We start from the raw sequence: 72,089 nt of genomic DNA, 5'->3' as shown, positions 1-72,089 counted from the left end.
AAGGTAATGTGTACATATTAGGAATCCAGAAATAAAGCTGTATTTATTTATATAAGACCCAAATGTCCATGTAAAATGTCTCAAAGAATGGACAAAAATACTCCTGGAATTAATAAGAAAATATAATAAGAACAGATAATGAAAATTTAATATACAAAAATTAATTGCTTTGCTAATATATCAATAAGGAAAAATTGGAGTTTGAAATTAAAAACTATATACAATTTTCAGTAGCACCAAAAAGTGATATTCTTAGGTGTAAATTGGAAAAAAAAAGTCTAGGAATGTCTAGAACCTATATGCAAAAAACTACAAAACTCTGATGGAAAGAACCAAAGAAGATTTAAATAAATGGGGCAGTATTTAAGTTCATGTAAGGAGTAGTCAATATTATAACGATGTTAAATTTTCCCAAGTTATTGCATAAATATATATACATATATATATATATATATAAATATGTATATATATATGCAAATATATATATCAGCCCCAATAATAAATAAGAGGCAATTAAACATTCTAAAGATGTCAATAAACTAATTATAAACTAAGTATGGAAAAGCCTTAAAAAATATATAAAAGGGCTGGGGATGTGGCTCAAGAGGTAGCGCGCATGCGTGCAGCCTGGGTTGGATCCTCAGCACCACATACAAACAAAGATGTTGTGCCCGCCGAAAACTAAAAAATAAATATTAAAAAATTCTCTCTCTCTCTCTCTCTCTCTCTCTCTGTCTCTCTCTCTCTCTCTCTCTGTCTCTCACTCTCTCTTTAAAAAAAGAAAATATTTAAAATATATATATATATATATATAAAAGACATAGTACTGAAGAAGAGAAAAGATGAAGAACTGACTTGTTATGAAGCTCCAAGACAGCAAGCTTTGGTGTCTGAAACATGACCTCATGTATTTGGAGAAACACTAGAAATATCCATCAATGTAACAGAGTAAGGAGTCCTGAAGTAGACCCTCAGAAGTATAGTCAACCAATCAGTTTTAAATGTGATTTAATGCATAAAGAATGGTCTTTTCAATAAATGGTACTGGAACAACTAGTATAATATGACAAAATATGAATAAATATTGATATCTAAGGTGTAGATAGAATGTACAGACTTAAAATTAACAAGAAAACAGTTAAAAACACAGCTAAATTTCTGAACAAAATCCTCATCAAGTAAGTTATACAGATGGCAAATGTACTTATGAAAAGATCCTCAATGTCATACATCATTCTAAATTAAAACATCATTGAGACTACAATGAATACCTATTGGTATAGATTTAAAAATTAAAAAGAAAATCCATACAATACCAAAATCTGGTGAGGATGTGGAGCAACAGAAAGTTACATTCCTTGGTGATGGGAATGGAAACTAGCACAGTAATTTTGAAAGACAGGTGGACAGCTTTTATAAACAATTCATAGTCTCACCATATCATCTGGTAGTTTTGCTCTTTGGTATTTACTGAAATGAGATAAAATATCATGTCATCATAAAATGTTGCACATGAATTTCATAGGATAGTAATTCATAATTTTGTTTATAACTGCTCCAAATTAGAAGCAATTGTTGGATGGCCAAACTCTTTTATATATCAAAAATATTATTCACAAACAAAAAAATGAATTATCCAGCCATGACAATAGAAGGGGAAAATATCAATGCATATTTCTAGGTGAAAGATGATGCTCCGAAAAGGGTGCAAACTCTGTACAAATAAATGACATTATACAAACATAAAATCATAAAGATAGTGAAAATGTCAGTGGTCAGAGGAGTTCTATATAGAAGTAGGGGGAAACGGGGACTCTTAGGCAAGTGAAACTATTCTAGACAATGCTGAAATAGTGGATATATTAAGTTATGCTTTTGTCAAAACTTATTTAACCGTATAACATGAAAGTGAGCTTGAATGAAAATCAAGGAGTTTAGTCAATAATAGTGTATCCATATTGGTTCATTGATTATAACCAATGTACCACACTAATGTGAGCAGAGGAGGCATATGGGCACATGGAAGTGTTGAACTGCTCATTTTTCAGGAAACCTAAAACTGATGTAAAAAAAATTAAGTCAGTTGTTTTTAAAAAAAATAATAAAAGAAATGAAAGGCAAAGTTGCCAAAAAAAGGAGAAACTTTAATTTATATTTCTAAATAAAGAGACCTGTCTAAAACTTCTATACAGTGTATTATTTCAATCATATTACTTCATTTAAAACTAAACGACAGAGATAGTAAAAAATATGAATGGTTGCCTGGGCTTTGGGGAATGGTGGGAAGGATGAGTGAGTACAGAGGAGTTTCAGACAGTGAAACTAGATTCCTGAAGCTGTAATGGTAAAATATGATACTATGCATTGTCAAACACATAGAAATTTATACCACATAGAGCAAATTTTAATATATGTAAATTTAAAAGATTCATTTAGGAGTTCAGAGTATCTCCGTAAAGTACACACACTTTGACAGGAGAAGTTAGCTGTATTACAAATGTATGAAACAATGTCTCTAAGGAGGTAGAAAGAAGTAAAGGTGCTGACCTAACTAATTTGGGGAATGAATTGAGTATGTAAGACCAAAGGCAAAGGAAACTGCACATTAGCACTTTAGTTGATAATGTTTCCCAAGGGGATGTGGGCTGAGAGTTCTCATTCTAATGTGTATCAGAATTTGAACAAGTAAGCAAATTGAGTAGGAGCTAGGTTCTTCACCTTTTGAGTAGGACTTTAAAGTTAAGCAAGAGCAGGAGGCTAGAATGATCCATAGATTATTAATGTTGGTGACAGAAAAAAATGAACACACATTTAACTTAATATAGATACACATGCTTGCATATAGATATCTGTGCATGTGGCATTCACAAAGGTGAGTATATGCACCTATTTCCTTAATCAGGGATCTGAGAATGCCTGAAAGAAATAATACCTCCTGGGAACCAAGGTATAGTGCAGTGCTAAAAATGTGTGCTTTGCGTGTATGAGACCCTGGGTTCAATCTCCACCTTGAAAAAATGCTTACCGTATCCTAGTAATAATAGGGGCAAAAATCATGAAAGTTGGATGAACAAATAATGTCTTCACAAGATAGTCCCTATCTCTTGTTTTTTTTTATATATTAAGATTTCCATATTCACTCAAGTAAAATACAGAAAATGCCACTTACATATATTCATACAAATGAACTTCTTATTTAAAAGCATAAGTTCTGAACCATGAACCATCATGATACCAAAAGATCAACAAATGTTAAAATAATAATAATTACCAAAAAGAGAGTATGATCAACAAATTTATGGTGCATTATAATTATAAAAAAAATGGTTGGATTTGTCATTATATTTTATTCACACTCAGGATATAATAATATAATTTGTCAACTGTCATTCACCAGTATTTCCCCTTTCCTCTCCTCCTCCTTCCCAGTAGTCACTTTCCTCTATTCTATTGGAGTAAGTTCCCCAACTTTACTTTTCCTTTATTCACTCCAAATTCCATTTAAGGGAGAACATAAAATCCTTTACTTTCTAAGTTTGGATTATTTTTTTTAAATATTGTTCTTAATTTAATTCTTCCTTATGGCAGAATAAAACTTTACATACACACACACACACACACACACACATCACATTGTATTTATTCAGTCATTCATTCATTGATGGAGACCTGTTCTGATCCTATAATTTAGTTATTGTGCTTTCTACTGCTAAAAAAGGTATGCATATATTTATATAGTATGCTGATTCATATTTGAGGACTCTCCATACTGATTTCCATAGTGGCTGTACTAATTTACATTCCTACCAACAGTGTAAAATTGTTCCTTTTTGTTTACATTCTCTCCAGCATTAAATATTGTTTGTATTTTTTTTATGGCTGCCATTCTAACTGGAGTGAGATAAAATTTCTGTTTAGTTTTTGACTTGCATTTTCTCAAGTTGCTGATGATGTTGAACTTTTCCATATTTTTGTGTTTCTTCTCTTGAGAAGTGTCTCTTCAGTTCATTTATCCACTCATTAATTGGCTTTTAGTTTACTGTTAAGTTTTCTGAGTTTTTATGTATTTTGGATAACATAGATTCTTTACATTCTTTCTTCACGTTAATTGTTCCTTTGCTGTATGAAAGCAGCACAAATGAGATACCATCTCATTTATTCTTTCATTATATCATTTCCTTAGCTTAGGAGCCTTAGAGAAAGTCATTATCTGTGACTATGTGTTGACCTTATGTTTTCTTCTAGGTATTGCATATTCTAGGTATTCTTGTCGGATTCCTAGGTCTTTGACCCATTTTGAGATGATTTTTGTGCAGGGCGAGAGAGAAGGATCTAGTCTCATTCTTGGAAAACTGGTTTTCCAGCACCTTTTGTTAAAAAGATCATCTTCTCCAATGTGTGCTTTTGGCATCTTTGTCAAGGACTAGATGGCTATATTTGTATGGGTTTATTTCTGTGTCTTCTATTCTGTACCATTGGTTTATACATCTGCTTTTATGATAGTGCAAAACAGTTTTTGTTAGTAATAACTCAAAGTCATGTACTGTGATGGCTTTAGCGTTGCTGTTTTTGTTTTGTTTTGTTTTGGTTTGTTTTTTTGGCTTAGTATTACTTTGTATTTTCATCTTCTACTCTTCCAAATGAATTTTAATTCTTTTTTTCAGTTTTGTGAAAAATACAATTGGTAATTTTATGGGGATTACATTGAATTTGTATATTGCTTTTGGTAATATGGCCATTATAACAGTATTAATTCTATCTATCCATGGACATGAGAGGTCTTTCCATTTTCTGTGTTTTCTTCAATTTCTTCTTCTGTGGTCTATAGTTTTTATTGTAGAGGTTTTTCACATCCCTGGTTAAATTTGTTTCTTTGCTGAGTTTTTTATTAGCTCTCATAGTCTCCTGGTGGAGCTTCTAAGAGTAGGATCATATCATTTGTAAACAGTAGCCATTTTACTTCTTCCTTTCCTATTTTACTTCTTTTTATTTTCATCTGTTGTCTAATTACTCTGATTAGAATTTATAGTATGATATTGAATAGAAATGGTGAGAGTGGATATTCTTGTATTGTTCCAGGTTTTAAAGGAAATACTTTCTATTTTTTTCCATTCACTCTAATGTTGGCTTTGGGTTTTCATATACAGTCTTTATGATGTTGTGGTAAATTCCTTCTATTCCTACTTTATTCAATGTTTTTATCATAAATGTGGGTTGAATTTTGTTGAGACTTTGTTATGATTTGGATATGAGATGTCCCCCAAAAGCTCACATGTGAGATAATGCAAGAAGGTTTGGAGGACAAATTATTGAATTATATTCTCAAACTAATCAGTGGAACAATATCTGATGAGATTAACTGGGTGGTAATTGGAGGCAGGTGGGATGTGGCTGGAGGACTTGGTTTATGATGGCTTCTATCTCATTGTTAGTTATTGGTCTGTTTAGGTTTTCTACGTTCTCTTGATTCAATTTTGCATGTCAGCTGTGTCTAGAAATGAATACTTTTTTAGGTATTTCAATTTTTTGGAGTGTAAGTTTTCAAAATAGTCTCACATGAGCCTCTGCATTTCTTTGATGTTTGCAGTGATTTCTCTATTTCACATCTAATTTTATTAATTTAGATTTTCTTGATGAGGGTCAGGAGCTATTTTTAAAATTTTATTTTAAAAGGGATATTCTTTATTTTTTTTTTTATTTTTGTCTTCTTTCTCTCTCCCATCCTAACCTGGGGGCAGGAAATAATATTACTTTAAGATACCTGTTCTCCACAGGAAGGAGATGTCACCAGAAGAACTAGGAATTGACTATCTCCCAAATTAACAAGTGAATTTCAACACATCATTAGGGTGCACCTGCCAGGGCACACTTGGATTGTAGCCTTTGAATAGCTTCTTTAAAAGTCCTCCCTTTTCCCTGATGGGGAGAACCACAGGCTCTGGCACAGGATTCCACTGTGTTTCTCCTTTCTCTAGCAAAGCAATAAACCTTCTTTTTTCCTTTTCCTCAAAACCGTGTCCTCATTATTAAGTTAGCATGAATTGGCATCAGGGACAAGGACTAAGTTTTTGATAGCAAAGATAAGTATCCTAAAGTGCTTGGGACAGTTCCCCACCACAAACAATTATCACATTAAAAAAATGTCAATAATATTGCTTGTAAGAAACCCTACTGAAGCCCAAAGTTCAATTTGTAAACAAGGTGAATAAGGGGTCAGTCCAAGCTAAGTAACTGAATACCATCAAAAACATCTCAGCCATAAAATGTAGTGATGGGATTTGAAACTTAACCTTCATCTTAATCGTCTGTGAATTATACCACCAAAGAGAGGGAGAGAGAGAGAGAGAGAGAGAGAGAGAGAGAACTCAGAAACCTAAACCATCTAATGATGCTGTGACTTGCAAAGCCCAAAACAGTTCTCCAGATGCAGTTAGTGGCCAGATTAAGGAAATAAGAATTTATAAAAAATAAAAACAAAGACTAAATTATAGGTGGTAGGGACTTAGAAATATAGCTCTGATGGAGTCTGGTTCTAACAATAAGTGAGATTCCATATATTTATTTTATAGGTTTTAAACATCAATGGGGTTTACCGTGAAAAAGCTTCTTGACAGGTACAAATCTGTGAAGAATGCCAAAGGAGACAGAGGCAAGGTGCAGAGACAGAATGGCAGAAGCCCCTTGCCCAAGCTGCCAGCTTTATTTATATCAATATGTTACATTAGGTCATTGGCATCAGTAGTACATTACTGTTCATTGAGTCATTAGACAGGTTACAGAGTTAGCAACATTATGTAGTTTATTTCTCAGTTACATACTTCAGTTGCAATGTGCAATGTTAGGAGTTTTGTGTAGATCTCAAGAAAATCCATTGTTTAAAGTTACTGTTATATGGACAGGTTCAGGAGCAGTGGAGCTTGGTGAATTATTGTAGTTATCTAGCAAGTAAGTTTCTTTATTCCTAGGAACTATGTGTCTGAGATCAAGGTTGAGGTTGATAAGACTCTTTCTAGTACAGAACCTCCTCATGGAGGACATTACCACAGCAGCTAGGCATTACACATGCATTAGTTATCCTATTAGTAGTTCCTGGGAGAAACTGTAGAATATTTCAATTGTGGAAAACAAAATGCCTGTTATTTCCCAGGAATTTGCTCACCTGAGGAAATTTAGTGTCTTGTACATTTCCACAGCCAGAACCCTTACAGAAGTCCTGAGCAAAACCACTTATTTGGGGGCCTATCAATTTCTGCCTATCTCTTCTACCTCAGGGCAGCTGGGATTTGAATTCAAGGCTTTTGAACTAGTAAATTCCATAACAGTTCTATCAACAGAGTCATCTGCAAATCAGTGTTCCCCTGGGTGCCCCTGCAGGGAAGGATTCCCAGGAGAGGCATCTCACTAACCAGGTTTATATAGTTAAAAACAATGATTCATTCCCAGCTCCAGACATAATGACACATTAGTAACAAAAATAGGTTATGATTGTATAAAAATATTTAATCATTTTTTTCAATTAGAATTAGCCAAAATTTAGAAAATAAATTTGAGAATAAGTCAATATTTATTTATTGATTAAGAAGTAAAACAATCAGGGCTGGGGTTGTGGCTCATTGGTGGAGTGCTTGCCTCTCATGTATGAGGCACTGGGTTCAATCCTTAGCACCACATGGAAATAAATAAAGATATTTAAAAGAAAAAAAACAAGTAAAACAATAAAGAAGAACTGATATTCAATAAGTTGAGCAGCATGTGTATGATAGTGACTATAAATTTACTTGCAAATCAATCCACTGACTGCATTAAGAAAGATTTGCTTTTGCTTTCTTCCATAGATAGAGCTAATTATTTCCATCTGGAAATAATTCCTTCCTCTTCTCTTAGCCTCCTTGACAAGAAAATGGAGCTTTGCTGGAGACCATCATGACTTTTGCTTACCTGGTGTATTTGTCCTCAGATGAACTCTGTGGAAGAATATTGGTTTCTCTATTTATGTCCAATGAAGTGGATCATTGTAAGTGATCGTCAAATAGCTGATTCTGGGATGGAAGTTTTGAACTTAAGAGAATGATTGTTGCCCAAATGGAAGATCCACAGGGAAGTATGTGACTTCAGGATCACTGCAGTGCAACCATGAGAAAGTCTAGGTGCCACGAGGGAGGGCCAGGCAGGAGCCAATATCCACATAGTAGAAATGTGCTGCTTCTTTTTAGTCCTTAATATCACTATTAAATCCAATGCTAGGAAGATGAAGTCTCCTAAAGTTATTCCCCTTATTAAAAATAGAATCAACTACATTCACTATTTTGTAGTCTATCATTCGTCTATTTATTTTTAATTTTTTTTTTCAGTGTTGAGGACTGAACCAAAGGCCTTATGGATGCTAAACATTTTCTCTACTACTAGGCTATAACCCCAGTCCATATTTTTACCCTTAGCCACACATATGAGAAACAGCAACTCCTTTCATTTTCATCTTTCTCTTGAACCTGACAGTGAGAGAACATTTACTTTTTTTTTTTTTTTTAGTGGTTCTGCTTATGACCTATTCAATTTTCATCAGGGTCATAGGGAGAAAGGGAGGTTTATGTGGCCAGAGAAATAAGGACCTACCTCCATTGTCACTTTTAGTGGTAAGAAGATAATGTAAAAGTGAGTCATCTAGAAAAAAAATTAAAACTACTGTCTTTTCAAGTGACACATTTATTTTTAGTTAAAATTATTTTTCCTTTAAAAAACTAGCAATACTTCATAATGAAGCACTTCCTTGATGTTTGAAATCATGCAATATTCTGCAAACTCTATTCCAAAAACCAGGGCTGCATTTTAGATCCTTAATGTCAACTCATGTATTATTAGTCCTGTTGGTATAGGTCTTGTTCCAAATAACTGAGTTTGATTGTTTATTGTTGAGCAAAATGAAAAACAAAATGAAAGCCAGTAGAAAATTTATCTATTCAGATGCAGTTTTTAATCTTGTACATATATTCTGAAAAGGTTACGTTTTGAATGAGTAGCCAAGAAACTTTGCATTTTGAGAAAATGTGTTCATAAGGCAGCGTGGCTTTTGTGGCTAAATTGTAGGGGAGAGTGGGATATTCATCAAGGTAATCCTTCTGGAATGTTCCAAGGCCAGAGCTGTCCCTTGAGGAATTTGAAACTAAACTTTAACAAGATAAATTTTACCATAACATCCCGTTCGCAACTGCAATTACATTTCTCTCTATCCAAGGTAACAAAATTCCTAAATTATGGACTAAAATTCATAAAATTAATTCCTATAACAAAAGTCTATTATATTCACTCTTCATTAATTAAATCGGATTTTGATTTTTTAAAATTGAACTGCTTGGTGTAGCTCAGTAAGGTGATTATGCTGACAGGAGACAGTGTTCGGGTTTCTACATAATTGTCCTCATGACTTCTGTTTCTCAGTTTTCTCATCGGTAAAACTGGAATAACATTTGCCTCTTTTTTTACTCAAGTCAGTTTTAATAATAATCTTGGGATTGTGCCTATTTTAGATGCTGAACTTCTGGGGGTATAAAATATAGAGTAATTTTTGTGTTTTAAGGAATTTCTTTTTTAGAAAATGAATATCAAGAGACTTGCCTCTTTTTTTACTAAAGTCAGTTTTAATAATAATCTTGGGATTGTGCCTATTTTAGGTGCTGAACTTCTGGGGGTAAAAATTATAGAGTAATCTTTGTGTTTTAAGGAATTTCTTTTTTAGAAAATGAATATCAGAGACTTGGATTCTTAAAATATAAGTTAAACATTTGGAAATTTAAATGTATATACATGTAATATTTGTATCCATATTTGTTTCTCCCCATAGAACTGGTCTTTCTCATTATCCCAATGTCTTATTGTCTCATTTATTGCAGCTCAAATGTTGAAAACACTGATTGTCATTTTTAGCAGTTTCACTTTCAATGAATCAAATTGAAAATAAAATTTGGTATAAATATGTAGAGCCATGAATTCATTTGAAATGAAAACATATCATTTAGAAAGCTTTTATGAGGCAATTATACATATTATTAAAGTAAATTTCTTCAGATAAGTTATATGTTAGTTTTACTGTAATGTCATTGCACTACTGCTTATGCAGAATTGATAAATTGAATCAGAGCTTATTTCTGATTCTAGAGAGTTAAAACGGACTGTACATCCTAACTTCATATGATACATATTTTCTAATAAGCATATGTAGTTTTCTTTAACTATCTAGTTTCTTCTGTTGCTAATAAATAAAATAGTAACAAAAGAGGTTCTTCCAAGGACAAATATTGCCTCCAGAAGAATTTAGCTATCATGAGCCGAAGAGTTAGTTTTATGAACTATCTGTAGAATTTCCATTTCCAAAGGTACATTACACAAATCTCCAAGGTTATATGCTCTCCAAGGCACATTAGTAAATATCTGCAAGGTTTCCATTTTCCTGACAGAAACAATTACAAATGCCATGCAAGAGTAATTTCACACCGAGAGTGGAGGCAGCTATCAGAATTCTCTTAGGTAAGAGTTGCAAATGTTTATGCTAACATTATTTAGCTTTTCACTTTTAACTTAAAAAATCAGGTTACTGAATTTAGCCCATTTCTTTTGTTGTCAGTGTAGTTCTAAAAAGAGAACAAACATTAAAAATAAGGTAAAAGCAAGCCGATATTCACTTTAAAACTATATGTTTCAAAACACAATTCTGCAGTCTGTTTTCACCAGGGAACTTCGTATTCCCTATTTCATTTCAGTAATGAAGAGAGGAGTTGCCATCTGGCCATTTCAAATGTATAGAGTGTGTGTTTCTATATATAAATGACAGCATATGGAAAGGGAGGCTTGCAACTGAGTACGTATTCCTAGAAATACTCAAAGATGTGTTCCTCTCTAAATGTGTACTACCTGCTCAGCGACACATCACTTGGAAAATCTGAAATTATTAGAGAAAATATAAAGCTATTTCTATGTATCAAAAATTTTACAAGACTGCTCAATAACTCAGGAACACATTTTTGAAAATTTAGACCATTTGCACTTTCTTTTAAAGATCAGTAAATATCCATGTACTTTTATTCTCTTCTACCCAAGACCCACAGAAATTATATTAAAACACAAAGATGTGTTAATATAAAAGTATAAAAATAGTTGAGGAATGTTTCCAAAATATTTTTAAAAGTTAGAGGAAAAAGGAGAGGGACAGAAAGTGATTTAATAGGGCAAAAGAAGTGGGAGCAAAACACCAGGAGAGGAGATTATGGTGAGAGGAGAGACCATTTGCCCTGTGGAAACCTGGAAAACCCCAACCTTAGAACTAATGGCAAAATAAGGCAAAACCATGCTGTTTTTGTTCCCACATGCACATGCCCAAACTCAGGTCAGATATTAAAGGTTTATTCTAAAACAAAACAAAACAACTATAGGGAGAGGATTAGAAAATCTAAGTGTTCAGTCACGCCCCTCACTTCAGACATAGAACCCATACCTTTCCTAGTTTGTCAGGAAACCTTCGTGCCTCAAAAAATAAATTTATGAATGATATATCAAAGTACACAAATGCATTCTACTGTCATATATAACTAATTTAAAGGTTTGATATTTTTAAGATAAAAAAGTGAAAATGGACAGAAAAAAATGCACTGTGGTAATAGGTATAAGAAATATAAGAAATATATATATATATGTTATAACTACTAGTCTTTTCAGTGTAATAAAACTGGGAGATATGCATTCATTCAATATAAGCAAAGGAAAAATATTGTACCAAGGCACCTGTAATATAGACAAATAGACTCTTTGAAATTAAAATATAGTTGATTTTTAAAATATATATTTAAATATTATGTGCACATATAAATATATCATACTGAATCCCATTGTTTTTTTATAATTATGATACACCAATGAAAACATTTAAAACTGTGTTCAATAATATAGTAAAGAAAACATCATTAAAAAATCATTAAGCTTTTATTTTTCCTGACACTAGATACTAGGACCTATTAGAGTTACACCTTTAAGAAAATGACTTTCAACCTAAAATTCTATAACAATTCAGGCTACTCAATGTGAAGACATAATGACTTATAATGACTAAAACAAATTACTTCTTTATGTTTCAACTCAAGGGAGACTACTTCTTTATGTTTCAACTATGGCCACAAATACAAGTTCAATACTCTGAATAAAGGCTTTATTCTGGGTAAAAAAAAATGCTTCCTACTTCTCAAAGAGCTTTGACTTGGTGCGTTCTTTTTCTATCCTCTACTTAACTTCTCTTTTAGCATTGATATGTATTGTAAAATGTTCGTAGACAAATAGAATTTAGTCATATTGTGTCCCTAAGATTCATCAGTAAAGTGTCCTGATCAACAATCTTGAGAAATCCTTTCCTTTAGATGACTGTCTAATAGATTCAAATATTCTCATAGTAAATATAAATGCAACAAATACTTTAAAATATATTTGAATAGTCAGTAAAATGATGGGAGTATCTTCACCCTGATTTTTTGACCACAAATAATTCCTCAATTAAAACGGTAGCTTATTCTGAAACTTTGTAAAATCATTGATATTGCAGTCTGCTTTATAATAACGTATTCATTAAAGTAAATGTATTCATTAAAATACTTATCTATGAAAATATACGTGAATGAAAACAAACTCTCATGAGCCATTGATATAGTTTGGTGCTATTTGTGGTTTCTTATGTCCCTGAGGGGTCTTGGGATTTCCTTCACATGGATAAGCAAGAACCACTCTAAAATATCATCTCACCCTTTTCACAAACCAGTGCTTGAACTAGGATTCTGCGAAGGTCAGGCTGAATTACAGTCTGCACAATCAAACAGTACACATCTTTGCATCTCACAATAGTGTGAACCAATCTCAATAAATTACTTCTAGTTTTCTTCCTACTCCCTTGGTTTCTCTAATAATGTACAGTACCATTCAGTCCAGTACCATTCAGTGTACCTATTATATGATATCAGACAATGAATAAGGTTTATAAAAGTAGTGAACTCTATATATGAAATTTCAGCAATATCTTCCTAGAAGCAGATTCTCCTCTCAAGCCAAAAGAAGTATGAAGAAATAATATCTACGTAATATACTTAGTATCTGATTCAGATATAAAATATATTGGAATCCACTGCAAGGAACAGTGAGGGGTGAGGGGAGATTTATGTCAGGGGTTGGAGCTGGAGTTAGTATAAGCATCAAATAATATTCAACATCAGATCTGAATTTTAGAAGGAAAGTAGGAGGCAGCAGGTAATGAAGAAAGGACAGGATATTACAGGTTGATAAAGCACCATGTTTAAGAGTTCAAAGTTAGGATACAGAATGTTATACTGGAAGGAATGTATATGGTTTCATATACTGGGTTGCAGCATGTCATAATTAAGGAATTAGGAATTATAGCATAAATGTGCCTTCTCTGTTAAGAAGTTTGAGTTTTATCTCATTGTTAAAATGAATCTTGAGTTTAAAGTATTTGAAACCAAGGTCTTACTTAGTTGAATGGTGACTAGAAGGAGATGGTGGCACAGGTGGTGCATCTGAAAGGGATCCTGCCTGCTGAGGAGGAAGAAACAAGCATCCTGGTGAAATGGAGCAGCTCTGGGCCAAGACAGGGCAATGAAAATGGATGAAAAAGAATGGACGTGACAGTAATTAAAAGTAGTAGATGGTTCAGAAATAGTTAAGATACCATTCTTACCTGTAGCCTTTGGTGAATGATTGGATGATGATGCCTCCATTTAAGGCAGAAACATAAAAGGAAAATCAAACATCAAAGAGAAAGGTATAGTTTGACACTTGTTAAATATAAAGTAATATTAAGATGATCTATTAGAAATGTTAATCAGACAAATAGGACACAGACATAAATGCAGTTTTGAGATTCGGTGTTTTTGTGGCAAGTTATACTGTGATTGTAGATGAGCCCATAGATATGGGCCATCAAGCAAGAGCAGACAATTAATATAATAAAATTTAATGAGAACTTTAAGATTGAGAATCCAGGGACATCATAGAAAAGTAGCAACACCAAAACTGAAACCAATCAGGTGTCTAATACAAAAGAGAATTTAGGAAATATCAGAAAAAAGGTGCATTAATTCTTATTCACTTATTTAATTAATTTGTTTACTTGCTTAATGTATGTCAGACAATGAACTATACATTCTTGGAATAATTATGTCAGGAATTATTCTTTCTAATTTACTCTATACACAACAGAGTGCTAAGCTCAATCTGGATAATGTGCAATGATTGATTGAAGTAAAACATTTGTGGAGAATGTTAAATCATCCTTTATAAAAAGATCTATCTATGTTTATTTTGCTGGCAAGTTTTTCAAGTCAGTAAATACACCAACTTAGAATATATATATATATATATATATATATATATATACACATACATACATACACACACAAATATATATATATATATTCCCCTCTTTGATTTTGCCTGAGAACTTTTAAGTATAAATATTTCTCATTTCAGTTTTGGTCTTGAGCCCAGATGTTAACCAAAGTTAAACAAATCAATATATCTTTTTAATTTTTTTCAAATTAGTGTATCTTTATTTTAATAGTCAACTTAGGTCATCAGAAGAGAAAAAATATAGATGATAACTATCTTTGTGTACCATGGGGAGTTAATTTTATTTTCACTTAAACTTCTGAATTTTCAATGTTTCATATATTTTGTATAAAATCTACTTTAAAAGTCTTTCAAAAACTGATGCTACCAGATTCCTTTAAAAATGGTTTTCCTCTTTGTCCCATTAGACATTATAATTGACCACTTTTATTTCCCCCTATTCCTCTCCTCTTTATTTCTTCATCCCAAGCATTTTGATCTTGAGTTCACTTTGAAGATATGTTTGCAGCCAGCTCATTGTATGCTAAAAAATTAAAAATTTCAATAGCAATCTCTTTGTGACAATCAAATTTCCTATTGTTCTATCAAGAGTTAAATAAAAGTTCAATGCTTTTAGAAGAAAGAATAATAGTTTTGTCTTCCAGTGGTCTCCTGCAGAACATGTTTAAGTGAATGCATTTGTAATATGAAGTGAAGCTTCATCTATGTTCTGCATAACTGCATCTTGGTTTTAGATGATTGCACTGTGGTATATGAGAAGGAAATTTGAAATGAGCAGCCTGTTTCCTGCAGATAAGTTTATGTGTCCTTTCTATCATCATGAAAAGAAGTTAAAATAATAGCTATCCTTTATAAACAAAATGCAAAATTTCAAATTCACTCTGGATTCCAATGTCATTCATTCCTGGTTCAGGATTATAACATTGTACTGTTTAAATCTGTGCTGCATTAAGGTCAGGTGAATTTCTGAAAATGTTTTAAAAATGAGTTATTTCTTGCAATGTGATTTCAAATGTTTTCATAAGTCTGGCATATGCATACTAATACCTAATATTGTCAACATATCTATAGCTCTATAGAGCTGCCTGCCACAATAATGAAGGACAAAATATTCATTTTCAGAAGATGCAGAAAATACTTTCATGTCCAAGACTTTTTATGCCTGGAATAGCTATGCTATGAAGCTTCTTTTAACAACCTGGAAGTGTGTGTGTGTGTGTGTGTGTGTGTGTGTGTGTGTGTGTGTGTGTACCAAAGACTCAGAACTCACCCTGAGCCACCAGCATTCCTCCTAGGGCTGCCATCACTATATCCTAACCAGTCCCTCTCATGCATCCACACATTTCTATCCTCATCTGTAATAGAATAGTCATATCCTGAGATAACGTTCCTTCATAAAAGAGCAAAACAGAAGTTATTCTGGGTACAAGATTTTACTAAGATGGCAGTCTTCTTGATCTTGGCATGATTGTTTTCTTATTTGAATTTCTTTCTGCTCATTACTGTTGCTGACTGTCTCCTTAAATGACTCATCTTTGGAATCCGGACTTCAGTACTGAGATCGGGTCCCACAAGTAACCATGTACCAGTCCCTTAATTTCCAGGTGAAAAAAATGAAAAATTGGAATTATTTCTATTTTACTTCTTTAATGTTTGTTCTCCTGTACCTTGACCTCTAAGATTTAGATCTCTGAAGAGGTCACACTTTTCTTTTTTTTTTGCTTTTTTTTTTAACATGTTGATGGACCTTTATTTTATTCATTTATTTATATGCAGTGCTGAGAATCAAAACCAGTGCCTCACACATGCTAGACAAGTGCTCTATCACTGAGCTACAACCCCAGCCCAAGAGGTTAGACTTTTTAAACATTACCTTTTCTTGAATATAAGACTAACAGAAACTTCTGTTTTGTCACAGTCATTCCAAACAAATTAAGAGACTTCCTCTACCACATTCCTTGATGATAGTTATATCCTATCTGCTTTAGCATACCTAATGATTGAATTCACTATATTTTAAGGTGACTCACTCCTATTCTTAACAATATATTCTTGTTATAACAAATGTGGTGATTGTATTATCTAGATGTATCAGGTGTCCTATTAAATAATCAAATTCTGAATATTTTCACTTATCTTCTCCCTTGACATAAATCCTAACACCTACATTGGAATGTCCACAAAATACAATGAAGTTGGAATCTTTTTACATCTCATGTACTGACAGCCTCAACAAATGCCAGATTTTAGAAGAGGTAAATGAAGACATCAAAGGGGAAGAGATGAGCAGAAATTGAAAAGGATTTGGCTGAGGTTACCATAGTTACAGGGCCTGCTGTTCAAAGTGCATGGTGTGACATGCAACATGAGGTTTTAGTTGAACTGTCCAGATACAACCTTGTAGCCTTTCCCCTGACCCATGGAGAGAGAGAATTGTGTGATAAAGCTAAAATATCTATGTTATCAGAAACACCTGCAATTAGGAAAGCTCATAGCTCAATGGATAGGCTTTATGTATTCTAAAGTCCAGGACAGTGCAACACCAATAGATGGGCAGCTGGAGGGTAATATCTACCACATTGAGGACTAATTTCTTTTACATTTAAATGGCAGATGTGTCAGTAACGTCAGCCCTTGAGATCTATCCTCAATTCTAATAGGTAACTAAGGAGTGGAATGGCTAAACCAGTTACCTGATATAAACAGCATTGATATGCAATTGTGAACAGTAAAAATTAGACAAGAAAATGAGACAGAACAGTAGCCAGAAAAGGGAACATATTACACACGTGAATTTCTGTCCAGCATACTTCCGGCCATCTTTAGAATCTAAGTAAAACAAATAAAAAAAAAGAAGGGCCAGGTCTTAGTTCAGGAAGATACAAGTTACTTATCCAGAAGACTTATGGATCAGTCACACACACACACACACACACACACACACACACACACACACACACACACACACACTTTTTTGCCACATCATTACTTTGTTCAAATTTTGCAACAGCTCCCAATTTTGCTTTAAGTAAAAGCTGAAATTCTTATATCAACATGAGCTGATAATAATTACCACTTTGCCTTCTTTCCTTACTGCTCTTTTCTCACTCTTCTCTAAACTTCTCTTCTATGTATTTCTTCAAATATTGCTTTTCCATGAAACCTACCCTGATTCCTTTCTTTAAAATGTCCACCACTCTACACTCAGCTCTGCTAATCCTCCTCTATCAGCCAGAGTTCTTCAAAGAAACAGAGCCATTAGACTATACAGAGAGAAAAAATAATAATTAAATGAGAATTGTCTCATGTACTTATGAAGGCTGAGGAGTCCAATAAATGCTGGTATAATGATTCAACTGAAATTCCAGAGCCTTCTTACCAGGAAAGGTAATACAGAAATTCTAGTCTGAGGCTGAAGATCTAGGGAACCAGACACCACTCATAGAATCCTGGAATCCCAAGCCAAAAAAAAAAAAAAATCCTGGAATTCTGATGCCCAATTCTAAAAGAAATATTGTTTCAGCTCCTGGATTGAGTGGGAGGGGAGAGAGAAATCCTTTTACCCACTGAGTCCTCTGACTCACATGCAGATCTCTTTTAGAACACACCACCCCCACAACTCTATCTAGCTGTGATGCTTTGTCAATTCTCTAGGAATGCTTAAGGCAATCAAATCACACTTAAAATTAACCACCACACCCTCTTATTCTGTTTAATTTGTTCTTTTCTTCTTATTTTTTTCTTTTTATTCTTTACTGTTTTTTTTTATTCTATTCTATAATATATATTGTTGCTTTGGGACTTCTAGGTTGTCAGCTCCTTGAGTGCAGAAACCTTTATGCAAACTGATGTTGCCTATAAAACTAGTTCTAGGTGGATGTTAAATATTCATAAAAGCATTTTAAAAATAAATTGTCAGGAGCTAATGCCAAGTGATTTGCTCCCCTTGATAGTTTAAACTTATCAAAGCTATTTAAGTTGTGAGAGGAAATAGAAACACTGGGTAAGCAGCTTTAGCCATGGTAGTGGTAATGCTTACCAAAAAAAGCTCACAAGTCCCTGGGTTAACAAATGGTGGGTCTCCAGAAAGCAAAAGTACTTTGGAGAAGAAAATGACAGGCAAGGGAGTTTGAAGAGGTGAGATGAAGTTTGTCCAACTCACCTGCAATAAAATTTAATATGTTCACTGTCTGTATCAACATGACTAGAATAAAAGTTCTATGAATATAGGGATGTTTGCCTATTGTCCATTAATATTTTAATACTGAGAACTCCATGTATTTCAGAGTTGGGTCTCAGTATATATTTACCAAATTTGACAATACAGTGTTGCTAATGAAAATTAAATTCTTTGCTTCACATTTGTGATAGAAATTGATCTCATCAAGTTATAGTCATGTATTAAAGGAAGAGATTTTTCTTTTCTGTCTCAAAATTAGTAACTGTATAAATCAGAAAATGAGCAAAAGTTAAAATTTACATAAATACTGGATGCACTCACACTAGAATAGTTTGGTAAGCATACCAACTACAGGAACAAGGAGAATGTTACATGGGAAGAAGGAGACAAAATGAAAGGAAATTTGTCCATGACAAATAACGAGAAGATGAAATGAGTAATGAAGATGTCACAAAAGACCTCACAAAGTCTATGCATGCCAGAGTTCCCGATGATTTCCCACACATTAAATTACTAAGAGTCCTGGTTTTAGTCAGCCTTTCCCCTGCTGTGACTAAATGACCCAACTAGAAAAATTTTAAAAGAGGAAAAGTTTATTTGAGGGCTCATGGTTTCAGAGGTCTTAGTTCATTGAAGGCTGGCTCTATTCCTCGGGGCTCCAGATAAGGCAGAACATCATGGGGGAAAAGTGTGGCAGAGGGAAATGTTGATCAGAAGGCAGAGAGAGACTCCACTCACAAATATATACCCCAAAGTCACGCCCCAATTCCCACCTCCTCCACCCACATGCTACCACTTCAGTTACCACTCAGTTAATCTCTATCAAGGGGATTAAATCACTGATTTAATCACAACCCAAACTTCTGTGAACCTTTTTGCACTGTCCTATATGTGAGCTTTTAGGAGACACTACATCTAAACCATAACAGTCTTCATCAAGAAATTTTGGAACAAAAGACTTTTGAAATTAAAATGTTAAATTGTTGAAAGAAAAGTAAAAATGAATACAGGAAAAGTAGATTGTATTATAACCTCAAGTTTGTTATCATTTTATAGAATCTGGGCACATGCATAAAGACTAGTTATGAGAAACTCCCAAAGGCTGGGTACCACCCAATGAAGCCTGGGACAGATGCTGCATTGAAATATATATAGGGAGCTGGGTGCTGTGGCACACACCGAGGTCCCAGTGGCTTGGGAGACTGAGATAGGAGGATCTGGAGTTCGAAGTTAGCCTCAGCAAAAGCAAGGGACTATTCAGTGAGGCCCTGTTTCTCAGTAAAATATAAAATAAGGCTGGGGATGAGGCTCAGTGGCTGAGTGACCCTGAGTTCAATCCCTGGTACCCAAAAATAAAAAATAAAAAATAAAAGAAATGCATGCAGGGTTCTGGCTCTCACCAGTCGTAGGTTAATGTCAACTTCAAGCTGAAATCCTCATGCACAGTAAAAAATAACTTTCAGTATTAGAGTAGTGCTAAATTTTTTTAAAAATTAAAGCAGCCATAATTTCAAGTCCTTTTTTGGATCATTTTGTCTACTGTCTATATAAATAAGAGTCTAGAATATTCTAAATAAATTGTCACTGTAAAACATGGACAGGAGACATTATGCTAGGAATAAGAAAATATACAAGGCAAAATGGATTGATAGTAGCTAACGATAATAAAGTAGATATTTTACTTAAAAGAATAAGCACTATTCTTATAAGTAAAGTACCCTTTGAATAGCAACTTATGTAAGAAATCTGGTCATTAGTCCCATTTGAAGTTTACAAACTAATAGTACGGACTACCTAGGCTGGGGTTGTGGCTCCGTGGCAGAGCATTTGCCTAGCATGTGTGAGGCACTGGGTTCAATTCTCAGCACCATGTATTAATAAATAAAATAAAGGCCCATTAACAACTAAAAAAATATTAAAAACTAAAAAGACTACCCTTTACTTATCCATACACACCTTACACACAGCCATGCATGCCTCACACACACTTCTAAAGTTAATACTGTCCCAATACAGTCTTCTCCAAATGAAATTGCAATGCATACACTTGAGTTGCCCTTTCGTGCTGAGAGATATAAGCAGTTGGGAGCCTGAGAATCTCACTTCACTGAATCTAAAGTGGGATGCGTGTCATCCTAGATAACTGAGAGGGCAGTCCTGAAGGGCATAAGTATCTTAAAAAACAGCTTAGGTGATTTTTAAATAAGGGATTACCGATTAACACAAATAGCTTTGCGTCCATTCAGACAAATATTTTTCTGTAGGGATAGAGAAGAATAAATTAGACTTGAGTTGGATATAGGTGAAGTATCACATTTTGGGAAAAGGCATCAATAGTGTGCTGTGCACATGTTGCCCTAAACTGCTGGCAAGGGAGCCAGGACTTTCAGAGCTACGTCTGAGGACTTGGTATTTTAAGCCCCATAGGGCTAAAGGGTCAAAGAGAAGACAGTATATATTTATCACAAGTGCTTTATCTGCTTGGAAATAGGCTCACTTGATAACTCACAGCAATGTTTAAAAGGGAAGTTTTAAAAATTAATTATCTGAAGGTGCTTGCTGTTGAGATAGTATAATAGGTTTGAGAAAACTTTGCAGGAGCATAAACAAGAAGTCTCCAGAGAGCCGGTCTGCGAAGATTACTGGAGCAGAGACTGGGTAGTTATTCATCAAACTTCTTCTCTTCCTTCCTGGAAAGAGTTGACATAGCTGCTATGCTACTGTTCATATCTTCCAGATAGGTATATATGTGTGCCTGAATTTGAGTTAGTACAGTGAGGCTCACAGTAATATTTGCCTCTTCCAAACTTTACCCCTGAAAATCTCTACTTAATATATGCCCATTCTTTCTCCTCTGTCTCCCTATAAGATGCAGAAAACCCAGCAGGAAACAATGACACTTAAGGCATATTATAGACACAGATGGAAGGAGCCAGGAGCCCCAAATTATTGTGTGGAAGATCATTGAACATGATGGATCTTTTAGAAGCTAAAAAAGGAGCTTTATATAGGTTCTGTCTGTGAAATTTTATGATCATTTGTGTGAGTATTGGTTTAGTACTTGAAATAATTTGCACATTAGCCAATGTCATGTATTCTAAACTTGCCAAGTTTGCATAATATATAGCAAGACAACAAGTGATCTCAAGAAAGTCTTTCTGTCATTAGCCATATCTTCAAAACATAAATTATACACACTTAATTAGTTTACTGGATAAAGATATGTCTTGTAACAGATGTGTTAAGAATGAATCTATGGGGATAAAAGGCAAAACTAAAATAAAAGAGTAGGAATGCTTTGATGTCTTTGGAAATAAAGATTAAATGCTGTCTGAAGAGTGATTCAAGAGCTTGGAAGCTCGTTGTACAGCATATTAGGCTGCCAACTGTCCCTCATTTGGTACATACACATCAGTTTTTGCACCTTAACAATTATGTTCTAAATACAAAGCAATCTGAAAAAGTGTTTATAAAAATTCTACTGTCTGTACATTTGTCACAGATGATTACATAGAACTTATATGGGTTGCTGTTAAAGGGCAAAATGACCATCATAGGATTATTTGGAGCTGTGCTGGATAAAACATAGACCCAATGTTAGTGGTATTAGGAAGTTTCCTTTATGGGACAAATCTTTCTGGGGAATGCTCTTTTCTTTTTCTTTCATCCACTGGATAATGAAGGGACTCAGGACCACTTTGTAATTGCTAGCATATGGAATATCATCCTGAAAAGTCATGACAACCATAAGTCATGGTTCAGTTTTTGAATCTAGAAAAATCTCTCCTATCCAAAGGTAGATAGCCCACATATTCGATGAAAGAAAGGAAACATTTTCTATAGGGTAATGATAATGTTGTCTTTGAATGTAGAATAAATAATACTGTTCAGCAAATATTTGATTTATATTTACTACTAAACATTTAAATATCTTCTTATAATTGTCACAATTTCTCTCTTGGAGAATTATTTGGTCTTTATTTTAAAAAGCAAATAAATTGATCAAAGACTTTCTAGATGTTGCTTGACTTATGTTAATATTTTACTGTTCAACCAGGGAAACTGTAAAAGTGCTGAGAATTCTGATGTCTGGCCAGAACACAAAAGAAATGGGTTTTTGTATTGATGAAAAATCTATTCTGGCTCCTAAATTCTTCAGAACACCCTTGACATCTGTCCATCTGTAACCCAGCTGTCCAGCTTCCTGTATAGCCTTTATACCTCTGATACCCTTGCAATTATCCTTTGATTTTGGCTAACTTTGCTTTGAAGGCAGTTTCTGTTGTTTATATGTAAGGCCTTAAGTGATACAACTAATTAAAAGAACATAATATCAGATTGTATATTACCTAAGTTGAAGTCAATGCCAACTGCTGATTTTTCCCTATATCTAAAAAGTGTTAATTATATATTAAATTTGGCCTTCTGGGAACAGCTTTATTTGTTTCGTTTATTTTGGCTTAAGAACACCAATATCAGATCCCAATGAGAAATCTTTGCCCACCTTGTTGAAAACAGAGTCATGCCAACTCGTGAAGCTTATCTGGAGGTTCTCATATATGATAACACCTGGTGCAGAGGTAATTTTTTTTTGTCCTAATAAGAGGAACTTTGGGAGCATAATTTTGGCAGGAAAAAAAAGTTTGATCTATTAAAGTCAAAATTTTCCTACAATAGAAAAGTAAGCCTTAGTTTCTTCAATGACAATGAGTTTTAGCTATTTACATTTGTTGTCACTTTCTTCACACGTTGGTTTTCCTGGGCACCTTGACATCAAGGCAGGGATGGAATTCTCTATACCTTCTTTCAAACTATGACTTGGTCAACTCAGAATGAGAGCAAAAATAATGCATGGCATAACCAGTAATGCTCTTAAAGACTTGAAAATATGTTTCTTATTGTTTTATCCAATTTTGTGCAATGCGGAAATGACAGCAGAAACCAAAACTACCTAAACCCAGAAGTGCCATGAATTAAATACGAAAAGATCACTTAACAAACCATGAACTTATCTTGGTTTAGAATACTATGGAGAAATAACTTCTCGTATAAGCCTTAGCGTTTTGAGGTTAGTAGTAATTGAGTCTGTACCCTTAAGCTACCAAGGGAAGGTTTAGGATTACTATGATTAAATGAAGCATTTTAAGTGTGTCAAGGGTAAAGTTAGCTTTGTCATGTACCTTTAGAATCCTCTCCCATCAACCATAGAGTAATTCATACCTTTAAAAGTTCAAGCTTATACATGTTCTGGATATTTGGTGCTTCACAGAAGCTCCTATAATGATACAGGATTGTTCCGAGGTAAACTGATAAGTTTATGGAAATTGTAACTTAATCAGTGGATTAATCCACTTGATGGATAATAATTTTAAAGGACTATTATGTTGGGAGGTAACTGTGGGCAAGTAGGACATTGTCTAAAGGAAGCAGGTGACTGGGGGTGTTCCCTTGAGGATTATATCTTGTACCCCAGGTCCTCCCTCTTTCCCTGTTTCCTGGCCACATGAGATGAACAGCTTTTCTCTGCTATGTTCTTCTCCCATGATGCTGTACCTCACTTTGGCCCAAGAGCATTGGAGTTAGTTGGCCATGGATTAAACCTCTGAAACCATGAGACAAAATAACTTTTCCTCCTCTAAGTTGTTCTAGTTGGGTATGTTGGTCACAACAATGAAAACCTGATTAAAGCAACACTCTCTTTACTAGTTTCAATGGCACTAAATTTCTTCCACTTTTTCAATTCTAGTTTTTCATGTTTGGGAAGAAATTTCTTCTATATATTAAAATAAAATCATCTGGAATAATTATTATATATTATATTATAGGATATAAATATTTTTCAACATCTTTCAATGCCCTGACTTTATTGCTACTCTACAAAGATATTTAAGAGTCAACATTTTATTGTTTGTTTTAACGAATTTCACTATAGAGCAACTTTAGGTTTATTGAAAAGTTGAGCAAAAAGTAGAGTTCTTCTCTGCATTTTCCTCTATCCTTCAGGCAGTTAACCTTATCATCAACATCTTGATTTAATGTGGTACACTAAAAAAATATTAGACCAATATTGACACATTTTATTAACTAACATCCATAGTTTACATTAGAGTTCCCTCTTTGGGTAGCATATTTCTATGGGTTTTAACAAATACATAATGTCATATATCTACCATTATAATATCATACAGAACAGTTACATACAATATATATAATTGCTGAATTGCAGTTCAAGAGTATGTTAAATTTCATAGAATACTGTAAAACTCTTCCAAAGTGGCTGTACCATTCTAAATTCTCACCAGCAATGAACAAACTTTCCAATTGCTCAACATTTTTCTAAGTAATACTTGGTGTTTTAATTATTTTGAATTTTTGCATTGTAGTAGACTTATAGTGATAGTAATTGTGGTTTTAATTTGTATATCCTTAATGACATATCATAGTGTATGTATTTTCATAGGCTTTTTTTGCTCTCTGTGTATCTTCTTTGATGAGGTGTCCATTTAGATCTATTTGTCTTTTTTAAAAATATGATTGTTTGCTTTCCTGTGTTGAACTTTAAAGAATTCTTTTTTATATTTGTGAAAACAATCTTGTAATAGATGAATCTTTTGCAAACATTTTCTTTCACTCTCTGAATTGTCTCTTCACTGTCTTGGCAATGTCTTTCATATACATAACAGAAGTTTCATATTTTAAGGAAATCAGCTTGTCAATTATTTTTTTACTTTCTTAGACTACTTTTGGTATTATTTCTAAAAAGCCATCAGCAAGCTCAAAATCATGTAGATTATCTTTTATGTTACCTCTGGAAGCTTATACATTAACCTTGTATATTTTCAATTTCCTATAAAATCTTCTAGAAGTTTTAGAGTTTTACATTTTATGTTTAAATCTGTGATATTATTTGAATTAATTTTTGTAAAAGGCATAAGGTCTGTGTGTGGACTCAAATTTTTGGCACTAGAATCTTGAGTTTTCTGGCACCAGTTGCTGAACACACTATAGTCTTTTGAGTTACTTTGCCCCTTTGCAAAATATCAGGTGACTATATGTGTAAAAATTTACACTTGGATGCTTTATTCTGTGGTATTAAAGATCTTTGTTTTGGTTTCATTTGTTTTGTTTTTATTTTTACCAGTACAACACTACATTGGTTAATGTACCTTTGTAATAAATCTTGAAAGGTTATTCATACCAGTCCTCTAATCTTATTTTTCAATTCATTATTTTGTTGATAATTTTCTTTTTTTTCACTTTTTTTAAAGTCTCATTTTGTCAATATCTAAAAAAATTACCTGCTATAATTTTTGTTAAAATTGACATGCATTTATGAATGAAATTGAGAAGAACTAATATCTTAATATCAAGTCTTCCAATGCATAAATGAGAAATATCTCTCCAATTATTTAGGTCCTCTATGATTTTTTTTTAAATCAGAATTAGGTAGCTTTCCTTAAATAAATCTTGTACATATATTGTGAGATTAACATCTAAGTATGTATAAGTATATGAACTTGGTGCAAATGTAAATGTTGTTTCTGATTTCAAATATTAATTATTTATTGTTTATGTGGAGGAAAACAATCAATTTTGTACATTAACCTTGTGTCCTATAATGTCTTCTAGTTTCAGAAATCTTTTATTGATTGTTTGGAATTTTCTACCTAAACAGTCTTGTTAATTGCCACCATATAATTTTGTTTCTTTGTTCTCAATCCATATGCATTTTAATTCTTTTTCTTATTGCTTCCATATGATGCACAGTAGAAGTAATAAGAAAGGACATTCTTGCCTTGTTCTCAATCTTAGGAGAAAACCATCTACCTTCTCATTATTGTGTGATGTGAGTCACAGTTTTATTTTAATTCTCCCTTACTAATGAAAACTTTAAGAAAAACATGTCTTGACCTGGAGAACTCCGCCCCCGCCTTCCACTGGTACAATGAGAAGGCTCTTTTGATATAGAAGTTTGTGTCCTTTTTCAACTCTATAGTTCTTTCCTTACTTTTAAGTGTCCTAATTTAAGATAGCATCGCCTTCTGTACTCAGAGTCAGAATGTTATCATTTTTGTTTGTTTGTTTAGAGTGTGCTTTATTTTTTGTGTTTTACTATGAATTAAATTTACTAATGTTCACAAAGGAATGACCTTACTGATTTATCATTTTTTTTCTAATTTACAAAGTTAATAATTCACAGACCTAAAATGTATAGAGAGCACATATTTAAAAAATCATCAAGTTTAAAACTTTCTTACAGATTTCCAAATTTACAGAATTACACTTTACTAAAACACTATTACAAATTTATGAATCTTCAAGAAGAAATGAGTGGTAAATGAATGCAGGATGTGGACCTTTATAGCCAATATACAGAATTTTTTTTCAGTTACTTTCACTTCTGGCCTTTTTTTTTTTTTTTTTTTGCTTATGTTCTCTGTGGTTTCCTATTACAGTAAGCTACCCACAGTCTTGCTTGTGCATGCTCTGAACTTGCCTCTGTCACTCCCAGTGAAATACTCTCTAACTGCATATTTCAGCAACTATGTCTTACCATCAGACTGTTAGGTGTTTTGCTTCTGCATTTGATTTCATGAAAAGTGAAGTTATAAATGCATGTGCTAAGTAAACCATTATATATATCATAACCTAGAAATAGAAATTTTTGAATCAGTGGCATTCAAATACTTTACAAAAATAAGAATTTTTTTCATAATGTAAAATGGAATAAATCTCACATATATATGAATATCAAGATGTATTTCCTCCACATCTTATGACACAAAAAACTACTGATTTTTATAGAATAACATTGGAACAAAAAGTTATGCTTTTCTCTATCCTGTTATGGTTTGTTTCTTCATATGGAATTCTCTCAGGGCCAGTTATTAATTATTTTTTCTTCAGAAAAATAAAGCCAGGCTTATTTTCATTAGAACAACATGTATATAGTGTTATGTTACATTAACAGTGAAATGTTAACAATTTAGAGTCCACGTTTAGTTTTCCGAATCAATATCCAAGTCAAGTCAAATTTTAAAATCTGTGTTAGCTTATTATTATGTCAGGTTTTGCATCCTGGTGTAGAAATATTATCTACTACACTGAATATATGTCACTTGAGAGTCTTCAAATAAACCTGTGATCAGTGTTCCCTAAACTGTGGAAACCATGATTATGACCTAAATCTAAAGGCTCTTTTTAAAACCAATCTATGAAATTTTGATACAGTCCCAAAATAAGTGTTTAATGAAATATTTTACATTTATAAGGTATTATAGTAATGTAAAATATAATGTAATATTTTACATTACTATAATACCTTATTTTACATTAAGGTATTATAGTAGCACCACATATTTTACACAAATATGTGGTGCTACTATAATACCTTAAACATTTTAGAACATGATATTACCATGGAAGGGTTTCTATATTCCTTCCATTGTATACCCATGTTCAACATTCTTTCAAGTCTACTCAATGAATGGTTACTGATATTTCATCTTACTGGGGTGGTATGATATTTCTGGGAACTCTAGACCCCTCCTTTATTTCCTCTTTTCCAAATTAATTCCAACAAATTACGCAATGATTTTTCAGTTTCTAATTTCATTATTCTTTCTCTCTTGGAATTAGACCATAGATATTCTCAATAAGTAAAATACTTACATGTATAAAGCATAGGAAGGTGTCTCTTCCTTTGCTTAAATATGAATCTTATGATCAAATCTATAAACAATCTGAGCTAAAGTTCCTAGTTTAAAATACCCATTTTCAGGAATTTTGTGCATGCCTTCATTTCTTGTAGGTAAGGCTTCAGTTTTTGCTCTTAACTGGACTTAGTAGAAGGAAAATTCTAGAAAGAATATAGAACATAAGAATGAAAATTATTTCAAATTTAAGATGATTAGCTACACAGGAAAAAAGATTATTTCAAATATCATGGCATGGCCAAAATTCAGACAATGGTTTTGAGACATTTTTCATTTATTCTACATACTCTGGCCTTGCACAACAAAATATTGCATGCAGTTCATGAAGACAATGTGCTGTGAAAGAAATAAAATCATCAAAATGTATTAGGTGTTTTTAAAGAAAAAATATATGTTGTTGGGAAAACACCATTTGGGGATATCCAAGTTCATGTTTTTATTTTCACAATTTATATCTTTGTAAGTTATTAAGAAGAAAAAAAGAACAAGAACAAAAACTGAACAACGCATCTATGGTAAGTAATATTTTCTTGTGGAAACTCAAATTTTATCCAGTGGAATGTAAATGATTATTGCGCTGTGGACATTGATCACTTTTGTAATTTTTGCATTCATTCGTAAAGTCACTTCAGCATTCATTATTTAAACATAAAATGTGGTATTTTGAGTTCTATTTTGTAATGTATAACTGAAAAATTTCATTGACTGAACTACATGAAATCATTGCAGTGTTTTTTTCAAATACTTTTACATCAAAAGGGCCATTGTTTCTTTTGAATATCTTGCACTCCTTTATGAATTTTATTGTGAATTGCAATAATTTATCATAGAATGTGTTCTCTAGGATATATTCAAACAAGTGGCTATTAAAGGACAAGGTGAATCTTTTCTGTTTACTAGACTTTAATTTTTACTAGACTTTAAACAAACGACTGTGTTGCCAATCATACAGTACAGTGCATACGTACAGTGGTACCTAACACTAGGTAATGATGAATGTTTCTGTTCTGTGTATTTACTAGATCGCCCTCATATGACAGTGTACTCCTTCTACTTCTACTTATTTAAAAAGGTTAATTGTACAACATCTCCACACTGGTCCTTCGGGAAATATTCCAGAGGAAATCACTGTTATCACAGGAGGTGACAGCTCTTATGAGTTACTGCCCCTCAAGACCTTACAGTAGCACAAGACCTGGAGAATTAGACATGCCCAAGAGTTTGGTAATCTTGAGTCTGTGTGGGCCTACCTTGCATGTTTGTGTCTTCGTGTATTTAAAAAAATGTTTAAAAAGTAGAAAAAAAGGTTATAGAATAAGGATATAAATATTTTTGTACTTGTGTGCTTCAAATTATGTTATTACAAGAGAAAAAATTTAAAATTGTAGAGACTAATGAGATTAAAATGCTATAATATTCTAAAGTTGATTTATTAATGAAGAAAAAATTTTCAAATAAATTTAATGAGGCCTAATTTTTCTGCACATATAAAGTTGATAGGTATATGTAGTCATATCCTAAACCTTCCTGTTCACTCACATCTCACTAACTAACCTGGAGCAACACTAAGTCATAAAAGCTTTTCTCATGGTAAATTCCCTGTACACATGAACATCTTTCAACCTTTTATACTATATTTTTATTGTACATTCTCTATGTTTAGATATACAAATGCTTAACAATTGTGTTACCATTGACTACAGTGCTTAATAAGGTAACATGCTGTGTACAAGTTTATAGCCCAGGTGCAAAGACTATACCAAGGGGAACTGAGAAAGGAGGATTTCAAGTTCAAAGTCAGCCTGAGCAACGTAGTGAGGCTCTATGCAACTCGGTGAGGCCCTGTCTCTAAATAAAATACAGAAAGGGCTGGGAATGTGGCTCAGTGGTTAAATGCTTGTAGGTTCATTCCCCACTACTCCCCTCAAAATGCTATACCATATGAACCAGGTGTGTTGTGGGCTAGATCACTGGCCTTGTGTAACTACATTCCATGAGGTCACACACTGACAAAATCAGCTGAAAACACATTGCTTAGATCATACACTTGTCATTACATAGCACATGACTATGTGTGGTGTGTGTAGTGTGCGTGCATCACATATTTCCTTGTAGAAGTAAGCACCATGAGATTTTGTATGTTACTTTTATTGCTCAAATCCAAAAATATAGAAAAGCACTTGATAAATAATAGGTACTCAAATATTTTACACAACAAATAAATGAATGGATTTAACCTATGATCCTATGATATGAACATTTGTATTTCTCTACATATTTGCATCATTAAGCATATATTTATATATATTTAATGTATATTATATATAACATATGTGCATGTATAAATCTGCCATAAATAAAATAAACAAATTTTAGATGCCATTTACTTTTAAAAACCATATTTTATCTCATAAGCTCATATTTTGCCATTTGTTTATAATAACACAAGAAGATTTTACAAGGAGAAAGTAACCCGTGTTTTTCTATTGGATGAGACTGATAACAGTGCATTATAGGATCATCACTTATATTTTGAAAAATAGCAATAAGAAACAGACTGACAGATGTTTTGAACATCATTAGGGATTGAATGAAATCTTTTAGTTGTTTAAAGTTGTTCAGTAAAATTTTGTTTTTAGAAGACCTAGGATGTAGCACATAGTATTTTGTTAAAATTTAGTGAGTACTTCTAGTTTTGTCATCTCAATTATGAAACAATTAATTATAATAAGCCTGCCCTTGAAGTAGTTCCACTGACAAACATTTTCACAGACCTCATGCCAATACTACTAAATGATGCATCTGAAAAATGTAAACGTCTGAACATCATAGTTATTAAGTAATTTTGCTTTTTTCTCCCAGGCAATGTGGGTGTTTTATGTCATTGCTGTTATTTTTCCTCCCATATGTTGAATAATTCCCTTTTAGATAAATTGCATATCAGCTTTACCTTTGTTTATTGTGCACTATTAAAAAGTTTTGTCTAATTTTAATATAATGTTCAGTTGTCTGTATAGAAACTACAATTCCCTATTATCTTTTTAAGTAATAATTTGTTATAATAAATTACAACCATCAAATGTCAGCATTTTTATACCCAATTTCTCTTTGAATACATCAATAATTGACCTGAGAGGCATTAAATCGATATTGAGTGGAATACATCTAGATTTTAAACTTAATATGTAATTAGTGGTTGCAGTAAATATTTCCTTGAATGGAAACCACCACCTGCATTTGTAATCAGCTAGAATGCTTCAAGGAATTTTCACAATTATAGAGCATCAAATTCTACAAAATTGTTTCTTCTTTTTAAAAATTTATTGTTTTTAGGTATACATGATGGTAGGGTGCATTTTGACATATTTATAATTACAGGGGGTGCAACCTATTACCATTTTGATCCCATTCTTGTGGTTGAATATGATGTGGAGTTACACTGGTCATGTATTCATCATATATGAGCAGAGGAAAGTGGAAAAACAATAATGATAATGTTATGATTTGCATCTGGAATTGTCCCCTCAAGTATCACGTGTTGAAGGTTTGGTCCCCAGTGCAGGAATATTTAGAAATGGGGCTTTGGAGAAGTGATTTGATAATGAAGGCTCTAATGTCATCAATTGATTAATACAGCCAATGGGTTAATAATTAGAATGGACTGCTAGGTGGAAGTAGAAACTGCAGGCTGGTGGGGCATTGTTGAAGAAAATAAGTCACTGGTGGGTTTACCCTTGAGGATTCTATCTTGTCCTTGGCCCATTCCTCCCCCCTGCCGCACCCCCTTCCCAGCTGCCCCAAGCTTCCCCCCACCACACCTTTCTGCCAGGTCTCTGTTTTGGAGCCAGCTGATCATCTACTGAAACTGTGAGCTAAAATTAAGTTTTCCTTCCTCAAGGTTGTTTATGCTAACTAACTCAAATGATGTTATGACTTATGTAGAGCTTTCTGTGTTACACTGTGTTCAATACTTCATTCCCATTTTATAGATCATAAAATCAAAGCTAAAATTTCAGTAGCCAGACATAAGCTAAATAATTATGAATAGAAGAATACTGATATGAACCCCCTTGTGCACTTGGGCAGTGTGGTCCAAAAGTTTGAGGTCTTAACCACAACTCATCATCCTGCTGGAGGGAAAAAAGGAAACAATCTCTGCCTCAAATATTCTCATAAGACAAAAATCTTGAGAGGAACAGGGGCTTCGGAAAACATATTTTCACTGATCACTATCAGTATAATATAAAGATATCCAGCAACTAATGAATATAAGACTATGTCAAGCCGAAGCCCTGGGTTATCCCAGATAAATTCATTTTAGAGTTAACTAAAAGAACACAAAACCAAAACTGATTTAATGTTTTACACTATCATTATCTGTTAAATGTGCAGTTCCGGTCCACTTGTAAATTGTCTATCTATTCCATTCTTAGTTTCTTCAATCTATTTTAAACAGAGTAGCAAAAGTAATCTTCTGAACTAAAAAATCTCTAATATTTATTGAGAGTCCATCAGAGGTTTACTTCTGCATTTAGAATAAAATCTATATTTCCTGACCTAGAAAACAAGGCCTTATCCACATGTCTGTGCCCACACTTAGTGTCTGACTTCCTTCCTAAAACTCAGCACTCTGGTTTTATGTTAAAACAATATGGTGGTATTTGAAATTAATATTCCTTAGTTCTTGTCTACTTTCCCTATACTTTCTGCTAACTTTTACTCAACATGCACATTCAATTTTAAGTGCGGAAATTAATCAGAGTAGATATTTCAACCACAGTGGATCAGAGGTTCCGCTTGATAGTTTCTCATAGTAGCCTTTTTTTTCTTTCATAGAACTAACCAGAATGTGTATGCCCATGTTGATTTGTGTGCTCCTGCATTTGTGTTTTCTTTAAAAAAATGTAAACTCATCTGCAATGCATGAGTGTGCATTTCCCCCCCACATCCTCGCCAATACTTATTGTTGTTCCTATTCTTAATAGATGCCATTCTGATTAGAGTCAGATGAAATCTTAGTTTTGATTTGCATTTCTGTAATTGCTAGATATGTTGAACATTTTTTCATATATTTGTTGATTTATTGTATATCACCTCTGAGACATGTCTGTTCAGTTTGTTAGCCCATGTATTGATTGGGTTATTTGGTTTTTTAGAGTTTAACTTTCTGAGTTCTTTATATACCCTAGAGATTAGTGCTCTATCTGATGTACAAGTGGTAAAACTTTGCTCCCAAGCTGTAGGCTCTCTATTCACTTCACTAATGGTTTCTTTTACTGAGAAGAAGCTTTTAAGTTTGAATCCATCCCATTTATTAATTCTTTATTTTATTTCTTGTGTTATAGGAGTCTTGTTAAGGAAGTAGAGCTGTAATCTGATATAATGAGATTTGGGCCTACTTTTTCTTCCATTAGATGCAGGTTCTCTGGTTTAATTCCTAGGTCCTTGATCCACTTTGAGTTGAGTTTTGTGCATGGTGAGCGATAGGGTAAGGGTTAGGGTCATTGTAAAATGGTGAAGTCAATATGGAAAGCAGTATGGAGATTCCTTGGAAAACTGGGAATGGAACCACCTTTTGACCCAGCTATTCCACTCCTCTGTCTATACCCCAAAGGACTGAAAACAGCATACTACAGGGACACAGCCACATTGATGTTTATTACAGCACAATTCACAATAGCTAAACTGTGAAACCAACTTAGTTGCCCTTCAGTAGATGAATGAATATAGAAACTGTGGTATATATACACAATGCAATATTACTCAGCAATGAAAGAGAATTTGGTATATATACACAATATAGAACTGTGGTATATATACACAATGGAATATTACTCAGCATTTGCAGGTGAATGGATGAAGTTGAAGAATATAATGCTAAGTGAAGTTAGCCAATCCCCAAAAAATAAATGCTGAATATTTTCTCTGATATAAGGAGACTGATTCATAGTGGCGTTATGAGGTGTAACATGGAAAGATTGGACAAACTGTACATAGGGCAAAGGAGAAGGAGGATGAAAGGGGGGTAAAAGAAGATGGTGGAATGAGATGGACATGACTACCCTAAGTACATGTATGAAAAAGATATGAATGGTGTAAATATACTTTGTACCCAAGCAGAGAAATGAAAAATTGTACTCTACATATGTAATATGTAATATGTCATATACAACAAATTAGAATAAAAAAATTTTTAAAAATGTAAACTCATGAAAATTTATAATCTGACGTGTGTGAGCTTGAGTTCATAAAACTCTCCACATGGTACCCTCTAACAGTACAAATACTAATTTGGTATTCAGTAACACAAATTGAATGTCTAAGTGCATAAAAGTCCAATATTAAGCACTTCAAATCTTTATTTTCACACTTTGTATCGAATGTCTTTCTAAACTTGGTCTACATGCATTGAAAAGTACAAGAATTAAACACACCATAATTTATCTCTCATGATTCAGAATTAATACTGCAAAATGAGACTAAGGATAGTTTGAATCAACTAAATAAAGAGAGTATGTTGACAATTGGCTGGACATAAGATTCCAGAAATATCAGTATCATCTGAGAGTTTGTGAGAAATGCAGCTACTTGGGCTCAATTCAAGGATTACATAATCAATGTCCCAAGGGTTGAGGACTAGAAATGTGCACTTCAAGCTCTTTGGGTGATTCTTATGAACACTAAAGTTTGAGAAGCACTGGTCTAAAAACTTAAGTTTTTATAAGCCTATTCATTCATGTGTACTTATTATACTATGCCTGGAATGTCAAGCCATGGCCCATAAGCTTCAGAGTATACTGTAGGAGATGACTTTTCAGTTAATGAAAGCATGGGAGCATTTTATTAACTAGATACTATTCATACCAAAATGAATGAAGAAACCAATAAAATGTAAATATGAGTAGCAGAATGATTTTTCCTAATTTCTTCATGTTTCCAGTACATAGAATCTTTATCATCTCTGTTTGAGCTCTGTCCAGTAGCTCAGTTTTTATTTGGTATTCTAGTCATTATCCAGATAATTAAATCATGAATTTGAAAAACTAATGTTTTCTCAGAGTTATCCTGTTGCTGACAGTTATTGATAATCATGCTTCCTTTGTTGATTTTAGTTGTTCATGCTAATTATTTTGCATTGTGATTGAGAAATTAGAAAGCAACATGGGCACTTGATGGCAGAAATACAGTAATGACAATTCCTTAATGATATTATACTCCTAGTAAGTTTCTGTAAGTGTCAAAGGATCCTTTCTGTGTACTGTGCTTGGGAACTAATTTTTCCCCAGTATATACTTTTTAATAATATAAAAGAATTCCCTCTTTTTTTCTTTTTTAAAAAAACAACCATCTAAGCACAGTGATCCTTTAAGCATGGGCGTGTGTGTGTATTTGTGTGTGTGTGTGTGTGTGTGTGTGTGTGTGTGTGTATTTATCTTCAACACTTTCATGGGAAAAAATAATATTAAAATATTTAATCAAATACCAAAAAGAATATAGTCACAAACCAATCACAGACTTTATTTTTTGATATTGAAAGAGTAAATTTTAAAAATCATATAATGGAATTTATTAAAAATATTTTTTTTCAAAGAAAAGGGGATAAATTTAAGTAAGTACATATATAAAAATAAAACATACACAGAACCTTCATTAATTTTCCAGAGTTTATTAGTAAAGTGCAATGTTTCATATTAATTACAATATAAGTGTGTTCAATGTTAGTCCACAGAATTTTCAATTGGTTTATAGAATTAATTAACTACCTAAAACACTCCTACTTCAAAAGTTCCTTCTATCTTCCAGTCATATTCTATGCATCAAGCTCCTATAAAATTAAATTTACCATCATAATTACACAAATGACTTATACACAATATATACAGATATTAAAATTGAAATATTTATTAATGAAATAGTAATTTTAAGTTTGAAAAGTACACAAATGCATTCCCCATTAGTAAGGTGTTCTCTGCCTTTTTAAATATGACATTGTCATTTATTGCAAAAGTGAATTATGAAACAAGTTCAATTCTAAAATTCTGTCTTAAGTGTGTGTATATATATATATATATATATATGTGCATACACATATATGAGAATATATATTTATATAATACTTCTTTTTGTTGCAAAATAAAACTTATATGATGTCCTCCAGGTTTTCATGCTATAAAATAATGTTATAAAATCACATTTCAGAAAAAATTATCCTTGAAGTGAAATAAATATCTTTGTTACATTTCTTTTCTATTAGTGAATATTAATTATTCATAATAGTGGGTATCATTGTGCTATGTTGTTATGTATGCATAATATACTTTTTGTTGCTTTTGAAAGAGCATTTGAAAGTCGGATACTTTCACATTTGTGTGGATAACTGAAATTCATAAATGAAATGAAGACATTTAACAATAATTAAAATTCTCTAAAAGACAATCATGAAGTAAACTATAATCTCATATCTATATAAATATAGGAATATATAAAATATATAATGTAAAATTCAATCAAATCATATGCTAAGAAAAAGGACTACTACAAAACCTTCAAGAAAGCATTTTTTATATGTAGATTACAACTAAAGAAGGAGGAAAATAGAAGAGCATTAATTCCGAGTAATGTTAATTATACATCTTGGTTAATGTTAAAATCTATACTTGGTGTATGGTGTAATTTCTGACTGTTTTTATTTGGGGATGTGTAGTTTCTTGCGACATTTGAATCATTAAATTTTTTCTTATTGCCAAAATGTTAATGTCTACCTTTCTTTATTAGGTAAGAAACTGTGAGATGAAAACATGAACATTTGAAGAAAAAATTCCTGACTCTCATTATTTCTTGCTGCTATTCTGCAGGTCTCATTATCATCCCATAATTATAGCATTTCTCTCAAAGATTTATATTCTTTACCTTTTGTGTTCTGACAAACTCTTTAGTAAAAACATGCAGCATCTGTAAGGCTTAATGTACCAAGGATAAATAATATAGAAGCAGCAGCTATCAGCACATTGTGAAGAAATTTAATATCTTATTTGTGAATCCATTTGTAAACTCCTTCAACTGCAACCATCATTAGACATTATATTAAAAATTTAAGCTATTAAATTGCCAGATAGATTGGCCAATATACTTAGCATCAGTGACTTAACATGTTCTCCAATAATATACCACTGGAATTCTCAAAAAGAATATTATCTAGTACATATTATCAGATAAATGCCTTAAGAATAGCATTTCAAAATGCATTCCTTATAAAAATAATAAAACTTGTTCTCAAAAACTCTAATTTTTTAGCAAGAGGTATTCAAATGCAAACTGATTTCCAAATCACATTGTATTTATGTAGCATGTAACAGTAAAAGAATACAAATAGCACCACACATGCCTACCTGTAAGTGTGCTGTATCAAATCAACTAAAAGACATTTACTAATCCAAGTGCTAAAGAAATAAAAATCACAGAAGGAGAATTAAAATATAAAAATTAATTAAATTATAGTAACACATAGGTTTTAATTGTGGTTATAAGAATTTATACTTTACTCAGTTTGGTAAATAATAACTTTTTCACATATTTGTTATTTGAAATTGGAAATATATATATATGTAAAAAAAATCAACAAAATTTGCTTGTTAAACTTGTTAAATTGAATGTGCCCAGAATTAAGTGGGACTTTAAAAATGGCAAGTAAGAAAATCAAATATGTTATAAAGCACAATAATAGGGCTAGAAATATATCTCAGGAAGTAGAGTGTTTGCCTTTCATGCACAAGATACTGGATTTAATCCCCAGTATCACCAAAAATTTTAAAAAAAACCATAATTACAGTGTTCACTCTTGCAAAGATATTCATCAGCCAACTTATATATAAACTGACTACAGGTATTATTCTATTCAGAATAGTTTCAAACTATTGTAACCTAAATGCTAATATCATTTTGTATGTATGTATGTATATATATATAATAATTGATATACAATATATTATTGTAGTGCAACATGCAAAAACCATTAACACAGATGCATAATTCCCATGTATATTGGAAAATAAGTCATAGATTGGTTTGCCATATTGTAAAAATCTGCACTATTATCTAAATTAAAAAATCAGGACAAGTAAATTGCTACATTAACCTTTTGGAATTACAATTTAATTATTCTCCACACACCAGTTCACATTTATGCAAGCTTTTCTTCTGAATTAATAAGTCGTTTCGTTTAATTGCTCAAATGGTGTTCAAAGCTGTGATTTTTACAAGCACACTAATATCAGTTTATTTGGGGAAAATGTAAATCTTTAATATTTTTCTTTGTTAAAGGGGCTATATATAATTTGACAAAACTCCTTAACAGAGCTAATGATAAACTTGATATGATATTTTATAATTTTCCTGGACATAAAATAGATACTACAGTCATGAGTTACCTATTCATAAAAATTGTCTTTTCTGGTCTTAAATTTCATATTATGTTAATTAAATATTTGAGTAAAATTATTTTTTAAATCATCCCTTGTAATATTACAGTCATGCATCACATGTCAAAGAAAGCCTGTATTTGAACTATTTAAATTTTGTCCTTTTTACACTTAAGTTTTATAACAATGACTAAAAATGAGTGATCATTCCAGCTCCATTCCATTCCACTTGATTATATCTCCAGAAGTCTTTGTTTTAAAAAAATACTGTTGATTATTGACTGTAATTTATCTCTGTTTTCATTGTTCATGAGTCTGTCTCTCTCACACACACATGATTAAGAGGCACAATATTTCTCAGATCATTATAACTACAACTATTCCCTCCATTTGTGGTATCCATACAAACCATAGTGGAAGGAATGTTTGATGTAGTTTTAGATTCACCCAAATATGAATCCTAGTCCTGTAACTCCTAGCTGGGAGATATTGGGTAAATCATCTTTATCACTGAGATTCAATTTCTTTACTATAACACAGAGATTGGAACATTGTCCTTATAGAGACTTTGCAAGTTGGAATTGGTTTGACCAAAAGCCCTCTTGTCCTTTCAGATGCCTTCTATGGGATACCCAAGGCTACCTGTGAGTTGCATAAATTTTTAGGGGCTTTAGTACATCTATGTCAAAGTTCCTAGACTCTTATATCACACAAAGTACCCCTATATTGATACTGGGGATTGAAATCAGGGTTCATTTACCACTCTATACATCCCCAGTATCCTTCCCTTTAAAAAAAAAAATTTTTTTTTTGATATGAAGTCTCCCTAAATTGCCCAAGCTGTCCATCAAGTCGTAATCTTCTTGCCTCAGCCTCCCAAGTAGCTGGGATTACAGGTGTGTACCTCTGTGCTCCACCAAAATATATATATATTTAACAGATCTCAGCTTTGCTTTTGAACTGCTACTTAATCTTATGGGGATAAACAAGCAAACAAATAAAAACTCATCTGATAATTAAAATTCTTCAAAGTATCTATCATTTTGGATTAAAATTATTCTATTTATTAAAATTAATTTAATATTCAAACCATAACAAGTGAAGACTCTTTTCTTCTCTCTCCTTACCCTCTCTCTCTACCCTGTGTGAAGTACACAGTGGGAAGGATGTATTGGTAGCCCTGGTGTCAATAAAGAGACATTTAGCACACAGAAGCCTGGTCATGGATTTGCTGGCTGTCCAACCATGCTTCCATGTTTGACCTCACTCTCTGTCTTCACCTTATATCTACTATCCGTGTCTCCTTAGCTGGTAAAATGTGGGTAAATGAACTTTCTGGGAGCCCAGAACAACCTTCTAATAAAGACTAACTCATTTCTTAGTAGTGCTGCTAATGACATGAGTTGTCTCTGACCTTCCTCTAGTTCACTGTCTTTGAGCTGTTTATCCCAGAATTCTGACAGAGGGTGAAGGTAATATTCTGGAATTTTAACTCAGGTTTTTGTAGTCATCCTTCAGCTTATTTAGAAAATAACAGATGTCAGTTTCCTTTTAGAGTTACTGTAAAGACTGCTGAAATTTTTCTTACATTTGATTTCTACTTGCTTAAGCCTTATATATACATATTTTTTTCATAAAATTTATTTTCTAGGTTGTATTGCAATATTGAGTGCTAACTGGAAAATAGATTTCACAAAATTTTAAGAAAAAGTTTAAACATAATAGAATGTATGCTTTAATTATATTAACAAATACAAACATATGAATAGCTCTCTTGTTTCCTGTTTAGGAAACAAAACAAACAGGAAACAAAAAATATTGAGTAGGAAGAAAGGAACTAAAAAATGATAAACAACAAAAAGAACTACAGCATTCATGGAGTAAATAGTGAGATAGTTGAGTGCTCAAGAAAGGACTTAAGATTGTAACCTGTCATCTTTTTTATTAATTCTTTTATATATCCAACTGTTTTGTAAAAAATCTAAGATTAAACTATAAAATACTATATTAAATATATTTTTAAATTCATTGAAGATATTTGGCAAATGATATTTGTGAATAATAAAAAACCCCAAAGTTTCATATCTGATATTTGAATGTTTACATTCTAAAACATTTCCAATATTTTAGACAGAGGGTTATAAGAGAGAAAAGCCAAAGGGGTAAAATTACTATTTTCTTCATAACCCTTGAAGTCCCTGTGACAAAACACTAACCTGACTTTTGGAATCTTTTAGAAAAAGATCTTGCAGTTCCTTACATCCCCAACCTAGAAATTTACTTCTTGATTTTTGCACATGAGAAATGAAACACACACACACACACACACACACACACACCACTAGGGAAGAATCCACAAAGAATCTTTATGCAAAATCATCAAACACTGGAAACAAGGAAAACGTACAAAGGCAGGAGACTGGTTGTGCCTCATCCACAATGCACATGCTGAAGCTTCAGAAGGCTCTGGTGTAGCTTCTTTTAGCAGTTTCCTGATGTGAGGCATCTCTCACCACAAACTCCATACCCTCAAATGCGTAGGAGTCACCTTGCTGATCATTCTCTTGACTGGCGCATAGGGAGAAGGATGACTGGGGTGCTGATGGCTGGCATAGAACCAGTTTCAATTCAAGAAAGCCTTTAGGCCAGGGCCTTACCTCCCCTGTTTAGCCAGAACTCTTTAGATTGTGTCACACTTAGCATGTCATTCTGCTTTGAACCTGGTACAATTTGGGAACACAAACATTCCCTTGAAAGTTGTTATACACACACTCACACATGCCATGAAGGGAAGGAGCTATACAATGGTTTTCCGTCAGGGGTGATTTTTCCCACACAGGGTACTCAACAATGTTTAGAGATTTGTTTCCCACAGTTGAGGTAAAGGGTGCTTTGGGTGTTTATTAGGTGGAAACAAAGAGATGGTCTAACATCCTACCATGGACAGCTTGCTCTCCAAAACAAAGAATCATCTGGTCCAAAACAGCCAAAGTGCCAACATTGAGAATCTCAGGGTTACAGGAAATTGTTAACTTCAGATTCCTGTAGAGAAACAATACATTCTGAGGGATTTTTAAAAAAACATACTCAAAATGCAGCACCTAGTAAGGGTGAGCTTCTGTAAAATGAACCCACCATGCAGTCGAGCTGTGGTTATTTACTGTAACCACAGGCATTGTCTTCGCAACCTTCACACCTCAAGTCATTTCAATAAGCTCGAACAGTTTTTGCTAGAAGTAATTACAACTAGAAATGATAGCAAAACCATATTCTCAGAGGACATTGTTGTATGGTAACCTAATGATGCAGATAGAATATCATTTAGTGCATTTTAAAAGAATTATGAAGAACACTGCCAATGACATTATGTTATGTCCTTTAACACATAGCACAGGATTTTTAATATAAAAGAAACATACTACATTTAAATGATGAAAAGAGAAATACACCTATTTTCAAAATTAATTAAAAAACCTAGGGAGAGGAGTGCAATTATTTGTGCTATAATTTACATAAATTTACTTTGAAAAGATATTTATGTATTTTGATCAGAAAGAAATTGTGTTTTGGAAGAGAATATATATTTTTAGACTCACTTCCACCCACATCAAGCCAAATATTCTTAGTGAATATTGCATTTAAAAAAAAAGTATGTCCTAAAGGATTTTTATACAAATTCAATAAACATCACTTAAAATATACACCTATTTACATATCTGGTAAATACTCATTGAAACAAATACTTAAGAAGAAATTATACTGAGTGCTAAAGACACAGCTACAAATAAGAAGATAATGTCCTTGCACATATAAATATGACTTTCCAGTATCTAATTTCAGTGGTTTCTATAGTCTTACCAAGTGCTGAGGTAAAGGAGCAGCCATCATTAGTTCCTTCCATATTAAAATTACATTATGTTCCAATTCTATATGTTCATTGCTAAGAAAAGCATATTTTCAAATATATATGTTTAATATTTTTTAAATGATCATTTTATTTTTAACTTATCATATATGTGATAAGAGATTTTCAGAAATTCATGCATGTACATAGGAAAGAAAAACTTCTTTGATACAATCTTCCACACTTAGAAAAATTTTACCTTTAATATTTACCTAAGAAGCAATAGGTCTTAAATAAATTAAAGCATAGAGAATTTTATCTTAAGGTCACTGTTTGATTTCCATCCCAGATAGGAATCAAGTGAAAGTTGTTACCATCTGTTTACTATTTGTTGGCCAATCTTCAGTGAACTGGTGGTCTCAGTAGAGCTCACTTCTCAGTAAACCAGGTCATGTTTTTAAAAAATTACTTTCATGAAATTGCAACTAACTGAAACCCACAGTGGTCGAAGTATCATGTTGTTGGGTCATGTTTTTTAATCAACAGGACATTTTAGCCAGAAGTTTTAAGGTTGGATACCATAGAAACATCACAGAATTTCAGCTTGACAATCTTAATATCTTTTCAGAAAATAAATATATACTGGGAAAGAAAACATGCATAACAGAGAGTCATAAACATTCAGAAATTCCACATGATAAATACCAAAATACTTGAAGAACCTTCAAACTCTGAAATTTATCCTGGAATATGAAGTTATAGTGTATTTCAATATGTAATTCATTCAATTCAAGTTACTGGGGTCATGATGAGAAATCCTGAGTCTCTTCCACCTAGAACTTTGTAAACTGCTAATGTGAATAGATGATTAAGTTCAGAAAAATTGTAATGCAAAGCTAGATACAAGCATAACTGAGAAGTCAGTGTTATGTAGCACCTTCCTTAGTCCTTTACTCTATCAGCTTTTTTGGGACTGTATCCTATATTCATGCCAATTTCACCACTGGTTCATCTTTATGCGCAATTTTTCTCAGCAATATTTTCCAGAAATAAAATATTTGCATGTCTATAAATATGTGTGAAATTGTAAATAGTAACTGCAATTAGAGGTGATCATTATATGATGTCTTTGATATATATACATATATTTGTGTATATGGAACACATTAGTGAAATATCACTGAATATATTTTTCCTCAAACTCAGTACTATTGAGTGTTCTAACAATGATAATATTTGGATGATACTGACCAAGGAATATTTGGAATGGCTGTTGCCATGAACCACACAGCTCAGCCCCTCAAACTGAAGGATTTTGGAGTCCTGCTGTCAGAAAGACCTCAGCTGTCAACTCCTTTGGAAAGAGTCACATCACATCTGATAACTGATAGGACATGGGGTTTTCAATTCTTGTGTTCTCATCCCAGCTGGAGACAACTTTGAAAGGCCTGACTATCTTTAAAATCCCTGTAGTACCAGCTGGAATCTTCCAGACTGTATCACAGACAGCTTCTCTCTTTCCTCTGCCCACTCCCGCTTCCTTCACTTCCCTTCTTCCTCCCTCTCATGTTGACCTGATATGCTCCTTAATAAATCTCCTGCAGATTAATCATTCTCCAGGGAAACAGCAAGACTGTCAGTGGCTCTTACTGAATTGCTACTCAGAGTTCTACCATGTTCTCCTGCATGGGATGAGCTCATATTTTGGTGGTGACCTCTTTTAAGCCATGTATGTACAGATATCTTGGAGAATTGTTTTAGAGCTGTAATGGATGACAAATATTGTTCTGCTGGTAATCCATAGAGCCATTGGAAGAAAAAACAGATACATTACAATGGATATGAAAATGAAGTTTCTGATATTTGAAATCCTTAAATAAAATCATTTAGCAATCATTGATTAAAAAATAAATAGAAAATTAGTGATTTATGGAAATTCTTTGAGGTTAGGAAAACATTAGTGCAAATGGAGAAAGATGGCTAATACCTCTGTTAAAGTTTTCAGGAATTTTGGAGAGAATAGGAGAGAGAGTTTAATGTGCACTTTTGGGGATAGTGTCACTAAGGCTAACTTAACTCCAAATTTTACTGATTCAATTCCACATTTCTAGTACTGGACTATCTGTCTTCAAAAATATTTTCTTTCTTTAAACAATAAAAATAAGCTTGAAATTTGTGGCATAATAGGCAGTATAAAGGCATATTTTTTAATGAAATTCAGTGAGTTCCAAAGACACTAATTACCCTGTTTCAAATATATATGTTTAATATATTATCCGAAGTACATGTATGAAGACCTGAACTGGGTGTCAACCTACTTTATATACAGAGTTATAAAAAATCGTGGTATATATGTATAATAAGAATTTTAATGCAAAACAAAACAAAACAAAACAAAGTACATGTATAAAGACACAAATTGGTGTGAACATACTTTATGTACAAAGATGTGAAAAATTGTGCTTTATATGTGTAATAAGAATTGTAATGCATCCTGCTTTCGTGTATTTAAAAAAAGTAAATCAATAAAAAATATTAACCTTTCTATGTTATTGCATATACAGGTATATACACACCTTTTATGGTGTTAACATAGGAAAATAATTTAAAATATTAATGTTCATTTTATTACAAAATCTACGCTATTTTTGAAACTCATCTCACTAATGATAGGATTAAATGATGCCAAGTTGCTGAAACAGTTCTTTCAAGAGAACCATCTGGACTTTTGACAGAGTATTGGCAGCTGGAAACTTCTTGAATTCAACAGTTCCCTTGGGCCTCTAATCTGGTTAGTCCATTAAAAACTCTGTTAACTAACAAAAAGACATAGTATGCTTCAGTTAGATAACATCTTTTCTTTCATTTTTAAAAAACCATGTGAGTTTTAAAATGTAGTACACAAAACTCTTAATCATTGTTCATATTCATTTTAATCCAATTAATCCTTAATATTTTCAAACATAAATCTTAAGATATTTTGTATTGCTAATTTAATAAACTTTATGCATTTCTTAAAATTACTAAGTCCTGAAGATCTAAGACCACCTTTATTTTTATTTTTTATTTTTTTGGGTGATGGGTATTGAACCTAGGACCTTGTGCATGTGAAGAAAGCACTCTACCAAGTGAGTATCCCTAGCCCGAGACCACTTAATTTTTATTTATTTTATTTTATTTTTTTTAAATACATCATTTTAAGACCAGCATCTAAGGCAGTGGCTGTAACTTATTAAGTGTTCTACAAATGTTTTTGAACATGCATACAAACCTGTAAGTGAATGAATGAGTTAATAAATTGATCTATGTATCTTCCACAATGGACTTTTATTACATGTGCATTATGTACATTTTGTTAAAAAATTTAACTAATTATTTCAAAAATAAACCTGTGTTAAAAAAATAATCATGCTGGGTTGGGGTCATAGCTCAATAGTAGAGCATTGGCTTGGCATAGGAGCACAGGGTTTGATTCTAAGTACCACATATAAATAAATAAAGATCCATTGATAACTAAAAACATTTTAAAAGTAATAATAATAATCATATTAAAGCAGCATTTGCCCACCAAATATAAATAAATGTCTTAGGTAACAGTGAGCTGAAAAGGTCTCATTTGATTGTATCACACCTGCATGTAAGTTTTCCTCTCCAATTCCTTACAAAGATACAAATTTTAATTTAATTATATCTGGAAATACCCAGACCATTGTAATGTGTTAGCAAATTTTATTTATACAGCAGATGTCATCTTCTACCTCAAAACCAAAAACTAAGACCAAAACTAAACCAAGCACTAAAATAAAAAACTACAGATCAAAACCTAAGCTAAAAATAATATAATTTAGGTTTTCTCTAAGAGAGGAGAAATTTTGAATTGAGCAAAATTTCCTAGTTAGAGATTTCATGACAAATGTATACTATGATTAAATAAATAAAAGTTCAAATATATGTGCTATCTAGACAAAATAAAAGAAAGGCATCTCCAGCTTTGGTTCATAGGATGTTTCCTGACCTTACAAGACCAGAACAGAAGCATCATTAAGAGAGACAATTCACTCTTGGAATAAGTAGTGAGAGGAATAGTCTGAAAGCCCCAAATTAGTGTTCTTTGTTTTTTGTAAGGGTCTCATTAGGTACCTTACATCTACTTTTAGGTAGGTTAAAAAATTAATTAGCATTAATATAATTAAAGTCTTGCTAACAACTATCTTGAATAATCACAAAAATCCAAGGCTATAAAGAGCTAAGCTCTTCTTAGATAACTTATTTTTATTCATTTCAGTCTTAAGGGCTAACCTTAGTTTAAAATCCTGACTCACTTTATATGTAAATTTCTCAGGGTTCTTTGAATATAGACTGTCCTTGTAAGTCTTTCATTTAAAACTAGAGGATTTCTACAAAAAACACATAACACTTGTATCTCCATCTAGAAACATATTTCCCCCTCATTAGTGCACAACAATTTATATTTAGACTTCTATAGTGTTATCCTTGATCATGTCCAAGTATGACTTCTAATGACTTTGGGACTTACTCTAATATTTCTAATAAATCAATGGTTTCCCATGGGCAGGTATGTTGGTTAATTATAATGTGTAAGCGAAACATTCCACTACATAACAACAAAAGCAAAGTGTAAGATATAATAAATTATTTCAAAAAATAACACATTTCTTGGATGTATAAAAGAGGATGTAGGATGCTTACTGAATTGCATTTTCCTACATCCAAACAAGATAAAAGATGTTGCTAATTGTACATATCTTGTGATTCTACATATAAAATATGTTATTAATGAACAATTAAAATCAATGTGACAAAATGTGCCAATCATTTTTGGGGAATCCATAGGTGTTTCTATGATCACCATCACAAGGTATAGATTGCATGGATGTTGTTACCTGGGATAAAATGTTTCACAATGCATATATGTTTAATATTTTATATGGGCTAATCAGTTTATTGAGTATGTAAAATTGAGTCTGATATTTAAATAAATTCATGAATACAGATTCTGAATGAAAGATCAAAAGAAAATCAAAACATAATATTGAACGGGGGTCTTTGTAAGTGACAGAATTTTTCTTATTCCAGGTACACAAGTGCAAAGAAACCAATTTTCTACTTTTGTACAGAGGACGAGTAAATTGAAATTCACCACTTGCTGAAAAGAACAAGCAGCATGTCGATGAGGCCTCTCCATAACAGACAACAAAATAAAAGTCAGTGGGTGCAATTAAGACCATTGAAATTTCAAGGGAATTGTGTGTATCTTTAAATAAACAAATCGATAAATGGTACTTATTCTGTGAGTTTGAATTGGTTCTAACTGAGCTGAAACGATCTAAGACATCAGATTGCTTAACTGTATGTTTTAAACCATTTTATTTCTCTGATTCAAACTGAGCTACAGATCTATACAAAATCTTTGCAATATTTTTATAACAAAAAACTCACTATGTACCATATTCACTACTAAACTTTCAAGAATATCCTTCAAGCTTAGAATAAAGTTCATCTGAGACTGGAAACCCAATAAACAGAAACTGCTTAATAATGTCCCCAAGTATTCTTGAATCTTAAGACAGCTACCAAATAATTAGTATTTATACTATTTATTGTTCAAAAATTACTTTTTCTCTGCAAGTATAGATATGGCAATAATCTCATATCTAGTTCAATAATATCTTACATTTACCTTTGAAAGCACAGCATAAATTGATTTGAGAGTGTTTCTTGTTTTTATTAATTTTTGTTTTTATGATATTTGCTATTTAATCATGTTTTATTAGACATGCCTATTAAAGGGAATATTTACCTATCTAAATATCACTTGAACATGAAAAAGAATCCATGCAATAAAAGAAAGATTCAGATATAATCTTTCCAAAAACTTTTCTTTTGAAATTAAATAGTAAGTCTAAACATGATTATAATATAGACATCTGTAAACGTGGAAGAGCTTACCACTTGTAATTTAAGCTAACAGTTCCTTTTCAAGTTCATATTGATTTTCTACACAGAAAAAGAAAATGGAAGTTGGAAGAAAAAGGCTTTTGAAGTAGGTTTCAGTAATACTGAAATTGAAACAAGTTCAAATATATCTATTTGTGTGAAATCCATTGTGAAGAAATTTGAAAGGTTTAGATTGTTAACAAGAGCATCAATAAAATAGACATATAAATATAAAGTAAGTGAATAAAATATCTGTGATTCAAACATATAAAAGTTCAAATATTATTATATAAGCCTATCTGGAGTCACTACTTAAATCATATAATACTGATTGTATAATAGACCTTAACTATGGAGTATACAGGTGTCCTTTATGTGCTCTTTAAAACTTCATATTATAAAAATTTCAATTCCATGGAAAAGGAGAGAGAAATGCACAATAAACACTTTATGTACTTATAATCTGATCTAGATGGGCAATCATTAATAATTTGTCATATTATCTTTTTTTCTTGTAATAGTTTCATAACATTTCATTCCTAAAATTTTCATTAGTTTACACAAGGATATGGTCCTACATAGTCACATACATTTGTCACAACCAACAAAATTGAAAATAGTCCCTTAACATCAGAAATATTTAATCCATATTTAGGTTTTTCCATTTGTCCTAGAATGGCTTTCACTGCTGGTCCCCCCATGGGATCCAATCAAGGACTGTGAATCCAATTTATTGTAATTCTCTCATGTTGTTTTTACTTTATAACAAGTGCCTCCTTTTCTGCACCTACAACTGTCATGGCAAAGATGGGGAAAGTTGTCTTTCAGAGTGAATCATTTTCTGCATTTGCTATCTTGCTTTCTTATTTTTCCAATTAGCAAACTCTTCTTTATTCTGTAATTTTATATACAGAATTTAGACCTAGAAGATTGACCAGATTTATGTTAACAGTTGACAAAAGGCTACTTTACTGGTGACTGTGAAAGCCAGAAGGTGATAACTTAGGGCAGGAGAACTGTGAATTGAGGACTGTGGAAGGAGATCCTTCGGTGCAGATTACAGTCCCCACCCCCTAGATTTCAGTTATATATGACTATTCATTTTGTGAAAATTAATCAAGATGTAAACTTTTACTTTGCAACATGTGTTTTAAACTTATCTGTTTTAGTAATAAAGGAGAATATCACATCAAGATATACTCCTACAGTGTCATGTCATGATGCACATAATACCCGGTATCACAAAAACATTGCTAAAAATGGCAATATTAAAGTTGTGACGGCCTTAATGTTCTAAAAAAATTATGTAATTATTCCTCCCTCAAGAACAGGTTGAGCTGAGGTTGTGGCTTAGCAGTAGAGTGCTCACCTAGCACATCCAAGGCACTGGGTTCAATCCTTAGCACCACATAACAATAAATACATAAAATAAAGGTATTGTGTCCAACTTCAACTAAAACAAAATTTAAGAAAAGAAGAAGAATTAGAACAGGTTGAACAAATAATGGAGGGATGCTTAGGTGCCACAAAATCATCCAGTTTATTATTAGTTTTCCAGGTCATAATTGTAATAACTTCCCATGTGTCCTTTGTTACATCTACTAATTCAGTTCTTTTATTAAGAGTAACCAAAGAATACTTATCCTTCAATAATTTTTCAAAGTTCCCATACAAATTCAAAAATAACTATAATCCATTACTTGTGTATATTATTCAATATGTAGAAATGTGCATACTTTTATCTATGTATATGTACACATCTAAGTTGATATGATTATTTTGCCCTTTATATAAAACTCCATTATATTGTACTTTTTGGATACATTTCTCATTCATTAATACCTAATAAAAATCCTTCCAAATTCATGAATATATACAGCTGTCTATTTCATCACTGTGTTTTGTACAGTTTTGCTTTGTAATGCTCAGGACTGAACTCAGGGGCTCATGCATGCCAGGCAAGTGCTCTACCACTGACCTAATCCTCAGCCCTACTTCATCATTTGTGATAATTCCACAACAGTGTGATGATCTAGGCATTTATTTGACCATTCCTTATTTTACCACTTTATATTTCTATCAATAATCACATAATTTACATTCTTGTACACACATTCTTAATCCTTGAAAAGTACTTTAAATATTTGTAGATATATTCACCTTACTTTTATAAAAATTTTGAATCTATGTATATTCCCCCATATATTCTTGAAAATTCTTTGTTCTTAACTGAAACAGTGATATTTTAGCATCTACCTAATTATTGGTTTGAAAATATTTCTCTATCTTTGTGAAGTATTCCAAAGTATTTGTTCATGATTGACCTGGAAATATTCTTTTTCTGTTTCTTTGATTTCTTTATATTGTTCAAATCAATTGATAGGAAATCTTTACACATCTCATTTCGAAGGCAAATAATTCAATAAAATTTTCATTTTCTTAATTACACAATTTCTATGGTGGTGTTTATTTCTTCCTGAGATATTTTTTATTCAATTATTGAGCTTGTGATTCTATTCTGAGAATACAGTCTCCTTGGCCTATAAGACTTCTGTCACATGAGTTCCTAGTTCATAAATTTTCTGTATTCATTCATCATTTCATTTAATCTACCTTTTTGTTTTGTGTCATTATTATTATTATTATTATTATTATTATTGTTTTGGTACTGGCAATTGAACTCAAGATCACTTAACTACTGAGCTCCATTTCCAGCCCTATTGTGTATTTTTATTTAGAGGCAGAGTTTCATTGAGTTGCTTGGTGCCTCACCATTGTTTAGGCTGGCTTTGAACATACAATCCTCCTGCCTCAGCCTCCCAAGCCACTGGGATTACAGCCATGCACTACTATGCCCAGCTCTCTAGTATTTAAAAGGATATTTTTCAAAAGGCAAGTTTCTCTCTCCTTCCTCTCTCTCTCTCTCTCTCTCTCTCTCTCTCTCTCTCTCTCTCTCTCTCTCTTTCTCTTTCTCTCACTTTATTCAGAAGAGGTTTTAGTCTTATATGTAAAACTGCATATATCATTCTAAAATTTTTGGTAGATATAGAATTATAGGCTTAGAGTTTGGATCTTATTTTAGTGTTTTTTTGGGACAATTCTAAAATTTTTTAATGAGCTTCTTAGAACTCGTTTTATTAATGAAAACCTGATGCTTATTTAATTTTTGTACCATAACACTTATGGTTGTTTTTGTTTTTGGACTCATTTAAAATGCTGACATTATCACTGGAATTTAGACATTTCATCAAAATTAAAATGATCATCTTTTATTTTATTGCTAGCCCTTACTGTTTGATTACTCTTTTCAATCTAAATCCTTATGTCTATAATTATTTCTTTTATTTGTTTCCCCTTATTTTCAGTCTGGAATTCCTATTTGAATATTTAACATCCAATTTTTAACTTTTTGAGAATTTTGTTCTTTGCTGATATTTTTAGTTTTTTTTTTAAACTATGATTTAGAAAATCTCAAGTTTGTCTTTCACCTACTTATTTTGTTCTTCAGTCATTACTTAACACTTCCTCAAACACTTTAAATATCAATATTCATCATCTATTCATTCATTCATTCAAAATAAGGACTTGTATTGGGTGTGATTATAAAGAGTTTACACAACAGATTTATATCCCTGCCCTCCTGAAGGTCACAGAAATATAAATTTAAAAAAGAACTACATATATAGTGACAGCTGCACAGTCATAAAATATTATATGTTGAAAATCCATAGTACTTGTCTCTGGGCAAAAAAAAAAAAAAAAAAAAAAAGCCCACAAGACAATAGTTGGTGGCATAAATGTGCTTGCTAATTGATAAACCACAGTCGCAAACTATGTGTGACACCATGTTTCCTGAGATGTGCATCAATGTTGTAATTAATTACTGATAGGAGAAGAGAAATGAGTCTCTCAAGGGAAACCCAACACATCACTGGAATTCCTTCCTGTCAAATAAGCCACATTTCTCAGTGATCTTTGGAAGAATGATTACTGAAGTCATACTATACTGACTTTTTCATGTAAAGAAATCAAATGAGAAGCACTGGGAGTGGTTGGGGGGAGTAGTAAAATAACTGACGCAGATTAACGGAGGAAGATATAGTGTGCGATAGGGAGGAGTCAGAAAATAAGAAAGAGAGGAGCTCAAGAATGTCATTTGCATTAATATGATTGTCTTCCCTAATTTCCATGGCTTCAGCTACAGGAGCAAAGAAGATATGCCAAAATTCAAATACCACTTCTAAACGGGGTTATTTTCTTGATTTTCATTCCCCCAGTGGTTTCATGGAAGAAGGGTTCTAAGATTCCAAATGTGATCCATTATAATTTAGCACAGTTACTAGAACAACTCAGGTCTAAAATGAGATGTGGTTTTTGATATTGCCATGGTAAGCAGCCTCTGAGACGCTTCTCATGATCCTCACCTGCTCTTATACATGTCTTACATAATCTCCTCCCTTTCACACCCCACTTTCCCTACCAGTCCACAGCACCTCTTCAATCGCAAAGGCCTATAAACCCACAAGGACTGTTTGCAGAACACCATAAATTAATCCCTGCTGTACCAATCTTTACCAAAAATAGGAATCTTCTCCTAATCACCCTTGTTCTTTGTTCAGATATCTGATCTCTAAACCTTTTACTGCTTCCAAGGAAACTAATAGCTCATTTTTAGGAAAAGCTCCTAGAGGTTTCATTGCTTTTGTGAATATTAACTTATTTCTGATACTTAACTCTTCATTGTGGATGTAGCTCCTGTTGGGCTGGGGTTCAGACCCTGGGAAACAGGCTAAGGTTCCCAGCAGGTGAGAGAAGATGTGAAGCACAATTGGGATAGTAGACAAGCCTTAGTCAGAGGTGGCAATGGCCCAGTCTCCAGCGTCATCCTCCAGCCCCAGCCTTCAGCCCAAGCCTGAGTCCTTCCAGAGTCTTTTTTCATACTCAGGCCAGACAAAGAAGGAACATTACCAACAGATTACATAACTGAGCACACACTCACAAGCAAATGTTCATGACTTTTGGTACATATGCTGAATTAGAGATGTCTCTAACCTTGGCTACATACTAAAAATATAGTCCACAAGAAGCTTTGATGAGGGATCCCCAACTACAGCCATCTTGAGCATGCCCAACAGCTCCCCTTGCAGCCTTCTCAATCACTGGATAATTTCTCTTCTTTCTAGACCCATATGCCGTGTAGCTGTACTTGATCCACATTCTTTCCTCCAATGCTATCCATCCTTTTCTTTAATTATCCAAAGTTTGAAGTTCAGGGTGTTAGATTTTTATTTCTACTCACTACACATCCTGTGACAATCACCCACAGATTTCTGGTTCATTTTCTTTATTTCATTCAGAATTATTATTTTATTTTCAACCACTGAGTCACATCCCAGCCCTATTTTGTATTTTATTTAAAGACAGGGTCTCACTGTGTTACTTAGCGCCTCACTTTTGGTGAGGCTGGCTTTGAACTCATGATCCTCCTGCCTCAGCCTTACAAGCCACTGGGATTACAGGCATTCGCCACCACTCCCATTGCTCCTGATTCATTCTTCACAATTATTCTGTCATAGTTTTGATCAGTTTTCGGTAATTATATGCATACATTTTCCAATATCCTGCTTCCCAATACTTTAACCTCTACTTCAGCAATGACCTTAACATTCATGGAATTTGAGTCAATTACACTCTTTGCAATACCATAAACTTTGTTGGCAAAAATAACTGAGCCCTGTCAGCAAACTCAATTTTATGCATTTACTCTCTAGCTTCTAAGCATACATTTTCATTCTCCTCTAACCTGATCCAACTTCTCTTTAATCCTTCATTGACATAGTTCAGTAACCTCTCTCTCCTACATAATTATTCTACACTTTTTCACATATTTCTTCTATCCTCATTTTCAACTGAAGACTCTTTTATTATTTGCCTAAAAAATTAAAATCTATAAGAAGAAAATATCCAGAGACTGTCAGTGCATCTTCAATATATATTATACCTTTTCTCAAATTCCTACATATTGCCAAACATCTAATTTTTGCATTCTCCCAGACCCTCTCACAAGAGCTCTTCTCAGGAATGTCATTAATTTTTATTTAAACAAACTCCTTTTTATTAAAAAGTAACATGCTAACATTTCTTTCATGAAAAAAAAAAAAACACCTTTTCACTTACATCATCCTTCCTCTGCATACTTGCCTGGGTTTATTTTTAATTTTTTTTCTGCTTATTTTTAAGGACAAACTCATTCAAGAGAATTGCCTGTGTTGGTTCTTTACCCCTATTTTCTTACCCTTACTAGTTTCCTAAGTACATTTTTCCAGATCATCAATAACCTGTCCTGTTAAATCTAGTGATGATTCTTGGCCCTCATCTGACTTGAATTATCAGCAACATTTAATCCAGTCAATCCTTTAAGCTTCCTTGATCACTTTCCTTGTATGAAATAATTTTTCTTGATTTTCATTGTTGGTCACTTTTGTTTAGACTCTAGTCCCTTCATGTCCGAACACAAATATTAGAGCTGCCAAAGCCGTCCACAGACCCATTCAATCTTTAGTGACATCAACATTCTCAGTGAACTCCTAAATTTAAAAGTATCTTTAAAGATTTTCATATATTTATTTCTCCTCTGTAATCTACCAACCAGTGTGATCCTTTTAAATGGAAGCAATATCACACCTACCTTTTTTTCCAGAATTCTTAACTCCCTACCATCTCATCCAGATGCCATGGCCTAATGGAACCCTAAGGTTTTCTACCTGTCTCTGGCCTCACCATAACCACTCTGAGCATATCACCTACCAGCTGCCTCTTTCTTTCCTCTTCAGCAGATCCAGGCCTTTGCCTATTTCTTACTTACTAAACATGGTATGTCTTCAGGAAAATTATAGAGTTGTTCCCTTTGCTTGAAATGATTTCCCTCAGATATGTCAAGACTCATTCATTATATCTTCAAATCCTCTGCTCTGAAGTTACCCTCTAAATAAAACTTTGTCTAATTACCATTGAAAAAAAGAAAAACACACCAATTCCTGCAAATTTTTATACTGTCTTTCTCCAAAGTAACACACACACACATACACAGAAATAGAGATAGAAACAGATAGATAGATAGATAGATAGATAGATAGATAGATAGATAGATAGATAGATAGATAAAGAGAGATTATTGTATGAATGCTTAGATAAACACCCAATATATGGTGGTAATATAATATACCTGTTAAATAAATATATGAATGCACGGAAGATTGGGTATAATATACAAATTCTTGCTTTCAGGAGAAAGCAATTTGGATCTATTTAAGTAACCCATTTGGTTAGAAACCAATGTAATAGATTTTTTTAAAATATTGACATATTAGAAATATTAATCAGGGGTGGCTACAGACTGTCATGACAGACTGGCATTTTGAAATATTAATCAGGAGTGGCTGCAGACTGGCATGACAGTTGGGAGAAATGAAGAAATAGGAAGCAGTAAGTTTTGCAATAGTTTGTTGAATGGATAGAGAAAAATAAGCAGATTGTTCATATATTAATATGAATTTTTTATATATTATTTAAAATTTGTTACTCAGAGTTTTGGTAACTGTGTTAATCTATACGTCTTAAAGGATTTTTCAAAACTGTGTTTTACTTTTGAGATCAACATTCGGGGCAAATACTTCCTGAAATTTCTGTGGAGAATGTGTCCCTAAATCCAATAGGGTCCAGGAGTTTCAAAGCATTTGATAAAAAGATCTATGGATTAGCTTCCTTAACAGATCTGCCAATACAGCACAAAAACTCTGATTTCAACCAGCCTGTGCCCTGCTCCAGCTAGCTTGAGTTGACCCTTCCTCTTCCTTTCACCTTCACGGCCTCCATTTTAATTGGGTTTTCAGCCCTGACAACAGACATCTGGTTCACAGTCTGCCCATTAATCTGAGGGCTGCTCTCCTTAAACTGATAAAGTCTAAAGCTCACCAAAGGGCACCATTTAGATGAACCAACAGAAAAGCTTTTACTAAATAAGGGCTAGAGGGAAATTATTTGAAAGATAATGGAGCTGTCAGTTTTCTTGATCATTAATGTACCTTCCTATAAAAATACAAATCCAAGTGGTGCTATACCAATAAGCCAAAACAAATATTTTTATATGTATTCTGACATTTTTTTCTTTTTATTGGTATCTATGTGCCTTAGTGTTCTGACTATTTAACTTTTGGGACATAAAACCTCTGCTATAATGGATGTTCTGCCAAATTTGAGTTAAACTATAGTGGAAAAGTATTCATTTCATCCTAAAAAATAGGCATTATTTAAAAGCTCAATCTACTTTGTTCTTATTTGTGATCACACAGATTATCAGGGAAGAACATTTTTTAAAAGACAATAGAAACAAACAATTGACATTAGGTTTTGGTTTCTATCATGATTTGTGCCTTAAGAAATATATATATATATATATATAAGTTGGTGATATCTATGTTTTACATGTATGTAAACTCATTGGCTAACTGTAATTTAACTTGATAAGACTTCAGCATCGTCCCACCTTGCCCATCTTTGTGCCATGTCCTCATTCAGCCTCCTGTCTTTACTGGGAAAGTGCCACATCACATGTATTTTCCCTTCTGGTCCCTTGCCAGTAAACGCTATAAATTTCTAAAATGCAATCATGCAATTTTGTCATTTTCTAGCCTAAAAACCTTTCAGTGGCTTCCTTATATAGATCTAAGAATATAAAAAAAAATCTTTTGATACATATCAGTTTGTTTGTTTTTTATTTCTAGCCTGTCAGAAACAGCATCATGGAAACTCCTTGAAGATTCCAAAGCAGATCAGAGGAATACCTGTCTTGTTCCAGCTCAATTCTTATTCTCTTTAAAACAAAGTTCAATGATCAGCTTTTCAGAAAGTGTTTCTGACCTTAAAATCTAATGTAGGTCTGTGCCTCGCTGGTCCTGGGCCGACCTTCTTCACAGTATCTTTCTTATGAATATTTGTCAAAGAACTAAATTAATGAAAAGACATTTCTCTAGCCATCCCTGCTTTTAAAAACATTCTTTCTTTAGATGCCTTAAGATTGCTTCTTCTTACCTTCCATAATTTATATCTAGTATTTCTTATAAATAAATATCATTCATAGTAATTTTATTTTATATTTTAATCACTTGAAAAAGAGCATACTGGACATAATATTTTTTCCTACTTGAATCAATTATCATTCATCTCTCTCTATCTTTCTCATGAGATAGGTATGGGGTAAGTTCCATATAGAATACTGGAGAATATCTCATAACCTTACATCAGAAACTATTTTTACTACACTTTAGCAATCAAATTAAATAAGATTAAATTAAAACATAATTATACTTTAACATGGGAAAATGGAAACTATTTTAATAAGAATTAATTTTCTTATTAAGATAGTCTATAATAGCTTAATCTTACACATTCCCCACAGGAATAGTTCCTTTTGCACTAGATACTTAGAATATCACATATAGATTCACAGCAACAGATAATTAATTCCAGGTAAGATAAATGGGAATAGTAGATAGCTACATTGTTATTAAGGAAAATGTTTTTCATAATTATTGAAACTTATCCATTGTAGCAAAAATTTTTAGAGGGGCCTCACCAATTTTTTTTTTTTATCTCAGGACAATTATGCCATAAGTTAAGTTCATAGGGGTAGGATGAGAGAGGAAGTCAGTAAGCAGGGTGTGACCTCATATATTCTACAAAGGCAGATTCTTTGATGAAGCAAGTCAGGGAAATTATTGGCCAGGATTCCAATTTCCAAGTTTGGACACTTGGTGTACACAGTGGCACAACTAGGAGAGAAAGAACCTAAAAAGAAAAGCAAAACCATAAAGGTCTCTGAATGGTGGGAAGCTAAATCCAGATTCAAAAACACTTTCAGGTATTTCATACCTTTCAGCAGAGGAATTAAAACCCTGAAGCTTTCATCTGTGTAGATGAAATTACTGAATTGTCAGAGTGAAGTCATACAAAAATATCAGCATCTATATATAATCTTCATAATTACTATTTCATATGTGTGTGTCTATGACACTTTCTCTTAATTAGATATTGTCATTTGACTTCATTTTGAGATTCCTTATTTCATTTTGTATAAGAAATGCTAGATAATAAGAGTATTCCACTAGGCAGTTTCCTTTTGGGGGTGGGATGGGGGGAGGTACCAGGATTGAACTCAAGGGCACTCAACCACTGAGCCACATCCCCAGCTCTATTTTGTATTTTATTTAGAGACAGGGTCTCACTGAGTTGTTTAGTGCCTTGATGTTGCTGAGGCTGGCTTTTAACTTGCAATCCTCCTGTCTCAGCCCCCAGAGCCTCTGGGATTACAGGCATGTGCCACAACACCTGGCCACTAGGAAGTTTTCTATGAAACCAATTAGCTGAAGATTCCTTAAGATTTTCAAAGGTTAAGATATTGCAGTTATGGAGAACATTTATTCCAGAAAGAGGAATGAACCAGTTCTTATGATGGTACTTAAGTTGAAAATATATTAGATATCTCATATGCACTTACATTAATTTGTAAGATGATAATACCAAGCTTAATTTAAGATGCAAGAGAATTCATAAAGAAGTTATCATATCTGAATAAACACTAAAAATTGTCTAAATATGTACAGTTTGAGGTGAAATAAATGAGTTAAGATATATTGTTTTCCTTTCCTTAAGGAATTCCTGTTTTAATATAGGACATGACTCTAGGTAGCATCCCTTCAGAAAGTAATTGATGAGTTGATATTTAACAGTAGGGTTCATTTAGTGAAGGAGGTAGAAAAGAACATCTTAGGGAGGGAGAATAGTATTCAGAAGGCACTCTTGAGAAATAATGCAAGGCATATTCCAAAAAGTGAAATAATACTAGTGTGGCTAGAACTCAGAGAGCAAGAGAAGACCTAATATGGGGGGAGACCAAAATCAGTCCTGGAGGACCTCCTCAGCCCTCCACAGGAAGTGCTTCTGAAATAGAATTACCTGATGCATCTGCATGATTAAGAGATCACCTTGAATGTACAGTGGAGAACAAAGAGGAGAGGCTGAATAAGTTCAAAGGGATGAAACTAGGTGAACGTTAAAAGTGACAAATGGGAAAGATGTACAGGAAGTAAAATTTGGAGGATTTTGTGAGGGACTGGATGGTGTATGTTTCAGAATTATTGAGGATCTAGATTTCTATCCAGAATAATGATGAGTTCAGCTATGAACAAACTAAGAGATTGCATATGGACCTCTGGATATTGGAGAATTAGAGACTGGAGAAACACATGAACTAACAGTAAGATGACCATCAAAGCCATACACATGGATCATATTTGTGGAGGAGTAGACAATGAGAAAAATTGATGGCTTGTGATTGAGCTCTGAGGAAATCCAGTTTATTAATGGTCAATAGCCTAAAAAATCAGTCCAAGCTGCAAAAGCCAGAGTTGACCATTCCCAATAGTATTAGCAGCCCAGTTAGAAGATGAGGAAAGACAGTGCATCTCTATGTATCGATTTGAGCTGTAATTGAAAAAAAAAAAAAAAACATAGACCAGGTATTGAGGTGCTGACACAGCAAAGAATTTATAACAGTTCTGTCTGGAGGCGCAGGAATCAGATCAGGATGAGGTATGATGAAGGCTTTCTTCCTGACTTTGAAGCTTCTAAATTTTGTTGCATTCTGAAAAATGCTCTGAGTTCAAGCTGGTGATGAAACTGCTTTTACAGACATAGTATCTCATAACTCTATCAAATTGTCTCAGTCTTCTACATTACACCAGGAACATAGAGGCGACCTATATAGGGAGTGTAGGTAATGCGCCCTTAAAGCTTAGAGGCTTTGAATGACCTGCTCAAACTCATAGCCAGTGAGTATAATTCTGGAATTCAAATATCTTTCCGGGCTCCTCTCCAGTATTGCTGTACCATGGCTCTGTCCATGACTGCTCTTCTTGCTGTTCGTTGAGCACTCTAAGTACACTGCCTTAAGACCTCAGCACTTGCTCCTCACTCTGCTTGGGATGCCCTTTTGCTACATGTGCACGGGGGATACACTCATTCATGTCCTTCAATTTTTCATCAAAGGTCACTGTGCCATAGAGACTCTTTCAACTTGCCTATCAACTCATTCATTTTCTGCCTTATTTTTTCACAATATTTATTACTTTCTAATATACTATACCCTTTGTTATCACTTACAATTTGTATTATATAACTATTTTAAGCAAGTATTCTAAGAGCAGAACTTTCAAAATCATTTTCCACTATGTCAACATGACTTTCAGTATCACCTCGCAAATAATAGGTACCCAATCAATGCACTTTAAAAAAGTAAATGATTCAAAGAAAAAAAATCTCTAAAATATACACATTAGAGTTTTACCTTAGGCATTTGCTTCTAGTACTTATCGTTTTGGCCGGGGCTAGAAAAAAAAAATCAAAAGTGAGTAAAAGGAATTCTATAAATAGTTAAATCAACCTGACCCAAATATTCATCTTTATTATGGACTGGCTTGATTCAGTGATTAAATTTCACACATAGGTTCTGAATTTACATGGAACTTCACGGACCTATAAAGATAGAATTGAGTTTGATATATTACTAATAAATACACACAAAAATAATATATTTTCACCATATAGAAACAGAAGTTTCTGTCAAATTCTGGACACAAAAATATTTTTGAATGTATTTCATCATGCCAGACACACACTCCCAGAAAAACAAAGCAAAACAAAAGAACTTCTCACTCTGTCTTGACTTAATCTGAGAGTGGATGTGCCTCCTACAAAGAGGAACCCTCTCAGATTCAGTCACACCATATGCATTGATCTATGAAATTAAATAAATACATACGGCGGCAATGATAACATACACCTCAAATTTATAAAAATCAATCCTACTGTGGATAATTTGTAATATTTAGTAAAATAAAAGTTCATGTATACATTTATTTTTTGGTTTATTGTGTGTTTTTTTCAGTGATTTTTAAAAAATTGTTGCATTATAATAGAGGTACTCATTATGCCAAATTAGCACATGAACACAATTTGATCAGTGTCACTCTTTTTTGCTTTCCCTATCCCTTCTCTCCTCCCTTCCCCTCATCTACTTGCTCTACTCTGCTGACCTCTCTCCTATTATTAGTAGTAGCAGTATTTTAATTATTGCATTACAATTATACAATTATACATAAAAGTAAAATTTATGGTGGAGCATTCATACATGAACATAACACTATTTGGTAGATTTAGTTCCCCAGTTCTTTCCCATGCCTTTCTCTCCTTCCTCCCTCTTGATCCTCTTTCTCTAGTCTATTGGTCTTCCTTCTGTTTTTGTGAGATACATTTTATTTATTTATTTTTAGATTATTTTCCCCCTTCTCTTGCTAGCTTCCACAAATGAGAGAAGACATTTGATTTTTGATTTTCTATGTCTGACTTATTTTCACTTAGCATGATTTTCTTCAGTTCCATCCATTTACCAGCAAAAGACATACTCTTAGTCTCCTTTTTGACTGAGTAATCTACATTGTGAACTTGGGAAAATGAAATCAAAACTCCATTCAGATTTCATCTCACTCAGGTTAAAGTAGCAAGCACCAAGAATACAAGCAACAATAAATGCTGGTAAGGATTCCAAGAAAGGTACACTTATACACTGTTAGGGGAACTGCAAATTAGTTTGACCACTTTGGTCAAGGCTGAATTAACATGACCCAGCTATCTCACTCCTTGGTATTTATCCAAAGAACTAAAATCATCATACTATAGTGATATATGCACACCAACGTTTACAGCAGCACAATTCACAATAGTCTAGTTATTAAACCAGACAAATGGTAAAGAAAATGTGGCATATATACTCAATGAAATCCTTTAGATACTGAAACTCCATAACTTATTTAGTATTTTGTACACATATAAAATTTAAATCAGTCAATGTGGTGATTAGATTTGGGGGAAATCTGACATTATATAGAAAATGAAAATATAGTGTAGTTATTTCTTTTTTAAAATACAGAACTGGGATAATTTAAATAGTTTGCAGAATTATTTATTTCTCCTATTTTTTTCTGAATTTCCAATTATTATTACCACTGCAATGAAGATTAAGGTAGTGAGCTCTAGAGTCTTAGTCAAAATGAAATAATATGTGAGTGATTTTTATAGGATCAGGATTCAGAACTCTATGGATGTATCTGCTTTCAGTACTGTGGGCTGCCATTCTTCACAAGCACACGTGATACAAGCTGTACATTACCTCCCTTTCATTTACTTATATTTATATTGAGCTTCGATTCATCAAATTTTAAAGCAAATAAATAGAACAAAGCCTTTTGCTGATATTTGACAGTCATTATTCCAAAGACTGATGTACTTGAATATTATTCCCAGTGGGCCTTTGAGGATGTAAATTAAATGTGTGATCTGACAAAGCACCAGCACAGGCCAAGGAAGGGGTCCAGCACAGCCGACTGATAACAGAGCATCCAAACTGCCCAAGGTTGTGGGAGAGCAGGAAGAGCCATATCCTTTAGAGGAAGCATATGGACAGCCTGCAGCTGAGGTCAGGAATCATGTTGTGAAGTAACATTTCCAGGACCATCTGTGTCCATATGCTTCAAGATTATGTCCCTGTGATAAGAATACTACATAAAGATCCATGGAATTCCAAAGGTAAAGTCAGGGATAGCAAAATCCACCAAGTACATATGTTTCTGCATCTCCCTCTTGCAAATAATGCTATGTGTTTTGTGGTGGGTTACTGGTGTCACTTATGTTACCTTCTGGAGTGTGAACAAATGAATATAAATGAACAAAATGACTGTTTGAATCAAATTTTGAAAGCCCAGAAGATACTTGACTATAGGGAAATCTAATGTTATGTACTATCAACAATGCCCTAAGTGGGTTTATTTCATATTATCAGACTCAAAAGACTCCATTTTAAAAAATCATTGACACATTTAAAGGATTTTCCACAAGTTTGAGGTAAGATATATGTGGACAATGTTTAGAAAGTATTAACATCAATACCAGGAAAAGAAAAACTCTTTTCATCTTAGCCCTACTTCAGCAAGACCCTAAATATAAGTTACAAGTCAACGTCCATAATGAAGATTAAAAAAATTCACCCAGGCAGTAAGTTTTCTCTAATATGGTTTCAAAAACTCATTCAGGAGTTAGAGTTTATGCACACTTGATCTTCTGGAACTCAGCAAGGAAGTGCAGATAAAAAAAATTCTTCCACCTATCAATATTTGCCACATGCCTTCCATGATAACAGAATGGGAAGATGTATATTTGAATAAACATATACTTCTTGCAATCTCATTTTTTTCTGAAAGGACAGAAAAAAATTTTCATTTCATACTAACTTATAATGGGAGTAACAGTTCTAATTTGCTGTGCAGCCAGCAAGAAGTGCAAGAACATGGGACATATTTTAGTAAGATTTCTAACAATAATGGTTAAATATTATTAAATTAATTGACACTTGAACATCATTTACCTGGTTATCCACTTCTTATGCTTATGTGGCCATGGCACAGAAATTGATATTAAGGAATTAATTGACCACAACTCCACGACTGGTCAGAAGCTTATATACAACCAAGAAGCCTTGTCTTCCGTCAGTAAATCTGTTTTCCCCCAACACGGATCAATTCTCCTTTCTTCAAAATTATATATATATGTGTGTGTGTGTGTGTGTGTGTGTGTGTGTGTGTGTGTGTGTGTTTGAATTAAATTTTGAAAGCCCAGAAGATACTTGACTATAGGGAACTATATTAACATACATGTGTATGTACAAATATACATGGTTAGTTATATGGTTAGTTAATTATTTTTGTTTCCTCTGGACCACATATTTGAAAATTATATAAATTCAAATAAAAATTTAATTATTTAAAAAATATGTTTAAGTAAACTATTTTTAAACAAAAGGATTCTTTCAAAAATCATTATTCCACAGATTGTAAATACAAATAGAAAAAAGAATCCACTACTTGCTATGTTGCTAACAAATCCATCAGTTTAAAGTGCAATTATAAAGTGAAAATTAATATGACCTTGGACTACCTTGGATGACTATTATATAATAATAGGGAAAAAAGTAAACAAGATCTTTGAACCAATCAGAGATAATTCTTGATCTGTACTTCTAAACTAAATGTCAATAATGGTAAAAGCCGTAAGCAAATAAATATCCCATTAAATGTCGTGTTATTGCCCAGTTGCATCAGACCACCTGAGATATTTAAAATAAGCCTGAGGCAGGGAAGAAACAAAATTAAGTCATTCATCTTTTGACTAATTTGCTCATAAAACAGACGGTCTCATGCAGGACTCCTTTCAAATAAAGTATACCAAATGCGCTCCTGATGTCCAAAGTCATTCTAATCTACATATTTTGGGATCATAATTAGCTGTCAAAAGTGTGATATTTTATTTAAAAGGACCCCTATTGAAGAACAATCTACGTTAGAAATTTTATATTTTCAATGATAATTTTCAAAATGCCCATCACAGATCTTAAAATAATAGGGCGCTTTAAATTGACACATGAAAATTGTACATATGAATGGAGTGCTATTTAGTATTTCAATACATGTATACATTATGAAATTCCCACATCAAAGTAATTATATTTATCTCCTCAAACAGTTGTCATTTCTTTGTGGTAATAATATTCGAAATCCACAAGAGCTTTAAAATAAAATCTACACAATGTTGACTATGTTTAACTCTCAGTGTTGGGGCTTGTCTTATCTATTGTAAAATGGAATCTGAAACCCAATCCATATGTACATACATTTATGTCTATTTAATCTAGCCATCCATTCACACATATGCATCACCATTTTTATCTTCAGAACTCCAAATATGAAAGTGTCTGCAGACATAAAATTTAAAGGGAGAAAAAACACACCAAGTGTCCAATACTTGGTCTTACCTGCTTGTTAGGCACTATTGATTGCAAATCCTCATGGAAAAGAGAACCCTCATTGTTATACAAAATACATGTATGAAGATGTGAGAAAAAAAAGAATAACGTTACCCTAGATTAAGTATAGAGAGGGGAAGGGAGAGGTTGGGGAGACAGGAAGAATAGTAGAATGAAGCAGACATTTTATTACTGTGAGTATATATATGACTGTATGATCAATGTGATTCTGCAACTTGTGTACTCAGAAAAATGAGAAATTGTATCCCATCTGATTCAAATGTATGATATGTCAAGATCATTGTACTGTCATGTGTAACTAAGTAAAACAAATTTTTAAAAAAGAGAACAATAACCACAATAAGATAACAAGGCACATGAAAGGTTGTTATTATTCTAAAAATTTATGAATAACATAAAATAACATGAATTGGCATTGATGTGAAGAAATTAGAACCCTTGTGCATCACTGATAGAGACACAAAATTGTACATTACAATAACATAGTTATCAATTATCCAACTATTTAAATGCTGTATCCAAAAGAAATGAGAACAGGACTAGAACTAATAGCTGTGCACCCATGACCATAGCAGCATGATTTGCAATAATCTGAAGGCAGAATAAACTCAAATGTCCACTGACAGATGATTGGACAAAATGTGGCTTATACATAGCAAGAAATGTTATTCAGTCTTAAAAAAAAGAAATGATGACACATAATAACATCATGAATAAAGCTTAAAACATTACGCTAAGTGAAATAAGCTAGATACTGATGGGAAATACTATATTGATTCTTCATGTGAGGTTCATAAAAACAAAAAGTGGAATTGCTGTAAGTGAACAGAGGTGAGGGATGATAGTGTTTAATGAGCATGTATTCTCTGTAGGATATGGTGAAAAGTTTCTAGAGATGAGTGGCCATGGTAAATGCATCAGAGCAGGGATGTACTCACCCACACTGAATTGCACACTTAAAAATGGTTAAAATGGTATTTTTGTGTTGTGAATATTTGCAACAATTAAAAAAGAGCAAGAGAGAAAAAGGCAGAGAAAGGGAGATAGAGATGAGAGAGAGGGGGAGAGGGAGAGGGAGAGAGAGAGAGAGAATATGAGTGAGTGCACCAGGAAACTACAAATTGATAACCAAGGAAAACTTTCAGATTCTCGTGTTAAAGAGTAGGGTGAATGCTGGAGTTGTGGCTTAGTGGCAGAGCACTTGCCTAGCATGTGTGAGTCCCTGGGTTTGGTTCTCAGCACCACATATAAATAAAATAAGGGTCCATCAACCACTGAAAAAATATATTTAAAATAAAAAGAGTAGTGTGAAGAAAACACGATCCTCCTTTCATTAATAAAAGAGTTAGTTTTGTTTTGTTGTGTTCCTGTTAGATTCCAAGGTGAGCTTTCAGTAGTAATCTTAGATTCTTTTATTCCTAGTGCAAGTTTGCAAGCTTCCACTGTACAAAGTAGCTCAAGTCACCAGACAATGAACACCTGAGACATGTGTTACCCAGGGAAACGTACGCGGGAGGTTTCCTTCTGTTGGACCCTGATCAGTCTCTGCAGGTAGAGTTCTTGCTCTCTCCTTAAAATTTGTCTTCTAATTTTCCAAGTAGATAATTTTGCCAGGTTGACTTCAGGAATACATTGAATATCTCTTTAATTTACAGTTTGTAGAACCAGAAAGAAAAATATTGCAAAGTAGAAAAGCCTTTCCCTAGGCAGGCATATTTCCCTCAAGATGAAAAAGATCACTTATTTTTTTTTTCCTCCCAGCACATCTGATTTTTCCACACATTATGAATAACTAAATCTAGATAAGTAAACATGTGCCAGAATAATTGGCTTTATCCTTTGCCCACCAGATATAAACTATGCTTTCAATTTTCTCTGTTCCTTATTCATATTTTAATATAAATGTTCAATAGGGGTTTAAATGTTTTTCCCAAGCTTCTCTTTTATCATGTTTCTAATTACCTAGCCTAATTGCTCCGAACGTGTAAGAGCTTGAGAATTTTTTAAACTGTTTTCTTTAATTATGATTCTTTAGTGAAGAAAGCGCTACTGAACAAAAGTTTAAACGTAGCACAATATCTGTGTTACAGATATAAAAGGAAGGAAATTAAATATTTGCTTTAAAAGTATAACCTTAGAAATCTGATTTTCATATGATCCTTTCCAGGCCACTGGATGCTGTCACTTGAGATTCATAGTGATCAAATTGATCTTATGGGAAGACATACAACATGTCAATACTACATTGTTTATGCTACAGCACACTTATTTTGCATTTTCATACCTGGTATAAGTAAATAATGTCTGAGCAGTAAGCAAGAACTATTGAGTATTTCACGTAGATATCTTCTGCCCCATATACAAATTTGGAATTCTAATTCAGATCCCAAGACAAAAACTGTTTGCAGTAGCAGAAAGGTATGGTTGATGGGCACCTTTCCAATAGCTAAGTTTACACCCATGTGAGTTCAAAACTGCAATATGAAAAAATTTGAAATCTTTAACCAGAAAATTGTAAAATGAGAAAACATTATTTTTGTATATGTGCTTGCTTGCATTTTAGTTATGTTACTGAAAAAAAGCTATATATTTAAGAAATATTCTATCCATTGTGCAAACAAAACTCTGAAGATAGAAGTAAAGATAGAAGTAAGGTACAGAAGCGAGAGTTTGGGTGACTATACAGAGTCATACATTAGAAAGACCTATTTATTTCTAGAGATTGATATTCTAACTATTCTTCAATGGCCAGAGATAGAAGTGAAAAGATAATGTGGTGCGCTCCTTCAGAATCAGTATTTAAGAACAAAGTCCAAAAGGCAGCAGAGAAGCAGAGTAAAACTGAGCAAAAAAAAGCAGAGTGAAAAAATATTTATGTAAGAGTGAGACCGTCTGAGATAGAACAGGTGGTATTTGTGACAGCATATTAGGCAATTTGATAAGAAAATTAGAAGAAGGTGTAGGCTAGATGGATCTGGCAGAGGACAGATCCAACTGTCATGGAACGAACGGGCCGAGGCCAGGACAAAGTAAAAAAGACAGTTAACTAGCAGAATTTCTAAGTAATTGAGGGCTGTATAGATACAGATAAATAGGTAAGTTAGTGCTAAAAATGTCTAATGGCAGATATGATTTTTTGCACCTAGAAATTGGAGTGACCTACAAAACTATTTAAAAGAGACTGACTCAGCAAAGTTAGGTGATCCAGAAGGAATTGTAATCTGACCAGGAAGCAGGGTGCTTGAAAGACACCTTTGTGGAGTGCGCGCGCGCGCGCGCGCGCGCGCGCGCGCACACACACACACACACACACACACACACACACACAAATGTCTTTCAGAGGACATGAGGTCTTTGAGCTGAAGCTTCTAGTCTGTGGCACCCATATTCAAAGCAGAAGCTTCCTTCATCGAGACAGACTTATCTCAATGGTGGTTTAACAAGGGACACCAGGCTCATTTCAGGATTTCCATGAGTCCTTCCCCTGCTTTCTGAAGCAACATCCATCAACTCTCCAGCTGTGCCCAGTATCCTTGCCTGAAGTGCTGGTAGGCAAAAAAAGGCCAACAGGAAGAAGTGTATCATTCCTCTTTTAATTGTTTATCGAGAAGAACTAATTGAACATTTGACCTGTCCCAAATATTGTGCCTGCCTGTGATCCAAGACATTGTTCAGGAAAAGTACCACTTCAAGGACAAGAACCAGGACCAGTCAGAAACTGGAAAATGATAGGTGATCAGGCACAATTAACTTGGGGTAGAGTAACAGTTGATCTACTTAGGAGCTTCGGTAAATCCTTATGTACTTCTTTACAGAAAAGTGTTACTGGAAAAACATGAAAACGTATCTCTTAAAGCATTAAAACTTGGCATTTTATACAATTGGGGTATAATTTTACAAACAGAGTGTAAGCATCCCCACATTAAGACAATTATGTTTTAATTTCTTCTTGGTTGAAAGGGATAGTTTCATCAATATAAATGACTATAAAACAGACTGGGGATCTAAGCTATGGTATCATCACAGTTACTGCTCAGCCCATGGAAATATAAACCCCATACTTAGTGTCCTTGAATCTCAGTAGAGCATCTGTGAGTTCCCCTCCAGCTCTGTAGTTCTCATTTTATGTGACCTATGGGTCTGTCAAGAAGAGAGTTAACCTTTATACAACACTTACAACAGGTACAAGAACTTGACATTTTACATGCAGCAACATACTTAGTTCCTTTGAAAGTCCTACGAAAGGGCCACTATTATTATCACTATTTATGGTTCAGGAAGGCAATGGAGAAAGAGATTATGAGACAGCTCTGAAGTGACATAGTGAGACTGGCACCCAGGAAACCTGTCTCCAAAAATATAAGAGGCAGTGAAGATTTTGTTGAAATGCTGGCTCAAGGAAAATTAATATGTAAAGCAAGTCAATTTCGAGATGATTCAGTAGAAGGAGCATTAGAATGAGTAGGAAAGAAGCCCAGATTACTAGGCCCTCTTGCCACTCCCTCTAAATTCTCCTATTGTAAGGGGAAGAGATTCTAAAACTAGGAAAATAAATGATCTCTAGTTCTTTTCAAAGGCCAATATTTCAAGTCTGAGCACAAATGTTCACCTTTGTTTAGAAACATTATCTTTTATATACAACAAGAAAAATTTATAACTCCTATGTTAGTAGAAAATAGATTTGTAGATTCTCCTTGTCAGAAGGAAAGATGAATATTATTCTGTAGTCATGCTTGCTATATTGTAATTACTTTCCCAGCAGTATATTAATTAGTCAACTCCAGTAGTCTAGAACTCTTTGATGCTAGGTAATGAGATTAATAATAGATTTCTATCAACCCTCCGGAAGCGAGGGCAAGCATCAAGTACTTACAATCTGTACTGTGAACACATATGCACATAAAAGTCCTTCAGGTGTCCATGGCTAATTCAGACCCAGCACAGTCGGCACATCACAACATCCAGTGCTTACAAGGGCAACATCCATGAGAGCAGCATGCCAGTATTCCAGTCCAAACCTAGTGTAGAATGGATTGGCTTGTTTAATTTATGTACATGAACTCACAAATGTTTTCACTAGTGTAGGGATAATCTGATATTGGCTGTTATCTGTATGTAGCTTCCAACAGACACATGGCTTGGAGATTTCGAAGCACTAAGCAAAATGTAGATAAAGTTACCATGAAAAGAATATATCAAGAATTTCTCTTTCCTGAAGCAGTCATTATTTTCTGTACAGAAAATTGTTTTGCTAGTGGGCCATGATAATGAACCATAGAAGTATTACCTAAAAATTAAAATTGGGATATGTATACTCTGGGTTTCTAATATACTTGCATATTTGCAAACATTCCCACACTTTTATTGATATATTTTTTGTCTGGTATAGTTCAGGTGTATGTTTCCCCTTTTAGCACATGTTTAGTTGGCCTATGGAAGTAGGACACCATGTGTGTTTAGATATTCAGGACTTCCAAATCACCATGTCAGAAACCCAATGAGGTCACCTCCTTTTATGACCCCAGACTGAGGAAAGACCATAGCTGGAAACTGAACTTTTGCATCCTGGATTTTGTCTAATGGCTACTTGAGAAATGGGCATTATGAACACGGATGTTAAAGCCTTTCCCTCTTCTGTTCTTTACCAAGATATGTGGAATGACACTTATGTCCCCATGGCTGTCCTGAAAACTTCTCGGGGTAAACTTTTATGCAGGTATGTATGTGTTCACCAATATTTATCTCTCTACCTTTTGCAGAAAATTAGTTCTTTCCAGGAGATATTTGGTCAAATTCTCACTTAGTAGCCTTATTCTCCCCCAAATCTTGTATCAGACTAAACACTTTTTTTTTCTTATAAGATAAAAAGAGAAAAATGCAACAAATTGTGAATATCAACTATTATTCTCAAGTACATTACAACAAAATTTCTAACAAATTTTCTCAGAAGTATAAACTACACATTTTCACCAAAAAGCATATGTAATATTTGGTGAGCCCAGTAGAGAAATGTGACTGTACATTGTTTATTATGACAATATAGGCAAAGGGGAATCGGCCCCTGAAATTATTTTAAGAAATCAAAATCAGTCATAAAGGGGCATCTTTGCTCCTGGTATTTATGGCCCAGGAAAGGCTGTAAGAAGATTCATAATGATCCCCTACTCTGAAATAAGGACTCGTGTCTATGAAATCCCTGGAAGAGTTCACCTCCAAAGGGGCAGGTGAATCTAGTGTAAGCATATCTGAATGTCATGCAATTTAAAAGAAAAAATTAAACGTGAAAAATCAATATATAGCTCTATTTGGTTTTAAATCAGTTGATGTTCTGAAATTCCAATATTATTATAATACTTACTATTATACATAAACAAACCAAACACCCAGGAACAGAAAAACACTTGATTTTAGTCTATGTCGATACATGATTTACAGGTTCAAAATGCTCCAAGATTCCTTTTCAGTTGCCTTGACTCTACCTAGGTACTGTGGGCTATGAGAAATATATGGGAAGAGAGATTGCAGTATGTGTGGCTTGATGTATGAGCTTGTGTGAGTGTGTAAGGAGTATGTGACAGCATGTATGAAA

This window comes from Ictidomys tridecemlineatus, chromosome 10, assembly GCF_052094955.1.
Source record: "Ictidomys tridecemlineatus isolate mIctTri1 chromosome 10, mIctTri1.hap1, whole genome shotgun sequence".
Classification (NCBI taxonomy): Eukaryota; Metazoa; Chordata; class Mammalia; order Rodentia; family Sciuridae; genus Ictidomys; species Ictidomys tridecemlineatus.
The sequence above is the reverse complement of the archived record's forward strand: the minus strand, read 5'-3'. Positions refer to the sequence as shown.